The sequence below is a fragment of the Lissotriton helveticus genome, assembly GCF_964261635.1.
Source record: "Lissotriton helveticus chromosome 1_1 unlocalized genomic scaffold, aLisHel1.1 SUPER_1_unloc_77, whole genome shotgun sequence".
In the NCBI taxonomy this organism is placed as follows: Eukaryota; Metazoa; Chordata; class Amphibia; order Caudata; family Salamandridae; genus Lissotriton; species Lissotriton helveticus.
Genome location: NW_027611722.1, coordinates 1 through 68,467, shown reverse-complemented (window position 1 = coordinate 68,467; position 68,467 = coordinate 1). Strand labels below are relative to the sequence as shown.

Below are 68,467 nucleotides of genomic sequence, written 5' to 3'. Positions count from 1 at the left end.
CAGCGCCAGCGCGGCGAAGTGGTAGATGGCTGTGAGGGTGCTGGTGTGTGATTGGCTGGAGTTGGCTGGGATACCAGGATCCAGGATGTCTGGATGGGTCTGCCCAGTGGTGAGTGCTCAGATCAGCATGCTGATGTGAGGGGAGGGCTGCACCTGGTTCCTGATGGGGCTGGGCTTTCCCCACACAATGCTGGCCCCGCCCCCTGTGGTGCGTCTAACGACCCTAGCCCTGCAAGTGAATAGAGTGAGGTGATGAGCACATCAAGGGTGCTCCAAAACCAGCTGTGACTGTTTTCTCCCCCACCCTGCACCTACAGACAAAGGAATGTGGTGCATAAAAATGGGGCTGTGTCGCCACACAAACTGTTCTCTGCCAGGATCCTGCCTGAGGGGGCTGCTGCTGTTGCTGGGGCCAGGAAGACCGCCACTTGGATTATCTCCCTGCCTGGAGACCCAGTGAGCTGGCTCTGGGCCCAGCCTTGCCCCCTGCCTGCTTTAAGGAACTTTGCTGTGCCCCTAGCGCTTGGGAGCGCTGTGCCTGCACCCCTAGCGCTGAGAGCGCTGCGAATCGTCTTTGAGCGCTGGGAGCGCTTTACTTTCCCTTTTCGTGGCTGCCCACGCCACTTTTTGCCGATTTGACAGTCCCCTGGCAGGTGCCCACCCTGCCAAGGACCTTGTGCTTTACCCTGTCACGAGCGCTTTGGGAGCGCTTTATTGAGCTTAAGGCCGGTGCCCACCCGGCATTGCCCTGTGAAGTTTTCCCCGTCGCCGCCCGGCCGTACAGGAAGTCAGGCAGGCCGTGACCTCATTCCCCAGGCCGCGCTCTGATTGGCTGCCAGCCCGGGACAGGAAGGAGGGAGCCGGAAGCTACCGGGAGCCGACCCTGGGATCCGGTGCACTCACCCAGGAGAGAGAGAAGCCTTCTGTCCAGCAGCGGGGCAACCGTGGTGTGGGGAGAGCCCCGCAGCTGCCGAGGAAGAGAAGGAGCCTGGAGACCCTGGGAGCGCCCACCAGAAACCGGGTAAGTGGGGCTCGGTGTTCCCGTCTAGGGAGGAGGGCGTCGGGGCACATTGCCGGCGCCCGCCCTCCCCTCCAGTACCAGGGCTTTGTTGTCAAAGAGCCTGAGAGGCCCCGGGGGGGCCTCCCTGCAGATTTGAGCCCTGGGCGGGCTCCTACGTTACTGGGGCATTTCTTCAGGGCCGCGAGAGGCCAGAGCCATTTGTTCTCTTGAGTCCCGGAGGGACTCCAACGGCCGTATTTTGTGTATGAGCCTGAAAGGCTCAAGGGGGCATTTTGATTTACTGAGAGCCCACGAGGGGCTCAGGCGCCACAACTATCTTTGAGAGCCCAGAGATTCTCAGGGGCCATTTGTTTATTCAGAGCCCAGCGAGGCTCCAAAAAGGGGACAGTCATTTCTACAGAGCCTGTGACACTCAGTAACACCAGCAAGTAGCAAACACAGTAAAACATTTTGGCCTGTATCTTTCCGCCGTCTTTGTAAGCCTGTGACACTGTGAGTTTCAGGAATTCCACAAGCAGCACTATAGGTGGACTCACTACTAGTACATACATAGTCAGATAGTACTAAAAAATGCCTTTTTACTTTTTTCTCTTGTTTTGCAAAAGAAATTACTGGTACGTGAACTTGTGGTAGCCGCCATAATGGCAGCTCACTCAGCTTTAACCCAAGAAATACAGACACAGGCCATGATGATGCAGACTCGCAGTACTTTAAGCAGTACATGCAGGTGGGAATAGGAATGTCTTACTTTTCTATAGGGGTGGCACTGCCACTGGCCATACTTCATCCACTCAGCGTCTGCGCTACTACATCATACACCTCTGCTATCGACGAGGAGGATAAAGAAGATAACATCCAGGCTTACAAAGTACGTCTATGATTCTTCTTAATGTCTCAAATGTACCAAAATTTCTTTTTGTTAACAACCAACTTACACCCTTTTCATTATATTTTGGAAACCGCTGTATTCTTTCTTATGTTGAATTGCATTCAACAAAACCATTTTTTACAGTCATAAATAAATATTAAGACTCGCTCGTCCTTCGTTTCACTCTTCTTTAGCTTTTCGTTCTTCACATCCCTAAACTACATCTGATCTGATATGACTTGGCTTTAAAATAAAAATTGGCCAGCTGAGTTCAAGTGAAATAGAGGGGACCATTGGTTACCAGAGAAGTACAGCCACTAATGCTATTACAAGTCAAGGTTGACTGTCTTCTCCGTGATAGCCCAAAAAGTAGTTATAAATTAGTAAATGTTCTTGACAGTACAGTGTACTTATACTAGTGTACTGTGTACTACTGTACAGTACATCATACACTCCTTTACGAGCCTACTCAAAAAAAATATAATAAGTAAGTAGTATAATAACTTACCACCATCCGCCGCCGCTGAGCCTTCCCCCCCAGCTCCTCCTGTTGGCACCGCCGCATCCAGAGTGGACCCCTCCGCACTGCTGGCCCCAGCACGGATGGTCATCTGTGCCGCATCAGATGTTGTGACGTCTAGGAAAAACATTTCATATTTTCAGATGCCATACACAACCCCCTATTTTGTCTCGTAATGGAAGGAAATGTTACATAACACATTTTGTATTACTGGGATTGAAAAAATGTTACGGTTTTGGGGAGGGTGTTAACCTTTTAGATGCTTATTCCATTAAATGCTACACTTCTTCTTTTGACAACTGATTAATGCTTGCTTAACGTGCACCATTTTTCTCATTACAGAAAGAAGATTCCATTGCCCTTCAGCCAGACGATTCACCAACTACTACTGAGTCACCACCAGCAGTACTTAAGTACTTTAAAGAAGGTGGGGGCTCACACACAGTTATTCTACTAATTTCCTGTGTCTGTTAGTGTTAACTATTTTTAAGTTTGAGTCATACTAATTTCATTCATGGGAATGTTGTTTAAAGTAAACTTTAACGTCATCTTCATCCATAAGAATACTACGCTATTAAAAAAAAAGAAATAATGTTTTCATTTCTCAATTGAAAAGAAAAATTAAAAACTAACAAACACTGTGTGGTTTTTGTTCACGAGTGAGTGAGCGGAATGGTTTGAACTACTGCACTTGGCAGTCATGTTTCAGTAACTCAGATAGGCCAGGACTCGGAGGTAGTCTCTCTTCTTCTGTTCTTCTGGGTCGTAAAATCATTGGTCAGACATTCTAGATAGTCGGTCAGGGGAATGGGGGTTCAACTTCTGTTCGGACTGAGGTATGTCGAAAGTCGAACTGCACCTATCATCAACAATGTCCTATTTATCTTGTTCATACTTCTTTGTGTGAAGAATAGTCCCTGAAACAGTAGCGGTATGGGATGTGCTCCTCTCAAATCAAAAAGGCAACTGCTACCTTTTACTTGGTGTAAACAATGACATTTTGTTGTTGGAAATTGTCAAAGCACTTACATTAAGAAGACTGGAATAGACAGCAAGGGCAACCCAGAGGACTGCACTCAGTGCCTAGAGCTATTGCTGTATCAGAGTTTTGTTTCACACCGTTTGCCGAATGGACAAGCTTAGCTACCTACACAGACCGACTCATAATTGTAAATAGTAGTAGCACAGAGAGTGATGGTAGAGGCAGGATAAGAATGTAGAAAGTAGTCCACATTAGAAGAAGATCAAAGACTATTTTGTAAAACATAGAATTATTAGGAACCAGTTTGTAATGAATAGGAGCTGTAAAAGTTAGGGAAGTATAAGTATTAATATAACAATAGAACAACTTACTGGGGCCAGCAGAAGAGCCTGCAAGGGACTGCTCCTCTCCACCTTCTGCCACCGGAGTCTCTGTCGCCGTCGCCTTGCCCCTGGGAGGTCCTGGTGATCATGAAATAATGAAACACAACATGGATGATTGTTTTTTGGGAAATATTTGATTTCTTTGTACTCAATCTAAAATTATGTCAGGGAAACAAATTGCATCTGATCTGGTCAAGTCCCCCATTCACACCTTCATTCATACTACCGTGCTTCCCATTAGACTCACAGACATTCCGCACCCCGCTCCAGATAGGGGCGGTGCCAGAGTTCTTGGAGCGAAAGGCAAAATTCAATTTGCCTGCAAAGAGAACCCCAGGAATTGCTATTAAAAGTTGTTTACTGCAACTACACGGAACCTCATAAGGCCTTCCCACACCTTATGGAAAGCTCCGTCCCCCCCCCACCTCAAAGTGCATCTCTCTGGTGGTCTGCGAGGTGCTGCCTGTTTTCTCCCACTGAACAACCAAACAACACATGGCAGAGGCCTTGAGAGGCAGAACTGCCGCGGCCATCCTGTGAGTCTGATGTTAGCTCAGTGCCCCCAAGTCCCCCATTCACACCTTCATTCATACTACCGTGCTTCCCATTAGACCCACAGACATTCCGCACCCAGCTCCAGATAGGGGCGGTGCCAAAGTTCCTGGCGCTCAAGGCAAAATTCAATTCACCTGCAAAGAGAACCCCAGGAATTGCTATTAAAAGCTGTTTACTGCAACGACAAGGAACCTCATAAGCCCTTACCACACCTTATGGAAGGCTCCGCCCCCACCTCAAAGTGCATCTCTCTGGCGGTCTGCGAGGTGCTGCCTGTTTTCTCCCACTGAACGACCAAACATCACATGGCAGAGGCCACGAGAAGCAAAACTGCCGCGGCCATCCTGTGAGTCTGATGTTAGCTCGGTGCCCCCAAGTCCCCCATTCACCCCTCTTTCACACCATTCATAGCCCAGTCCACAGACTGCACACACACTGCAGGCATCCCCGACTATGCCTCTATATATAGCAAAGAGGTGAATGATGTCATAAAGCCTGCGAGACCCAGGGGTGTGATGTAGTACATGATGTCACAAACCTGCCAGGGTCAGGGGTGTGGTGTAGGAGATGACATCACAACCGATTGATGGGAAATGCTGATAACACTCAAGGCTGCCTTTGGGGACCAGTGATACATTATGTTGGTAGATATAGGTCCATCTTTCGCATAACATCACGGAAGCAGAAGATTGAGCGAAGGAAGTCAGTTACAATAATCGTATTATTAAGGTTTCCTGTTTTCTCTTTATTGCATACATGTTAACAGAATCTGTAAAATCGATGGTGAGATGGGCCTAGTGTACTGCACAGGAATGCACAGCTTGTCATTCTGTTTCTTCCTATCTGCTCTGCCCATTTCACAGGTGTGATTCAGGTATTCAAATGGCAGGGTGGAATCTAAGGGTTAGAAGACACCTTACATCAGTCTTCTGCACTGACTAGCAGAGCCTGGCAGCGGTCTTATGGCTGGGCTCTGAGTCTTCGTCTGTGTTAGCCTGTCTGCTGGCCTGGCCTCCCATAGACTCCTTCTTGTGTAACTATGCACGGCTTCAAGAGCATTGCACACACACATGCATTCAATAGAAGGTAGTTCTGGATACCCTGGGGGGTCAAGGTGCACAAGGAATATGTAGTCTTGGGATGTACTGTTTTCTACTCCCAAAATCAAGATACCACACAAAGCTGCTGGTTGCTTCAACCTTAAAAAAATGAATGTTTTGTGCAAGAGGCATTCCAAATGTAGAATTTGCATTCCATACATAGTTCGAACGTTCCAAATTAGAAGCGCTGTTCCAATCTACATTCTAAAGGAATTCTTTCAATTCCAAATTAGAACTCTCATTCCAAACTTAGAACATCCTTTACAAAATAGAACTGTCAATCTTAGAACTCAAATTTTATTTGAGCAAAAAGCCTTGACATTACATCATGCCTTCATTGTGACACCAAAAACACCTTCATTAACTCTATATATACCAAAGAGGTGAATGATGTCATAAAGCCTGCCAGACCCAGGGGTGTGATGTAGTACATGATGTCACAAACCTGCCAGGGTCAGGGGTGTGGTGTAGGAGATGACATCACAACCGATTGATGGGAAATGCTGATAACACTCAAGGCTGCCTTTGGGGACCAGTGATACATTATGTTGGTAGATATAGGTCCATCTTTCGCATAACATCACGGAAGCAGAAGATTGAGCGAAGGAAGTCAGTTACAATAATCGTATTATTAAGGTTTCCTGTTTTCTCTTTATTGCATACATGTTAACAGAATCTGTAAAGGCGATGGTGAGATGGGCCTAGTGTACTGCATAGGAATGCACAGCTTGTCATTCTGTTTCTTCCTATCTGCTCTGCCCATTTCACAGGTGTGATTCAGGTATTCAAATGGCAGGGTGGGATCTAAGGGTTAGAAGACACCTTACATCAGTCTTCTGCACAGACTAGCAGAGCCTGGCAACGGTCTTATGGCTGGGCTCTGAGTCTTCGTCTGTGTTAGCCTTTCTGCTGGCCTGGCCTCCCATAGACTCCTTCTTGTGTAACTACACACGGCTTCAAGAGCATTGCACACACACATCCATTCAATAGAAGGTAGTTCTGGGTACCCTGGGGGGTCATGGTGCAAAAGGAATATGTAGTCTTGGGATGTACTGTTTCCTACTCCCAAAATTAAGATATCACACATAGCTGCTGGCTGCTTCAACCTTAAAAAAACATGTATGTTTTGTGCAAGAGGCATTCCAAATGTAGAATTTGCATTCCATACATAGTTCGAACGTTCCAAATTAGAAGCGGTGTTCCAATCTACATTCTAAAGGAATTCTTTCAATTCTAAATTAGAACTCTCATTCCAAACTTAGAACATCCTTTACAAAATAGAACTGTCAATCTTAGAACTCAAATGTTATTTGAGCAGAAAGCCTTGACATTACATCATGCCTTCATTGTGACACCAAAAACACCTTCATTACAAGTTTGTAAATTCGATTTTGCGCAGAAACTGGAGTTTCTGATCTAAGGGGTGTTGCAAAAAGAGTAACAGTACTGCACTTTGTGGGTTTCTCATGGACACATTTGGTCAGGTAAAACTTTATGGAACTTGTCCATGGAAAACAGCTCTGTGCTTGGGAAAAACCCAACAAAATCTGGGCAGAAAGGTGGACATCAGCTATAATTCTCCCGTGCTGAGAGGAAAGTGCCTAGCATTGCAATATTCTGCATCGTAGAATGTTTAAACACTACAGTATCGTCGATTGAAGTTATGAAATTTCTGATGCGGTATCGGCACAGCACTGGTCATTATGAGATCAGCGACATGGTGCGAGAGCACCGCTGTCACATGAGTGTTCGTGCACATTATAGCATTAGCCAGTCAATGAACCAGCACACAATCACAATGTTCTCCCAGTCAACTGCTCCACCCAAGAAGAGGATGGACAGATCCAGGGCCATTAACTGATCCATAGGAGGGGCAAGGGAGAATGGGATGCTACCTGGGGGACAGAATGATATAGGGACTGTGGGTACCATCTCAAATATTAGCCCTCTTTTTCAAATTTCTTCACATGTATATACCATTTAAAGAAAACGATTTTACATGTTTCTTTTTTATGTTAATGCACTTTATTAATCTGGTATTTTAATTTAATTTTCAAAATAGTCACAATTCCCATGAGTAGGGGTTGTAGACAACAGGTTAAGAACTGTTGTTTCAGACTGAAGTATTTGAGAAAAGAACGTAAAGGAAATGAACGTTTGCTAATTATCAGAGTAGAAATTAGAGTTGTAGAAGGCTGGACCAGAAAACCAACACATGATGGAGGCGCAAGTTAGAGTAATCTTCGGGCAGACCTAATTCTCTTATTCATCACAGCAACCATCGCAGAGCGCTCTTCACTTGAGAAAAATTGCAACATTTCCCATAATTATCAGATTTTTTCCAAAGTGCAAGTAAGTTGGTTCAGGCTTTAGGTTTGGAGAATTGGCATTTATCAAAATGGAAATGTCATTTCTAGAGAAGGGGTATAACTGGCAAAGTAATGTGAACGTGGAGAAGTGTGGCTCAGGTGTTAGAGGCGGCAGACCCGGAAGCTGAGATCGGTCCTGGACCAGGGTTCAATTCCCCGCCTCGGCTGGTCTTGGGCTAAAAATTCCACGGACTCGACAATTCTCGCCCCGGTGCCTCCTCGACTCACGGGTTCACACTCTGCGACTCTGGGCAACAGCTTGCTTAATCTCCACAACGGCCCCTCGCGGCGGGATGCCTGACTTTCACCTTGTGGATACCCTGCTATCTCACAGGGGAATATCAGGAAGGGTTCCCTAAGCAAGCGCCGGGAAACCCACTGCGGGTAGCTGTGCGCTATATAAGCTCAACTACATTTACATTTACAATGATAAAAGAGAAATCTGTCTCTGTAGAATGACTAGTCCTTTCCTAGCATTTTTTATTCATCCAGTGGTCTTGTTTTAGATAGTGCTTTATGATGCTGCACGCCTTTGTGCGGAGCGAAATATGGTATTACAGAAGGAGCCAGAGACACTTGTGTAGCCCCTTTAATATGAATTGTGCTGGTGCGTGTCTTCTGCTGGTGCAGTCACTAGCAGGTATCCCCTCATTTGAACTGCATGTGACCCATGAAATTGAAGGAACCTATTGCATGTACTCCAAGGGATATTACAAAGGTGGGAGCAAGGACAGATAAGCCATTGGTAGGTGCAGTGATAGGACAACACACATTAGGTGAGGTACAATCAGTTTGCCCCCCTGAGGCACAACTTTGGAAAGAGGTACAGAGTCGTCAAACACCCCAATTACCCTGTGCAGTAGGGTGTAATCTGAATCCCTGCTCCTCTATTTGTTGAAACCCTAAGGATTTTTAGACGAAAATCCATATGCCCATGATAGGTTCTCACAGAGGGCAATAATCCTGCTAATAAGAAGATTTGCAGGAGTATAGAATGGAAACTTACATGAAGGAACTCTGAGAAAAACTGTAGAAATCAACAAAAAATGGGGATCTTCCTGGGGGCGAAGACAAAAGCACAAAGACTGAAAAGATGCATAGGGGCAGGCAGGAGCAAAACCAGAGAGAACATGTTGAAAAAGGGCAACAATAAAGAAGAACAATCAATACAGTTACCAAATATTTTGAATAGAAACCAAACAATCAATGCAAAGAGAATAGGCCTGGCTTTCAAGTGGTTAATATTTTGATGATTGTAATCGTGGTTGGTAACGGTGATGTTGGTGGAGATGGTAACAGGAGAAGTAATGGTTGTGGGTGTAGTACAAATGATAGCGGCATTGGTGGTGGTAACAATTCACGCCCGAGTCCTGAGACAACCACTAAAAGAAGCCTCCCAGGGGCCGTGGCGAAGACGGAAATGGAGTGTGACATGTTTTGTCTCTGCTCTGGATCCCCGTGGGCCTTTCATGCAGTATTGAAGCACCGGGACCTGCTTGTTTGTGCAGTTCCCCATGGGCATCTTCCTGGACACCTCCATAGGCGGGGCAGCTCTGTGGGCCAGACGAGAGGGGATCCCCCGTGGGTGATCGCGGATCCTGGAAGCTGGTGGGTTTATCAAGGTCTGCCATCTTGCGGGAGCGGCTGGGCTGTGCGAGACACCTCAGGCCCTGCTGGGAGTGATTGCCTGATCATCAGGGCTCATCCGACATGGCTACGCCATGTGGGGGATGGGCGGATACAGACCTGCATGGAATTGGGTGCCCCTGGTCTCTGTTTGATCCCGGGGGCGTGCCTGTGGGTGGCTTGGACCTGCAGCATAAAACCCAGTGGAAAGTGTGAGGCATCAATTGCTGACCACCCCAACAGTGAGTAGCTGTGCCGACACAGAGGGTGCTGGTAAATGCCAACATCAAGGCCCTGACATAGGGTTACGTCTGCAAGCCCTGAGAGGAGAGAAGCAGTTGCTGCCCACCCGCATGTTGCAACAACAGTGCTTGCTGGCCCGTGAAACTGTGACAGGCCTGTGGGCAACTCTGGGACCTGTAAACTTCTGAGGCCCCCCTCTTAATTCTTGTGGTCTGTGTCACGTTTTGCATTGGCCCCCTGTAGCAACTGGAAAGCATCTCACCTAGTGCCAAGAATCAGCATCACCAGCCCCACCTGCACGGGACCACCCACGTTAGGGCCCCTCGAGGTCGCCTCTTCCAGCCTTGAACTGGTCCTCACCTGCCTCCGATGCTGGGAGGACTGCTGGTAACAAGACTCCTTCAGTGTGTGTAGAGTCGCACCTTGAGGTTGAGGAACCGGCGCAATACCTGGACTGTTGCTTGAACTGCAATTCCCTCCGTCCTTCCACCCAAACCACCTTCAACACCCGCGTGCACCTGGGAGACACCTGGCGTCTGCTCTTGTGACCATTGAGAAACACTCTTGAAGGAGCAGGTTGTAGAAAATCACCTGAGTTTGCCCTTATAATAAGACATCCCTGACACCTCTAGTGGGATCTGTGCGCTTACACGCCGATCTTTGCTGGAGATGTTGGGGACTGTTGGACCTCTGTTATTTGTTTTCTCTGTTTGTTTCCTACTTTCTTAGGTCACATGCGCACTGCTGAGCCTATGTTCAGTTCTCTAATGGTCTGAATTATACACAACCACACTTCGGCTCGTGATTCACTCCTTGATTCCCTGTCCCGCTCCCTCCGCCCACAGACACAATGTTCACGAGACCAGCAGCATCTTGGTTATTAAACCCTTGGAATATGGCATTCCCTTGCCTGTGCCACCTTGCCCTACCCCTGTCAAGCCATAACAGGGGCCCACCTTCTGTTCTAGTGGCTGTGGGCACTGACCCCTGCCTTGGGGACAGTCCCACACAATAAACTGCTCTCCCGAAACATTTGCGCCTTAAAGTCGCCTAACAAATGTAAGCAGGTTTGGCGATACCTCCAGAGACATGATCTGGACATCATCCTTCTCCAAGAGACACATCTCCTGAGGGAAGACAATCACCAAATGTCACACCCAAAATATCTCCTTTGTTACTGGGCACATGCCCCTACTGAAACGCTGGGAGTGGTGAGTGGACACACTGTGCAAGGGGTGATTCAGCTCCACAACATTCAAGGGTGTCAAGGATAAGGAAGGACGCCTTTTAACCCCTTCCAGGCTCATGACGAGCTGGGCTCGTCATGCAGTAGCCTCCTGCTACGCTGATGACGAGCCCAGCTCGTCATGAATAATGGTGTTTGTAAAGTTCCAGCACAGGAGAAAAATCCCCATAGCGTTCAAGGTGTTAAAGTTGAGTATCTTAAGGGGCACACGTCCTCTCACCCTGCCTAACATTTACTCCCCCAATCAATGTTCGACATTTACAATTGGAGCATCCTTTGGGATCAACAAGCAGATGTGGTGGGTGATGGTATAGTGGAAGGAGACGTATCTTGGTCTGTAGCTTGGTCTGTAGCATGGCTTCATATCATGCCACCGTCACAAAGTCTGCTAAGCTGGAGCGTGACATAGCAGATCATGTGTTAGTAGACGCTTGGTGTTATATATATCCTGTCTTGCAAGATTACTCATTTTACTCCCATGTACAAGCCCCCTACTCCCCTATTGAGTCTTTCATACATACTCCTTACTCCGGGATCTCGATACCGCAACCATCTCATACATCTCAATCTCAGATTATGGTCAAGTGGAGCTGGTATGGACTAGTGGCTCGAGCTCCCATAGGTGACCGTCATAATGGAGCTTCCCCCGCATCTACTTACTGACCCGGTAGACACAGAAAAGATCCCAAAAGGGATTATAAAGTCCTTTGATCTCAATGCCCTCCTGGACACACTGCATCAGATGCTTTGGAGCACGTACAAGGCTCACATTAGGAGGGTTATTTTTTCTATTACCAAAGCCAGAGTGAGGGAGGCCGGACTGGTAGAAATGGACATATCAGTAGACGTTAAGGCCCTTGAGATGCTTGACCAAATCACCCTCACCAGACACATCAAAGGACAACTTGCAATCCTGTGGGGACAGTTGAGAGTGCATAGGACCAACAAGGCTGAACGCTCTCCACTGGCCTTAAAACAGAAGTATTATTAGGGGAAGAGCAAGGTTTGCTCATTTCTAGCCCGCAAACTATACCATCAACAAGCCAAGACCCATATTTCTAAAATCCAGACAGGGGATTCTCCCTGGGAAACCACTGAGAGGGCTAAGCAACAAGCATTTTATGACGATTCTACTACCAAGCCCTATGTAGACGAGATTACACCCCAGGGCACGATGAACGCTTACTTACATGACTGTGTCTGGGACCAATTAACCTTCTTCACGCTGACCTCCTGCACTCTCCAATTATACTCACGGAGCTTGACTGGGCCCTCCAGGAGATACCCAGGTGGGAAAGCGCCAGACCTTGATGGGCTCCCCATTAACTTCTACAGAATATTCCTCCCTAACTTACAGGATTGGCTATTGACACTGTTCAACTCCTTTACCCATGACACACATCTTATGCCTACTAAGGCTGCTGTTGAAAACACCTTCATACTCAAGCCAGGGAAGGAGCCCCAGCTGTGTTCCACTTACCACCCAATGGCCCTCCTGAACATAGATGCCAAGATCTTTACAAAGATCCTCGCCAATAGACTAGGGCAATACTTCCCTGCCCTCATAGACCCTAATCAGGTTGGTTTTTGTAGTAATCGGCAGGGAGTGGATATCATTTGACAGGTTGTGAAATCCTAGTGTCACAATAGCCTAGCCTGCCTTCTCTCGTCTGAAGGGGAGAAGGCCTTTGCAGGATGAGCTGGGCTTTCCTGCGTGCAGTCTGGGCAAGACTGGTCTGGAGCCAGGCATGAGCACCAACATCATGGCATCATATTTAACCCTGACAGCCTCCATCCTCATTAATGGACACAATACGAACTCCATTCATCTTTTGCAGGGCACCCACCAGGGGTGTCCACTATCATCCATACTCTTCGCTCTGGTAGTCGAGCCCTTAGCTATCGCTATCTGGAAGTCGGAGCAGTGGGGGAGATACCCATTGGAGGGTAATCCTACAACATAAGTCTCTTCCAGGACGATCTTTTGCTGAAACTCACACAACCTGTACGTTCCTTGCCTGAGGTGGTCAGCTGCCTCTCTGCCTTTGAAGGTGTGTCGAGCTTTAAGGTCAACATGACCAACTCATACATCCTTAATCTCACTGTAACTCAGCAGGGCCTCCATGCGCTTCACATGCTAGCATTCACACAAAGAGGGACAGGGCTTGGTAGGTCCAACATACAAGCCCCTAAGCACAGAAGTGGAGCAAGAGGTATGCAGTTCCTATGGAGAGTAGACTGGGAGTCCAGTGGGGGAAGGGAGTGGGGCCGATGGCCGTGCCAGAAGGCTCCAGGTAGGGTAAGAAAGGAGGGAATGGGATACCTACTATGAGGAGCAAGGGCCCTCACACACCCCTAGAGGTGTCATGCTTCATCATAGCCAAGCACATCATTTGGCCGGCACTGCCATGCCCAATGGGCCCCGCAGGGGGACTCTTTGTTGGAGGTCTTCTTTGTTGTTAGCCCTGTGTCCCTAGAAGATGGGGGGGGCGGAGTGAATGGGCGATGAGTAGAATGGGAGTGAGAGTTTGTCTTAAAATAGCTATGTGTCCAAAAAATATTTTATTCGCTGGATACTGATGCAATGGTTAAAAACAACCCACTGTAGGAGTCGTGGCTGGTGAAGAGGATTAAACCTGCTACAGCTCGAGGTGATTACTGAATGGTGGAAGTGGTCAAATGGTCGACATATTTTGTGCCTGGGTTCTCCAGTAGGATGAGTGGAATTTCATCAGGACATCCTATCGCTCAAGGTGGCCGGAGAGCTTCAGTCACCTGTGGGCAATTACAATCTCATAGGCCTTGTTAAGGCTGGGCAGGAGGTTGTCCAACATATGAGTTCTCAATGTGGCAGTGCGCATAATCACTCTGGGTCTCTTGTACTAGCCAACAGGTTGTTGATCACTGCACGTGCTGCCAGATCAAGTTCAGGTAGATTCAATTCAGTCAGGAATTAGGAAACATCTACCTTGTGTTCAGACTATGGGGGAATGTAAAGGACATACCAATATACCGTGAAGGATTCATGGATGGCTGTCTGACTGTTGTGGATCTGTAGAAGGTGATACATAATCATCGACATCGGCTAGGTTGTTAAGCAACGGACGAGGCAGGACAGGAGTTACTCTGACTTATCTCTCTCTCTGTTCATTCCAGCTTGTCCTGTTGCAAAGTAAAAGCAACGCAGTTGCTCAGTTAGATGGATGTGGTGTGATTGGGCATCTGTCAGTGTGGGTAACATCCCAGCCTGCACCAGGACCGCAGTCTATTGCTGACCTAGTGGTGCCTCTGTCAGGAAAGCCCTGTGAATATTTGACCTAGCCACCACCCAAGCCCCAAGCACCTGCCACTCAGTACTGCTTTCAGTGCTTCTCACTCCAACAACCTAGAAGTGGTTGTGTCCCAGTTGTCAGTGAAATATATGGAGACTGAATCTCTCAGCAATGAGTAAATTCATGGGCCGACAGCAACGTAGGATGCAGTCACCATGTGTGGACTGGGGGGTGTTGCACCCTACCCCCAATGTGTATGTGTATTTGGCTTATGTTCTGAGAATGTTGTTCACAGATATTCAGCATCTGGCTCCTCAGGTTGTAGTGTGAGCTGCTAGCAAATAATTCCATTTCGAATGTGCATATTGTGTACTGCACAGTAGTAGGAGTACACATGGGCCAAAGGACGTAGGATCCTCCAGCAGTGTGGGAGGGACCAGTGCGCAGCCCATTGTTTAAGGCACGCTGCCAGCACTGGCGAGGATGCCCGAGTGGAGTTCATCTGTGGCTCTTGGACACAATTGACATTGCTGTCCTCAAGCCAGAGGATATGGATACACCTTGTGAGGATGAGGGATAGGTGCAGAATGAAGTATGGTTTGTCCACATTCATCACTGAAACACTGCCCCCTAACCTTGTAAAACATCAAGGAGACCCTCTACAAGGAAATATTGCCTTCAGGCTCCATGGCAGTGTCTAATGGGCTAAATGGGACTCCCGTATGGACCCACACAAGGGCTACCATTGCCAAACCAGAGTAGAGGATGCAAACATATTGGCAATGCAAACACTTTTGGAACTGGGTCTAATATTCCGGTGTCACATGTGTCTCTTGTAACAGTGCAATGATTTTTCCCTTCGCATTCAGAGAAATCATCACAATGCATGTATCTCCCTTGGTGTGTCCATACCTCTGGCATTAAAAGTCAGAATGCCTTGAGTACCCATGTGTGTGTAGTGTACTGGGAAGTGTGGGGAGGCATTTCTGAAGTAGCCTGCCCCCAGGGGAGGCCACCAACACACATCTTGGAGATTTAACCTGGGGGGCTGTAGCCCTCTAATCAGTGGACATGCTATTCAATGTTTCTGTCTCATGAAAGTAAACATGAACACACAACATCTCCCTCCCATGGCAGTACCCAAGGGGAATACTAAGCAATCAGTGACAACATCTACCTACAAAGGGTAACTTGGCATTTATGCCCACACACAACTCAGCCAAGGCAAGGCTAGGTGGAGTGAATGTGTCCTGTGATGCCAAATGGGTATTGTATTATGCTAGTGTTCTCCTAGTGACCATGTCAACAATCTGTCATGAACAATCAGTGGCAGACAGCAAGCTGCAGCTAATACAAACTACATACTCAACTTCCATCTGGCAACTGTTTTTGCATACTTACGCCCACCTATCCTATCCATGTTCACATTTCAACATTACCTCTTGGCCTGCATAATCTCTACTTGTGATGGTCTGACCCCTCTCACACCCACCCCAAAGTACATGCTCATCTCTCAAACTAGCCATTATTCACTAGCCCTTCACAATGACCCTCTGCAGCTGCCATCCCTAAAACCATTTCTGCCCTCCAAGCTCTACCCTTGTACTCTAACTCTTCCCCCAGACTCTCACATTCAAATTCTGGTGCTGCACCGCTTACACCCACACCTACATCACCAGCACCACACTTCAGCGCTATGTACACCACACCTCTCCCATTCATGCTATATACACAATGCACTGTACTCATCATCCCCTCAACAGACGTTAAAGGTAACATGTCAAATATACACCTCTCATCCCCATTTTGACCTTCACTAATTGCTTGTACTGCACTTTTTTCACAAGGTGCAGGATCATATACAACTCTGACATTCACACTTAACACCTCCCCACATCTCTCACCCAGAGACTTACATTGCTCAATGAATCTGTCCTCATTCATTCGCCTCTCACCGTTCACTCACCCTACTCTGCTTAAAGCCTACTAATAGTCATTTGACAAACTAGTGCATCCACAGAGCTAAACACAACATCCATCTGCTGACCAACATCTCTCATCTCCCCATCCAGCACCCTAACTTACACAAGTGGTGGTGGGGGGGTTAAACTATGTATACCCTTGATATACACCCATACACTTTGTTTCAAATAAAAACTTTAACCTTGTCTCACTGCGGCTCTGTCCATATCTATATCCACATCTCAATTCCATGCTCCATACCTCTATTGACGTCTGCACACTAACAACCTTCATCAATGATCCTACCCTATCACAGTCATCTCTCACCATAGTCTCAACAACTACAGCTCTCATCTCCTGCCAGCTTATAACCGTGTGACAGTGTAGTATTCCTGCGCTATGATTCTTTCTCTATGTTACCATGTCCTAGCTGCTCATCCTGTGTGTGTCTGTATATATGCCATTTGCATTAGTGACTCGCAAATTGGAAAAATTTGCAAGTTGCAATTTGCAAGTTCCTAATGCAAATGTACAACAGTGTCTGAGACACTGTTAGCGATGCCTAATGGGGTCGCAAATATCATGCCTCATGCATATTCATGAGGCACTCGTAATTTGCGACCCCATTAGGAATCGCTGGCCCTCCCTTAAAGGAAAACGGGCTGCATTTTTTTTTTAAATGATAAGTTTCCAGTTCATTTTTCAAGGGCAGGCAGTGTTCCTGGGACCTCTGCCTGCCCTTACAAAATATTTTCCCTTGCATTCTCAAAGGGCAACAGATCCCCTGGGGACCCCTTCCCATTTGCGAATGCTTTACCACCTGCTTGAAGTAGGTGGAAAATTGCAAAACAGTCATACCTAGGGCTCAGACTCGCTATTAGGAAGGGATGCCCTTGAAACGCCCCTTCCTAACAGCGAGTTGCAAATACTAATCAGCGAGCCCGTAGATATTTCTGCATGCGTAAACGGGTCGCAAACCCATTTGCGCATGCAAAAATACGTTGTACATCTGGCTCCAAGAGTACTATGGGATGAACCACAGGAAGCAAAACACTTATGAGTAGATGTATGACTCTTTTTTGCGGTAGCAAATGGGAATTCGGCCAGTTTGCGACCGCAGAATTGGTCTGCCCCATGCACAAATCATATTATGCGATTCGCTACCCTATTAGACTTGTGACTCCCTATTAGGAAGGGGCGTGCCAAGGGCGTCCCTTCCTAATAGCGAGTCTAACCCCAATGTATGATTGTTTTGTGACCGCATTTGCAGTGGCAAAACAATTGCAGTTTACCACCTACTTCAAGTAGGGGGTAAGCCACTCGCAAGCGAAAAGGGGTCCCCACGGGACCCCTTCCCCTTTGTGAATGGTTGTGAAAACATTATTTTAGAGCAGGCAGTGGTCCCAGGGACCACTACCTGCCCTAAAAAAATTAAACTGCAAAGTTTCATTTTTCTTTTTTAAATGCATTGCGTTCTCCTTTAAGGAAAAAAAAAACCTTCTTTATTGAAAAAGCAGTCACAGACATGGTGGTCTTCTGACCCCACAGGCCACCGTCCCTGAGAGTGCTAGCCATTCCTATGCAGTCGCAAATTACGATTGCCTCATGAATATTGATGAGGCATGCAATTTGTGACCCCATTGGGAATCGCAAACAGTGTCTGAGACACTGTTGTACATTCAGTTTAGCGAGTCGCAAATTGTGAGTCGCAATTCTGCACAATTTGCGACTCGCTAACCTGAATGGTCGTACATCCGGCCCTTAGAGGTGTATACATTCATTCTGTACGCTAAAAACCCACTGATTGAGAAACATGCACTAGCATGCTCTACCTATTGGCATCAGTCAACAGGTCAGTGTTAAAGGCTTCATTGTCTGCAGATATTTTCTGAAAGGAAGCGGCTTTCGAAATATAGAAGGAACTCGTTCTTACTCAGCTATCGTGAGCTCTTATAATTGTATTTAAGAGTACTATATGAATAGGCATTTCAGGAATACGTATATGCCCATCTACCTGTTTACACCCAAACATGCCTGTCCGCTATCGATCATATCATTGGCATTTCTGTCTTTTTTGCATTCTGTTGTATCTGTCTGGATTTGTCTTTTTCCCTCTATATATCTGATTTTCTATCTATTCATCTTTTTGCATTACTTTGTTTTTAAGTGGTTTTCCGTTCATTGGTATCTTTGCTGTCAGTCAGTTTTTCTATCTGTCCCTCTATTTGTCTGTCTTTCTGATAAAGTATCTTTCTCTGTGTACCTCTGCCTGTTCTTATCTCCATACTCTAACGGCTCCTGCATCATCATTCCACACAATCACTCACCCATTCAAATTCATTCATCCATCCATGCATTCATCCATATATCCATTCATCAGTCGCTGTCTCTCAATTTTCTGATTCAATCTCTCTCCTTCTCTCTTTTGTTATATGTTTCTATTTCTATATATCTCTCTAGGCCCAATTCACAAACCACTTTCTATAAATACTTTTGTCTTGCTTCTTACTCCGAACTTAGGTGGGCCTCTAAAGTCACTTCGACTAACATATTAATTCTAATAACATCACGTGTGTGATTTCAAATGCATCATTGTTTTGTTGTGTGATCTTGCATTAAAAATGTCCCACTAACTTTCAGTATGGGTGACTCATTATCCAATTGCTATTCTGAAACATTTACAAGTGAAAGCTGATTTGACCAGGCTAAATGTGAAATAGCAAGAACAAGCCTTGTTTAAGGGAATTGGTTTGGCTTCTAAGTGAAAGTGCTGCTTTAAATAAAAATAAGTGTATGAGTATTGTGGATGGATGAATAGGTGATTGCACAAAATGAGTGAATGGTTGGATGGATGTATGATGCCACCGACTCAATTACTACTCACCCATTAACATGGTCACTCATCTTTGCATTCATTTAATCACACATTGACTATTTTTTTCATTTGTCACTCACCAATTTACAATACCACAGACACAAATTTGCCATTTGATGCACTTTCAGGTATAAGCCTGACTTATTGGCCTTCCCAATGCTTTGTCTGACAGACTCCCAAAATATTGCTCGGGAGGGAAGGATTAAAATGTGTCCTAGTTGGGGGGGAGTATTACCTGCTGACAAAAGCAGGGACAACGGATCAGTCTTCGCTGCCCTTGCAACCAACGCCTCAAGCTATTTTAAAACCCGGAATGTGTCCTACTTGTAATTGGGCCCCAAGTGCCTTATTGGGTGACCCATCTACCTTCGATCAAACCATTTGAAATGGGGTAGTTTGCTTTGTAAACATGGGCCTGCTTGAGGATTCTGTCAGTTTGGTGAAATAACGCTAGCGCTGTAGCTGAGTGTAAGTGGATGAGATGCGAAGACTGTGCCGATTTTGCAGAGATGACGGCAGACCAAGAGGTGCAGGACGAATTTTAACAAAAGATGGCTAAGGTAAATTTGCTCAGTTTCCTCTAAGAGACTTTTTTTTATATAGGCTTACTTTTAAAACCATGAATTTCATAGTGTGTTTTAAAGCTTACAAATGTCTGGGGAGGAACAGTTTTTGCTTACTTGTTATTGCAAATATGCTTTGGCTTCTCTAATAGCTTATCGTTAATTTGAGAAAAGGGATTAGTGGATCCCATATTGTAAAAATCTACAAAAATCCAAGTTTCACTTTACCAGTCATTTAAACTGGTGAAACACCACTTTTTAAGGAAAACTGCTGTTGTCAGCATTGTTTGGCAGCCTACAGGGGCTGCGTTCAATGGCAGAAATTTGTAGCTCAGTCTGTGCTGAGGGGGCCCCCTGCTGCTCGGGGCCCCCCGCAACGCTAGGCTGCGGGGCCCTGTGTTACGCCCCTGGATCTCAGTGCATCCCAAGCTGTAACATGTATCAATGGGCACCGAGCTGTAACAGGTCTCAGTGGATCCCGAGCTGTAACATGAATCAATGGGCAGCGAACTGTAACATGTCTCAGTGGATCCCGAGCTGTAACCGGCCGCAATGGGTCCCGAGCTGCAACATTTATCAAGGGTCAGTGTGCTGTAACAGGCCACAATGGGTATGAAGCTGTAATATGAATCAAATGGGCAGCGAGCTGTAACAGGCTGCAGTAGGCCTGAAGATGTAATTGCCTTTATTAGGCCCCGAGCTGTGACACGCTCAAAGGCCTCATTGGCCTCATGCAGCTCTGGGCATCAATCAGCCTCAAGTAGTAACAGATATTAATGTGATTCAAGCTGTAATCAGTATTAATGGGTCTCAACTAGTAACAGGTACCAATCGCCTTCATTCTATAATAGGCATTAATGCCCCCCAAGCTAGAATAGGCATCAGTGAGTCTAAAATTGTGAAATGCATCAGTGGATTCTCAAGATGAGCTTCACGGTAAACCATGTGTCTGGGTATGAGTTACTTGGTAAAAGTACTGATTCAAGTTGGGTATGGCACCCCTGCAACATGCAACGATGAGCTTGTGCCCCCCCCCCCAGAATGGAGAAAGATGATGTAGACATGAAATGACCAGGCTCTTTACTGCAAATGTATATCTAATTCCAGAGAGATTTTTTCTCCCATTTATCACCTTAATTGACCACGTGGGTAATTTGATCCGTGGGGAGGAATTGGGGTTGTGGGTGGGGGTGAAGCTCCACGGTTTACTGCCCAGTCCTCTTTTTATGGTTACAGTCCTGGCAGTGCCGAGAAGCTCTGCCCAGAGATTGTCACCTCCATGGACAGTTGCGAGGCTTTCAATATTCTTTCGATCTTATGAAAGCAGTACCTTTCTTTACGTGTCTCTCTGCTTCTCTCCTATTGAACACAGGGTCTTTCGTGGGAACTTTTGCCCAGTTTTTTTCCTGTTTCCTGAACTCAGGGACACATGGAATGTGTTGCCAGGGTGATAATGCACCTTGACAGCCAGAGCAGGCACTACACATGTCCCACCAGCAGGGCGCGTGTATCCTGCAGGCCTCCAGGCCTTCACTCCAGGGGCAGCGGTCACCAAACGTGCCAGGAAAAGGGAACATTTCTTATAGCAAAATCACCCACAATGCACCATTGAGCTGTGTATTATCATGGACAGGGCCGGCTTTAGCACTGGTGGCGCCCAGTGCGACAATGTTTTTTGGTGCCCCCCCCCCATGACCACCTGCGCAACAAATTCCCGCACTACCACCACTCCGTAACAGTCTCCATAATCACTCTCACTCAGATGAATTTAATTCGATTTATAGTGTCACTCATAAAAGTGAAGGGTGTCAGAGCACTTTACATTGCACACACATTACTCAATCATATGTGCGTAAATCAATGTATAGGAAACGTTGCATAAGGCAAAGTCAAAAGATTTATATGTCATCCATTCTGGTAGGCAGTAAAGTTTAAGTGGGCTTGATCTGGAGAAGCACAAACTCAGAATTTAAAAGGTAAGACCATGATTGGGGATTATCTTTAATAATTGGAATTGATTTCTACCCAAATCAATACTTTGTACAACTTTTGAATATTGAAAGTCTGGGGAAAAATTAATTTGCTCTAAACTATTCTTGAAGTCTGCATTTCAGTTCTTTGATGACAGTTAATAGCTCACGGATTTTTATTAGTTTTTTAACTAATAAACTACAAGTAACAAAACAAAGTCTCTGACAAAGCAGTAACCCCCTGACCTGTTTACGTTATGTTCACTTCGGGATTTGCATGATGCACATTCTATGCAGCAGGCATATTGACCCTCTGCGCTAACCTACGATGAATCAAAGCATCCCCAGTCAAAACTCCAACTAGACAAAACTTCTTTCTCTTCAGGAAGAACATCACATCGCTCCCCGGAGTAGGCTTGACATTTTTATTGTTGACTGGAAATTGCTGGAGGTCAGGAACACTGCTACGGGTGCTTTTAAAAACAATATAGTATAACAAACAGGCGCCCTCATGCAAAGTCAGCACCCGGTGCGGTGGCACCGGTGGCACCGCCCTAGAGCCGGCCCTGATCATGGACGTCATTTAAGGGTCGAAGCTGCGACCCCTGGCTTGCCCTCTGCTACCCCTGGCACTGCCTTGGCGACCCCTGGCCTCAGAGGTGGCAAATTCAGTGGCAGGAACGCAGGGGCAGCTGGGGCGTCACACTCTTTATTTTCTGTCAATTCTTTATTCCACTAATGTGTAACTATGAGTGTGTGAGTGAAAGTGGGCATCAAAGGGTGTGTGATGTCACTGCCACTACCCCTGGTATAGGGTGAATTGACGTCCATGTTTATCTGTTGTTGTTTGGTAGCAGTTTGTGTTACTCCAGTAAGGTATTTTATGTGTCTAGCTCAAGGTGTGCTTCTGTGGTGAATGACTTGTAGAGTCAAACCCCTCCAGTTGTAGAAAAATACAAAAAAAGTCAGAGCAGCAAAGTTTTAGGAAACACCAATGAGGTATTTCAAGCATTACCCTATAGATCTGCTCGTTTCCGGTATCAGCTAAATATACTGCCTCTAGCTTATGTTAAAGGCGCCTGCAACAGACAGTTTCTCACCAAACAGTCGCTCCCTCACCTACCGTTACATCAGCCCATCTTGATATACATTTATTGCCTATTTTTGTTGAATGTTTTTACCACTTGGAAGTCTTCAGAAATAAGTTGTAATCCTTATTGTGGGCAGGTATTGTGTGCTACCACTCACTCATGCAACCACCATGAGTTCTCGATTTGTGGTAGGTCTGAGAGATGTTGGGTTGTCTGGAATGTGGTTTTTTTCAAATAAATGTTTATTTACAGTCCTGCCAAGTATCACGCATCAGGTGTGACGCTAACACATTTCGGTGTGGTGCTCCGCATCACCGCACTGAAATGCGTTGTCACGCATAATGCCGTAGTCTCAGCTGTCACAGAAAGTACATTACAAACAGAAGTCGCTGCATGCTGCATTGCCTGCTCCCACAGATTCGGGCAGTTCCAGCAGCTGAGCAGGCTCTCTCAGCCTCACACTGGCAGTCAGTCAGTGCTGCTACATTGTATCTATCTCATTTCCGCAGTGCTGCGGGCTGAGTGACAGACTCAGACTGGCCCTAGCGCCCCAAGGATGTGACGTCACACGTCCTGCTATCATCGCTAAGAGGGAGAACCATGACCCCTGACTGCAGGAGAGACAGCCCCGCCGCCCGACCGAGCATGATGTGGGCGGCCGGCACAGAGAAGCAAACTAGGCTTCTTGCACGTGTGGAAATGGAGCGGCTCTTGCTGGCCGCAGGCGGGACATCTCTGCAAATAAATTCAAGGAAGTCTGCGCCTGGCCCTGAGGTCACGGGCATAAATTAAAATCGGAATTAAAGTTCAGAATGTGCTTTGGCTTGCCTTGCCTGGCTTTCTTCAAATTCCTCGCACACATTACGACCCCCGTCACCCCGGCTACCCCCCAGCCACACACAGACTTCACTTCAGACTAACACACACACACCGGCACATTGCACGGAAAGTCTAAGGTCATTGAAGTAATTATTCAGCGTGGGCAAAAGATAATGCCCACAGCTGAATTCAGAAAATAATGCACCATAGATAGAGCTTGGCCGAGACAGGCGTGTTTCAATATCCTTAGGAATGGTTACACACTGATGTTGGAGTAATGTATTGCCTGCATAGGTAGAGCACACTCTAGGCACACTTAAAAAGTCCTAGTAATGCAGAGCACTTGAGGCACCATGTTCATTGCATAAATATCCTAAGTATCTCTGAAAGCCTTCACTTCTGCGCTCTTTGTTGTTGCGCCTTGATGTGTCGCTGAACACGTGACAAACTAGAAGGAAATGTCAAAAGTGTTGTGTGAGTACTGCACTGAAGGGTGTCTTGCATGCCGAGCGTGGAGTGAGAGCTCAAGTCGAGGCCCTCACCGAACCGCCGTAGGTCTCTGCAGGTGAACGCTGCCTTGAATTGCAGCAGTGCATTTGAATTGAGCCTCTGTGCGTTTGACATGAGCACAAGTTACATTACACAAGCATAGCTGCCAAGGTTTCAGATTGCTATGTGTGACATTTTAATAATTTTAGAGTCATTATGAGTGACATTTCAATGACTATGAGTGACACTGTCTCGTGAGCAAAATTAAGCAATGAAAGGAGGGAAACAATAATATCAGAAATTGCACACATTTGAGGAACGAGAAACGAAGTTAACTGCTGCAAAACGTAAGAAATGTAAACGACTTCCATTGATCAGACTCTAGCTAAAATTACAGAAATTAGATAAAGCAGCTTGGAAGTGGCTCAAAATGTCTTTATAATCAGCTGAATGACTCGCAGTCTCACTCAACTGCTGCCAGTGACCTGAGCTATAACGCAACTGAAAACCAAAGCAGAGACATACTGTGTGAGTGACAGGGGCACAGGCAAACTCGGAATAAGTCTAGAATAGAGTGGTAGGCACCTGATTGAGATGATCCACACTTAACACACAGAACTGGGTAAGCTCTCAGGTATGTTTTCATGACTTTAAAATGGTTGAAGTTCTCTGCAGTTTAAGATGCCCTAATATTTCGAAAGTAATCCGTGGCATTTAATTTGACGTTGTGAATAAACACGGCACAGTTTATTCCATTTAACAAGAAGCTCTAATTGGTTCACTAAGGGAGTGGGGTTTGCTGTGCTAGCTGCCCTGACCCGGGCAATCTGAGTGCTTCTGAATAAGTGAAAGATCCGCCGTGGCCTTCACGTGCTGCCTCTAATCTCTTTTCCTCTACTTGTGAGGCAGAGCGTGACGCTCGGAACAAACAAGGAGGCCCAGTGAGGGGGTTGGTGGGGGGCTCCTTTACCAAGCAATAAAAAATCTTTCCAATCGCTTCAGAGACCCACGGCCTCTCCCAAGGTTCCGAGGAGAGATAACCGAGAGGTACGGCGGAAGAGCTGTACGTGGGGGTGGGGGCTCAGCCAGCATCTTAACTTAGCGCACACAAAGGCTCTCTCTCCCACTGACTTCGAACATGAGGTGATAGCAAAGTTTCACTAACCTCAGTCCCAGAAGAAGGGCCCTCCACCTCCAGTCTGTCCAGGCGGCCCCGGTGTCACTGACTTCTTTCCGTCGTCTACAGTGAGATATTGCATGATTCGATGGGGGAAGGGGGGGGGGGCGGTAATAACAATTGCACTGGTGCCCGAGCCGGTGCAAACTTGCGGACGGTGCCGTAATTATAAGCAGTGCTCCCTTTAACGGTGAACATGCTGCGCAGCCCGCAAACTATCCCAGCCACATCGAGCGCCCAAAATAAACTGCGCGCGCTTACGCAGTGACGTCCCCCGCGATGACATCAGCCTGTCAGTAAGAGCCGAGCCGTGGCAGTTAGATTAACCCAGGATACATTGTACTAAAGCTGCTCACTGCCTCAGACTCTCAGTTTTAGTCAGGCTTGATAGTCACTCAGGCTTGACAGTGACAGCCTCAAATACTGGTAATATACTCAGCTTTTAAATACGCTGATTTGCGTGACAATCCTTTCACATGCGGTAATGCGGTAATGTAGCTTAAAATGCGTTAGTGTCACACCGGATGTGTGACACTTGACAGGGCTGCACAAGGTCAAATGAACTTTTTCAAATAAAGCATTTTACCCGCTTTTCGGTCTCTGTTTCTCGAAGTTCAGTTTCTGTCTTTCTGCTCTGTGTTTATAATTATAAGTGCCAATTCACCCATACCTTTACGCCCCATTTCGGTGTCTCTACATTTTAGTGTGGGTTCCCTATGCCTTTCTACCGTTTTCTGCATTGAGTTGTAGTAGAGATTCTCATTGCACAAATGGTTGTAATTTGTGATATGTTTATGATTCCCTTGTCTTCATTGCCTTATTTTGCTCTCTAGAAAGTGTCACTCATACTCATTGAAATGTCACTCACAATGACACTGAAAATATTAAAATGTCACACATGGCAATCTGAAACCTTGGCAGCTATGGACACTGCTTCCCACAGTGCGGGTTAAAGCAGCCTTGGATTAACTGCGCATGCGCTGAGGACAGACACTGCATCCCGCCGCGGAGGGCGAGTTAAAAGGCCTTGAATTAACAACTGCGCATGCGCAGAGGACAGACTGAGTGCAGCGCAACCCTGGTTAAAGACGGCCGCAGGATGAACAACTGCGCATGCGCCGAGGACAGACACCATTAAGACAATCGGACTCCAGAAGTCGGTGCAAGAAAGATTCACAGCCCAGGCCCCGACAGCACGGAGCACAGGTGGGACGGGGTCCGAGCAGGGACAGAAAGAAGCACAAGAATGACGGTGTCCGCGCGGGGGCACAATGAATGAGATACCTCAGCTGCGTGCGCCGCAGCACGCGCGGAGACGTATTTCAGTGCAGAGCCCCTCAGTGCGGCTCCTCTACGTGGGGGGGGGGAGTGTCTCTCCTCTGCGCAGGCGCAGTGAGGCTGCGCGTCCTCTGTCAGGGCAGTTCACACTCTGCTCCGCGCAAGGTCCCAACTTTGTGATTCGGACTCAGGCCGCCCCCGGTGTGCCCCCCCTTCCAGGCCCTGCAGCCCCCACTGACCGATGCTGAAGCAGAGGTGAGGCGTCCTCAAAGCGCCCAACCATGTGTGTTTATTTTTTTTAAATAATATTTTTCTTGGATTTTATGGTTTTTTAATATATTTTTTTATTGTTATTTATGAACAACAAAAGAGAGACAATGACTTCGCCATAGTCAAACAATTCCATATGATCCCATTCCCCGTGTGCGTGTTAGTGGGATCCCAGGTGATGGCTGGTGTCTGATTCCTGGTGTTTGTGTTGGCCTCGCGCACTCCGGCCGTTCTGCCACATCCAGCCCGTGAGTGCCACAAAACAAGGATCGGCTGCACGGCGCATGAGCCTGGCTGCAGCAATCCCCGTTTCCAAGCTCCATTGGCGTGATATTTACCTTCTGCTATGTATGTCGTGCGCTTTACAAATGATTGAATGATTGATTAGGTGAATGATTAGGTGGGTCAGGAGAAGTAAAGAGAGATCAACAATGTGTACTGTCACTAAGAGGCATGGCAGTCCTAAAATAATCGGCGAGAGGGGAATTCCTCCTTTCGGAACTAGGGCCCTCACGCACCCAGCCAGCTAGGTGCCATGCTTCATCTTTTGGGCCTGCTCCTCGTTGGGTCGGCGCTGCAAGACCTGACGGGACCCCAAACCGGGGCTCTTTGGCAGAGATCTTTTGTTCTATGCCGTTTGGTGCAGTGGAGGTAAGGGACCCATAAAGTGTAGATGTGGGGTAATGGAAAGTGATTAAAACAGGTTGGGTAGTCCAAACAATGACTTTTATTCAGGTTGGCTCCCCACCTGGTTAAAAGGAAGAGTGGCGACTATCTGAAGTAATGGTTTGGGATATCTGCGCTCTACTCTTAAGGGGTCTACAGGTTTGATGCCTCATAGTCTGGAGGATCAGTGGCGATTCATCAGGACCTAGTGAAAAACTATCAGCACGAATGTTACATGCATATTGTGGTGTGTGTTATGTAGTTGGCTCCTCATATGCAATACATTATTTCACTCTTTTCGTTGAGTCCATTGTCTGTTTTGCCCAGACGTACGATTGTTTTTGCTTTGAAGCACGATAGTAATCAGTGCAACTTCCTTTTACGTGTTTTAGGACTGTCCATTTCATGTCTTGTGCCCCATGTCTTTTTTTTCTTCGTAATGTTGTACCATGGGTGCATTCTGGGCTTTGCATTTAATTCTTCATCTGTGTTGAGTGATCCTCTTTTTTACTGCCTGAGTTGTTTTACCTACATATGCAAGCAGGCATGGGCATATTACATAATATATTACGTTGGTACCATTGTAATTTGTGAATTCTTCATGTATGATACTTTTGTCTCTATTCAAATTGATCTCCTTCGATGGTACTCGAGCATGAGATGCAATTTCCACATTGATGGTGTCCTTTAATGTGAGGTAGTGCTAGCATGGTCTGTATGGAAACCTTTGGTCTTGTCACCTATGTATTGGCATGTACCAGTTCGATGTTTTAGCCAGCTGTCAGGGTCCTCTGTTGGTTGCTGTCTTAATTCACAGAGTTTACCTTGGGTTGGGAACAAAAGTCTGATCCGAGGGATGTAATGAGCCAGATCACTTTTGTTTGCCATGATGGTACTGTCTGCCACCTGGGATGTATCTGTGAACAAGTTACGGTTAGCTGCTGCACAGATGAGGAGAAGAGTTCCCCGTGGGTCAGTTCAGTGTCTCAGGAGAGTGTAGATAGAGGTATCCAACTGAGTTCAAAGGGGCATAGAACTGATGAGTGCCTCTGAGGTAGAGGGCCACTGTCCATGCTCTTTCACATAAGCATGTAATCAGATGTAGTATTGATATATAGGCAATCAACGTAGCATCAGTTTGGTACATTCATGATTGATTTAATGCCTTCGATCCATATTGAAATAGTCTTATTGAAGAACACCAAGTCGCTTATTCTTATTAACCGCATGCGTGCGTGCGGAATTCCGCTCGTACGCTGAGATATGCGAAACCGCATGTTACGTGACGAGCTGGGCTCGTCATCAGCGTAGCAGGAGGCTACCTCATGACGAGTCCAGCTCGTCATCAGCGTCGAAGGGGTTAAGAGATGCAATATCAATAAGCTGGTAATCACCATCGCATCCAGTCAGATAAAATCTTGAAAGGATTATTGCTTTTGATAAGTACTAGCGTGTAGTCTCATCAGGTATGCCAGGTGATTGCCTATATATCTATCCTACATCTGATTACGGAAATAACACCTTGGTGAGCTTCCCTGCACCTGCTTCTCTAATGATTGCTGCTCCTGTGTGGGCATAGGGTAGGCTTCAGTGAGCTCTTACCCCTTCTTCAGCCCTGGTGCCACTGTACCTGCTGCACTAACAATAGATGTGCCCATGTGCTGTGTAGTGTTCAACCTACAAGGATACAGAACACTAAAAAGGCCTTTGCTGCAACTGTCCAGCTCACCAGTGGCATGGACTGGACTGGTCCCGGCTGTTGGTCCTTGACTGAGCCCATATGAGGCTCTATGTGCTTCCCCTGAGGTCCTGGGAGGCTATAGAAGTGCACTCCTATTATGGAAGAAGACTTAAAGGACTAAAGTCAAAAGGTGAAATCTTTGACCAGCACGAACCTGGTTGGTGTATCCGACCTGACTTCCATTGTGGTCACCATCAATTTATGCCTAGGTCTTCCGCAACAATGGAGTATCATTGGCACCTTGTGATTCTTGGCACTATCGCTACTTGAAGCATTACATTTCATATCTCAGATTCCGCTTATTGGGTTTTGTCATTTTAGTGTTATTTTATTCATTACATTTTACATTATTTTTCTATTTCGTTTTTTTTTTTTATTGTTTTACATTTTGACTTTTACTGTTTTGGTTTCTGCATACATATTTTACATATTTTTCTATGTTAAGCCTGCCTTTTCCGTGCCTTAGGTACCAGGGGGTTGACTCCAGGTTACTTTTTAATGGCGTTGAGAATTCACTCTGACAGGGGTTGTGATTTTTCCTCTTTCACCACAAATAATAATTCAATTTCTTGCAGAAACTAGCAGAGTTTTTAGAAATAATCTGTAAATAGGCAGTTGATAACCTACCAGGGTTGAAGCACTTGGAATATGGGACGAGTATCGTGCGGGAACAGAACCTCTACAAAATTCAGTTTAGAGATAAACCAAGCTTCACGCTTGAACGTCACAACTTTTTAAAACAAATATATTGCAGCTCTTTGCATTTTGACAGCCCCAAGCAAATTTGAGCACAGAAGGGATGTATGTAGCAGAGACGAGTTTGTGTTTAACTGTTTATCTAAGAATTTGGAGGAGAGATTACTGAGCTGCAGGAACCCAACTCTCCCCGAGAGGTGAACATTCCTAAAAGCATAGAGCGCTACACGCTTCCATCTAGAACATTGACCTCTGAGGAGGGCGCATCACCAGTGAGTCTCATTCTTGAGACTGCTCTGGGTTGTTCTGTGAACTCCAGAGACTGAACAAAAAGGAATTGGGCTGAGAAAACTTATCATGGCAGTTGTTACAGGTGTGGGTTTAAGGCACACGTGGGAAGTAATGGGAAATGCCCGGATCAAGGACAATGTTGCAGTGTTGGGGCATTTTCAAGCAGTATGAGTGTATGCACTACTGTAAAAGTCTGCACAATTGATGTTAATGAGGAAGAATGTCCCCAGAGGGAATAACTTAGTTTTAGCAATTGATTCCATAGTTCGTTCCACCTTCATGCGACAGGTAATGTGTCCCTTGTGTATCATTCATGCTGGTGCGGTGCTGTTAAATGGAATGGCGGATTCAGGACTACCCATCAAGATTTGGTGTGATGTAGCCTTTGATAAAACTAGAGCTGTGAGAAACAGCTGGCCAGCTCCAGTATAAATCCCCACACCTTAGGTGAGCAGGATATCGATATATACTGGATTACTTTGTTAGTCTGCTGGAATGATTGGGTAAAAAGATTCACTCAAAAATGTATATCTATCAATGGAAGGTAAGGGATGGGATGGCAGAATCAGACTAAGTTGGTTTCGCTATGAGGCCGGTTCCTGATAATCCAGCGGTGTTGAGTGACATGCCTGTATCGAATGTAGATTTTGATGCCAATGACATTAAGAATACTTTACTACATTCTCCTGATGTTTCCCGAGTGGGTGCAGTGAATGGGTTGAGCATTGTATCAAACTTAAAGCTCAGGCAGTACCTCTCATTCATAGAGTGCGCTATGTTTTTCTGAGATTACGGAGTAAGCTTACAGAACTCTTACATGATTTATGATACCAATTCCTCTGAATGGTTTCATCGGTTTTTATTGTCCAGATTAGGTCTGGGGCATGCATCTTTTTAAGTTCACAGACCACAGCCCTTTGCTTTGAACCCTTAATGGTGTCAGTAAGGCCCCTGTAAGGTTGCTAGGGCTGTTTTTAAAATTACATATTTGGCATCAAATTAGTACACAGAGACAGAAACTACAGGGCTGGCTGCTTATCTAGAAAGCCATTTTTGGGTAGTTTGGTCACGAGGATTTGGATGTTCATGAATGTTTGTGGCAGCGGTGTTAGACACTGTCCATGATGCTGCTTGTGCTGACCCAGGAGTGGTGCCAGTTCACAAGGACTTCACAGATGGTCTCCCCTGGGACTGGTGCTTAAGTGCTGAGTTGTTTGGGTGTACTATAGTGGCGGCAGAGCTAACTGTGACTCTGGGTTTGGTTATGAGACCCGATTCTTTTGTTCTACTGGGGAAGCTGAGACCATGCTTGTTGAATATTCACCCAATGTGAGTGGTGAGGTCCACATTGCAGGTCTGCCTGAAGTTATGATGCTGCCGACAGTAGCGTGTCTGCTAAAAGCGATGGCGTGACTGGTGGAACTATAAAGCCAAATAAAAGAAAGTTATCTTCCGACACCACAGTCTTCGTGACTGAGACCAGTAATACTGAAGACTCCGAGACTCACAGCAGTAATTTCTCCTTTCAGAGCGTTATTGCTGCAGATGGAGTGAAGCCCAGAAGTAAGCACATTACTAAGGTACCAACAAAGTTTAATATTTTTCACTTGTATTAACTGTTTCACTTTTGCAGCATTTGAAAATGCATTTTCTAGTTTTGTTGCTTTTTGTTTCGTTTTTTCTTGTAGGCTGTTACCTTTTGTTTAAAGGGAATGATGTTGTAGTGTGTGACCTTAATGCTGCAGTTTGCATTTCATTACCATCATTTGTGGCGATCTGTGGTCCTGTTTCTCTGCTCTTCTTGTAGTAGCTCCTATCAGACTATGGACTGTTCCCATGAGGCACAGGGTCAGACTGATTTGCATATGGCCATGTCTGAACTGGGGTGGCAGAGTGGGCTAAAGAACGGTGATGCATTAAACCCAGATCTGTTGATTGGGTGTGAGTGTTTGATTGGTTCAGATGCTCCGTCCATCACCACCCCCTTTTGTACCGCTTTGTTCGCCATAAGTTGGCACGGTATGCTCAGACGTTGATTGAGTCCCTTGCTCACTTTGCCACTGGATTCAAGCAAGCCTGGCTGAAGACGGCTGGAATGCCAGAAACCGGTCCTAGGAAGCTTGATTCCGGTCCAGGGAAGGCATGGCTTGGCAGTTCGGGCTGGACTGTTCCCATGAGGCACAGGTTCAGACTGATTTGCATATGGCCATGTCTGAACTGGGGTGGCAGAGTGGGCTAAAGAACGGTGATGGATTAAACCCAGATCTGTTGACTGGGTGTGAGTGTTTGATTGGTTCAGATGCTCCATCCATCACCATCCCCTTTTGTACCGCAAGGTCAAAATCAGCCACTGGCTTTCATCAGTAGAAGGCCAATCCCCAGGGATCAGCGTTGAAGTGCCATTTAGATGGGTGCCTTTGCTGTGGTTTGGTCTTGAGAAGTTTAGGTCAAACATGCATGGCTCTCACTTCCAAATTAAAACCTTCCACAGGCCTCTCCGATGGTTAATACAAATGAAAGGTGAAAATCCCAAATGGCTAAAGTAGTCCATCTCCCTACAGGGAATAGACTTTGAAGTGAAACAGAGACCTGGGACTGCCAATGCAGATGGACTTTCCAGGTTGTCCCATTTAGACGATGTTAAATGTTACGTTATGTTAAAAATACTTATAAAGCGCGCACACACCACAAGGTTTCAGGGTGCTGCGGACAAGGGAATCCTGCCGCTAAGTGAATCATTCATAAGCCTGGCGAAAGAGCCAGGTCTTTAAGAGTTTGCAAAATTGAGGATATGATATCATCGATCTAATGTCCTGAGGGAGAGAATTCCGAAATTGAGTGGCCAGGACCGTAAATCTTAGTCCCCCCCAATTTCTAGCGTTTAAAGGACGGAGTAGCTAGGGGATTCAAAAGGGAAGACCTAAGATCCTGAATGCGGATATGTCTCTGTACCTGAGTAGATACAGAGACTGGGCAGTTGCCATGGGGCGCTTTAAAGAAGAGGCATTCCAACTTGAATGCACCGCGTTCGACTACCAGAAACCAATGTAACTTTTTCATAAGATGGGTGACATACTGCATTCTTGCCTGGCAATAGATTAATTTAGCAGCCTGGTTCGGCACTAGTTGCAGTTTTTTAGATTGATATGCCGGAATGCCAAAGTAAAGAGTTAGTGTAGTCAATGTGAGAGATGACTAAGGCAAAAGCAACTTAGGTAAGAGCTTCAGTAGTGAGAAATCTGCTGTTCTCCAATGATGGGGTATCTTTCATAGATTCACATGCTTGAATCATTCCCCGTCGTTGAAGTGGGATTCCCACGGGACATAGAAGAGCAATATAGCAATAACATACCGAAAGCACAGCTAAAAGAGCAATAGGAAGTATTGTAACATGGACGTTAATAGGAAAAAACATGTCACTTTAATAACTTGTCCAAGTCATTAGATATGGTACAAACTCCAGCCAATCAGGCAACAGCACCCTCTGGAACCTTCTCCTCAGAGGCTCAGGCTCTCAGATTTTCTACTGCACGTCGTGTGAAGGGAGTCTCCCTGAGCTCTGCTCAGTAACTCTACCTTTTCCCTTCAGAAACTCTTCAGAATATCTTAACTGCTTTGTCTACTACAAAAAGGTCACTCATCAGACACTGTGAGTCTTGTGGGAAATTCTGGCTTAATTCCGAAGACCCCCACAAAAAGTGTATCTACTTCCTCCACCCTGAACATCAGGTGAGAGATTGTAAAATCTGCAGGACTTTTCCTCAAAAGACTTTAAGAGACAGAGAGGGAGGTCAACTTCTGTGGTTACAGAAACTCAAGACTAAGTATATCAGATGTTGAGAGTGATTCCTCTCTCAGGACTGTCATCTCTAAGAAGAGGGCTTGTGAGACGGAGATGGTATCTGCTAAGGCTAAGCTGCTCAAGAAAGACCACACCTCTACTCATGAAGGCCAGACTTCTTCCTCAAAAAGGGCTCCTGTTCCTTCTAAGGGACTACTCATGCCCTCTACACCTCCGAGATCTAAGTCTCAGGCGTCTAAGTCTCTTCCTGAGACAAATTTGCCTAAAAAATGGGTTCCTCGTCGACGATGATTTCCGTCGCCACTGCTACAACGACAACTTCCACCTTCTCTTCTCCTCAACGTACAACGATTATGTTGTCGGCGTCCTCTCTGTCGACGTTTGTCATGGTGTCGGTGAAGCCTCGCTCGTCTGCCACCTCCCTCACTTCGTCATCGACAAAAAAGAGGTCTGTCTCCGGTCAGTCGTCGACGGATGCCTTCTCGCTGACGAGACGGTCGATGGCTCTCAAGGCTCCACCTGCTTCGTCGACGGTTGCCTCGTCGACATCACAGAAGCTTTTCCTTACGGAACTTCAACCCCTCTCTTCGTCGTCGACCGCTGAGTCGGTGGCGGCATCCTTAGTTCCACCTTCAGCTTTGATGTCTCTAGTCCCCTTGAAATCTTCAGCAACACTTTTGCCACCTTCAGGAACGTCGGATGTTTCCTTACTTCAACGTAGGAACTCTTCTTTGGATCTATTGCCGATTCAACCATCTCCAAATCTTTCTGTGGAGCTTTTTGACTATGGGGCTAATGAGGAGGTTTCGGAAGAGAATGACCGGTTCCGTGCTGCTTGTACTCCTTCTGAGCTTCTCATCAAATGACAAGATATTGATGATGACCAAGGATATGATTATTACCCTGAGCCTAATACTCAACCACCACTTGTGATCCAACTGTGCAGATGCCCATGTCTCTCATCTCTAATTTGCAACATGTGCTTGATGACTACTGCCGCCGATTTCCTCCCTGGGAGTCGGCCTCATCTGTCCCACAGATGCCTCTTCCTCTGCCTTCATCGATCATCAGGCCGCCACCTCCGGTGGCATCGATGTCTCATCTCCCTGAGGACACACACACAACTGACGATGACAGCGAAGAAGGGTAGTGGGTGATAGATCCCTCCTTACTGAGTGGGACAATTATTAAATTCAGACTGCGTCATCTACTGACAAAACTGAAGAGCCGACCTGGCACACATCACTTTGTGCCATTCCCATGAACACTGCTCTAGGGATGTCTTACACATATCTCGGGCAGTGAGTTAAAATTCACAGATTTATATATTGCGGCTCATCACCCGTGATGATTTCTAGATGCTGTCTATGGTCACGGGGTGATAACGTGATTTGCCCTGAATCACAGAATGTTGCACTGAAGCAGAGACTCAAACCCGTATCCCCAGTTCCCAAGTCAGGGGAGAGTGCCTGCGCACTCTGTGGCTGAGAACAATGCCTTTCCTGGGTGGAGGTGTTCACTTCTCCCCGTGGACAGGAAGAGCCATCCGTGGTGGGGAGCTTCAAAGGTCTTGCCCCCTTTGTAATGCGACCCCAGCCTCTCCTGTTCGAAGGAGCGGGCCTCCGTCGCGTCCTCACCCCCTTTTTGGCGGCAGGACAGGTGGGAAACCTTTGATAGAATAGGAGATGTGCCCCCCCTCTGTCAACTCCAGCCCTCGGGTGCTGGAGGCTAGGTCAAGTACACTTTTCAGTGCCCACCATCTTGAAGATGGTGGGTCATGTTCAGTTATGGCTAGGACTATGTCCTCCTCTCACACAAGGTGGGCATGTTAGAGGACCTAGACACCCAGGCAAAGGGCCCATTGGACACTACTTGTCACTTTCTTGTATCGCCCTTAAATCAAGTTTTCAGGTGGCATCCCCAGTCCCTGAACTTCAGTTCCTGACCACCTAGTTCCCCTAAGGCGCTGTTACCTACTTGTAAGGAGCCTCTGTCCGATTGCCCCAGACCCCCTTCATTTGTATTGGGTTTCCAACCTTGAACTTGCACCTGCACCCGGGCGCCCACGTGCCGCTGGTGGTGCACTGTTGGTTCTGAAGTGAACCTTGTCCAATACTGACCTTAACTTATTAAGAATGGCCTTGTAAGTAGATGTTGGCTATACGTTTGTTGAATATTTTCTTCACCCCATAGGTTAACATTGCAAAGTCTGAAAATTGCACTAATTGTCCACTTTTTATATTGACCAGAATTTCTATAGCAAAACTTATTTACTCAAGATGAAATTCTGTGGTTCCGCAAAATAAATCTAACCAAGTGTCATTTTATAAATTGGTCTCAGATTTATTCATTCATTGTGTGTCATGTATTTCCACTGTGTGTACAACAGTTTGTGTCATTTATTGCCACTGTGTGTACAACAAATGCTTAAAACTACCCTCGTATACGTCTAACTGCTCCCCCACACTACCACAAAAGAGCATTAGTATTATCTACTTTAGTCTCTGTAAAATCTCTGGGGATCCACTGGACTCTCTGCACACTATGGGCCAGATGAAGGTAATTTTATTTTACCACTTCTTAAATACCGAATCATACCGATTCGGTATTTAAGAAGTGGTAAAATAGAGGGGGGGGGATGTAGGTATTTCAGAATGGGTAAATACCGAATCGTTAAGAATCGGTATTTACCGATTCTGTAAATACCGATTCGGTAATGCCCATTGATTCCTATGTGCATTGAAGCCCATAGGAATCAATGGGCATTACCGAATCGGTATTTACAGATTCGGTAAATACCGATTCCAGCAAGGGTGCAGGGAGTGTCACTTTGACACCCTCTAGCACCCCAAATACAGGCATGTGTGCCATGTGGCACACACACATGCCCTAAGGGCATGTCTGTGTGTCACATGGAACAGGTGTGCATGCACAGATGTGCATGCACACCTGAATTCGGTATTTTACCACCCAATTGGATTGGGTGGTAAAATACCGAATTCTGAAGGCCTGTGGCACTGTAAACAGTGCTACTTACATCTGGGTTTTACCGAATCGGTAAAATTACCGATTCGGTATTTTACAGATTCAGTAAATTTACCGTTTTGGTAAATTTACAGATTCTGTGAAATAATGGCCCCTACATCTCGAAAACCAATTACCGGTCGGTAACGGCCGAAATCGGCCGTTACCGACCGGTAATTGGCGACCTACATCTGGCCCAAAACCTCTTTTTGGTATAGTATAGTGAGAGCCGACTCCCCACGCTCAAGTACTCACACACACTCAGACATAGACAGACAGACACACACACACTCTCTCTCTCTCTGACACACATTCTCACACATACCCACCCTACCTCACATCAGAAACATATATTTAACTTCTTAATGACACCTTCAACTAGGACCATTAGTAAATAGGTTCATGCAGAATTCAAAAGATCCTTCTTGTAAGGATATCTGTGCAGTCATCCCCATGACAGGAAAGAAGAAATGCAAATGAATGAATAAAATGCTTTAGGAAGCTAAGCCTTCTTAAATTAAGAAATGAATGAAAGATAAGCCAGGAATAGAGAGAAACAGAAAAAGAAATAAGAGAGAAAAAAAAGTGAAATAAAGATAATAAAAACAAGGGACCTAGAAAGTACGAAAGAAAGAAATGAGGCTCCCACATATTATATTCAGTGGTGCTTGTAATACGGCGGCCAGGATATCCGTCACGTTTGTGTTTGAGTAACCCGGCCAGCGAATTCTAAATCAGGCTCTTGACACTTTGCAATGTTGCTGCTGTTAACTGTGCACCATTACTTCCTCAGAAGTCACAGGCAAGAGACACCTGGTCGCCTGTAACAGGCTGTCTGAGGTTTTTTTCTCTTATTCAGGACCACCAGGGAATACCTGGCAGTGGTGATGAGAATTTGTTTTTAAATGAATCCCACTTCCTGGGAGTATATTAATCAGGGAGAAAGTTCCAGGGGTGTGAGGGTCATTAGTTATTGGTTTTTAAAAACAAACTCCAGCTTTGGAAGCTTGTTCTTGAAAATAACAAAAGTTGGTGAATGGCCCCCTGAAACCTCCCCAAGGGATCCAGAGAATTGTAGATCAACTTCCTATAGATGGTTGAGATTGTTTTTTCGGTCAGGGGATTATTTAGCAGCTGGTCCTCCAGTGGGGATGCATCCGGCAACTTCCCCCCTTCCCAGACGTGACCTTGCAGAGCGTGACCCACCTGCAAATGTCAGAACCTTTTTTAGTCACCTAATTCATACTTTTGTTGTAGGATCGTGAAGGGCACAAGCGCCTGTCCCCTCCACACATCGCCCGGCTGCTCTAAGCTAATCAATCCCCATTTTGTGAAGCCCTGAACTCCTCCCACTGCACTTAAGAGATCACCACCATACAGTGGAATAATTTCAGCCAGCTTACCTTCCCAGCCTAAACACTTGGTAGCCTCTCTCCACACCCTTACCAATGTTTGGGTTTGAGTAGATATGGTGCACTCATACTTTCTTCGATACAGCACCAGGGTGGGGTAACCTCTCCTGCCCATGGTCAATCTATCTACCCGGTAAGCTGGATCCTCACGGTCCACAAAAACCCAGTTGTTGACTGCCATCAGCTGCGTGGCCCAGTAGTACTTGTGAATGCTCCGGACCGCCAGTCTACCTTAATAAATTTCCCTGTGCACCTTACTCAGCATGAAGTGCCACCATCCCACAACAGGAGCCAAAGTTCTCGGTCTACCCATTGAAAGAAAATGTTTGGTGGGATCTTAAAGGACGTTTTTTTCACGATGTACAGGAGACCCTGGAGGGTGATCACTTTAAATAGGACCACCCGGCCCAGTAAGGAAAGCGGGAGTGCCCGCAAGTGTGGGGCAAAGCTGGTCTAATTTCGGAAGTATGTTCCTGCCTGTGGCTCTCTTGTAATAAACACTCCCAAATATTTAAAGCCATGTAGTGTCACCCGAACTGTGCACCTAGAGTGCAGCCGCAGGGTATCTGCCACCAGCAGGAATGTTAAGGACTTCTTCCAGTTGATCTTATATCCTGAATAATCTCTAAATATGTGAAAAATGTGTAGGATTCATTCACTCGAGAAGGCTGATTACGTGTCCTACAGCAAAACGTCAGCGTAGGGGGAGATTCTCTTATCCCACTCATGATCAACTGGAATACCCCTTATGAGAGGTCCTGGCGAACCCACGCACGTGAGAAGAACATAGGAGACAAGGAACATCCCTGTCGGACGGCAAAGACTCGGGAGACTGTTTTATTGGCGCGCATGCGCGCTAGAGGGGCCACATACAAGAGCTTGACAGCAGCGCCACTGGTTCAGCAAAGGATTCCCCTGTTGCATGCGGTACGCCATTAATGTGTCGGAGATATAAGCGCGTTCCCTGGTGTGGCATAAATCCCGATTGATCAGGATGAACCACTGTTGCAATTACTGTCCGCAGGCATATCGCCAGAGCATACGCAAGGACCTTAGTCTCAAAATTAAGCAGGGAGATAGGTCTATAAGACCCACACTCAGTTGCTGCATCATCGTTTTTTGGGATGAACACCACCTCAGACATTCTTTGGTCCTCTGGGAGACACCCTTATTTTCAGGCAGTCTAAAACCTCCTCTGGAGGCACTCCCTGCTTTTATCCATCATGCTTTTATATAATTCTATGGGGAGCTCATTAGGCCCCGTCGCGTGCCCTGTTTGCACGGTTACTATAGTTTTATTTATTTAGTCTACAGTCAGGTCTTGGTCTAGTGCGTCTCGGTCCTCATTCGTTAGCATTGGCAGGATCAGGTCTTTCAGGAAGTCTCTCCCAGTATTTCCGTCCCCTTGTTGTCAGTGTCCTCAAGGATCACTGGCTTGAATTCATCCTATAGCACGCAAGCTGATTCAACAGACCGCCTGTTCTCCTTAAAATAGAAGTCTGCTCCATCTCTCATACGAGCTTTGAACGTCTTGTCGGGCACAGAGGAGGGAGTCGAGGGGGGGCGGGCGTCGACAGAGTGCGAGGAGAGGTGAGGCGGGGGCAGCAGGCGGGCGGCGGCGCGGGGCTGGGAGAGTGAGGCGCAAGGAGGGGGGCTGGGAGAGTGAGGCGCAAGGAGGGGGGCTGGGAGAGTGAGGCGCAAGGACAGGGGCGGTGGGGGCTGGGAGAGTGAGGCGCAAGGAGGGGGGAGCGCGCGTCGAGGGTGCGATGCAAGGAATGTTAAGAGCGGGCGGGAGAGCAGCATCGACAGAGGGCACACAGGAAGGTTCTAGACGAACATTGACAGTAGGGAGGCAATCCCCTTATGTTATTCAACAAGAGGGGGACAGAAGGGCTTTTGGAAGGTCCAGCATACATGCCCAGGCCAACACTAGAGAAGAGGGGACGCAGTTCCTTAGGTGGGTCAAGAGAAGTAAATAGAGATCAACAATGTGTATTGTCACAAGGAGAAATGGCAGTCCTAAAATAATCGTCGGGAGGGGAATTCCTCCTTTCGGAACTAGGGCCCTCACACCCCCAGCCAGCTAGGTGCCATGCTCCATCATTTGGGCCTGCTCCTCGTTGGGTCGGCGCTGCAATACCTGATGGGCACCCAAAGAGGGGCTCTTTGGCAGAGATCTTTTGTTCTTTGCCGTTTGGTGCAGTGGAGGTAAGTGACCTATAATGTGTAGATGAGATGTAATGGTAAGTGATTCAAACAGGTTGGGTAGTCCAAAGACTGACTTTTATTCAGGTTGGCTCACCACCTGGTTAAAAGGAAGAGTGGCGACTATCTGAATTAATGGTTCGGGATAACTGCGCTCTACTCCTGAGGGGTCGACATGTTTGTTGCCTCATAGTCTGGAGGATCAGTGGCGATTCATCAGGACCTAGTGAAAAACGATCAGTTCGAATGTTACTGCATATTGTGCTGTGTGTTATGTAGTTGGCTCCTCATATGCAATGCATTATTTCGCTCTTCTCATTGAGTCCATAGTCGGTTGTGCCCAGACGTAGGATAGTTTTTGCTTCGAAGCACGATAGTAATCAGTGCAACATTCTTTTACATGTTTTAGGACTGTCCATTTTATGTCTTGTGTCCCATGTCTTTATTTCTTCGCAATGTCGTACCATGGGTGCATTCACGACTTTGCATTTAATTCTTGATCTGTGTTGAGTGATCCTCTTTTTTACTGCCTGAGCTGTTTTACCTACATATGCAACCAGTCATAGGCATATTACACAATATATTACGTTGGTACTATTGTAATTTGTGAATTCTTCATGTATGATACCTTTGCCTCTGTATTCAAATGTATCTCCTTCGATGGTACTCAAGCATGAGATGCAATGTCCACATTGGTGGTGTCCTTTAATGTGAGGTAGTGCTAGAATGGTCTGTATGAAACCTTTGGTCTCTTCAGCTGTGTATTAGCACGTACCAGTTTGTCTTCGATGTTTTTGCCAGCTGACAGCTGTCAGGGGCCTCTGTTGGTTGCTGTCTTAATTCACAGAGTTTACCATGGGTTGGGAACAAAAGTCTGATCCAAGGGGTGTAATGAGCCAGATCACTTTTGTTTGCCATGGTGGTACTGTCTGCCACCTGGGATGTATCTGTGAACAAGTTACGGTTAGCTGCTGCAGAGATGAGGAGAAGAGTTCCCCGTGGGTCAGTTCAGTGTCTCAGGAGTGTGTAGATAGAGATATCCAACTGAGTTCAAAGGGGCATAGAACCGATGATTGCCTCTGAAGTAGAGGGCCACTGTCCATGTTCTTTCACCTAAGCATGTAATCAGATGTAGTATTGATATATAGGCAATCAACGTAGCATCAGTTTGGTACATTCATGATTGATTTAATGCCTTAGATCCATATTGAAATAGTCTTATTGAGGAACACCAAGTCGCTTATTCTTATTAACCGCATGCGTGCGGCGGTTATTTTTACCCTGTGCGGCTTTTTTCTAAAAGCCGCGTTACATGACGAGCAGAGCTCATCATGAGCATGCGAGCGGCGCAACTCATGATGAGCTCAGCTCTTCATGAGCATGGAAGGGGTTAAGAGATGCAATATCAATAAGCTGGTAATCGCCATCGCATCCAGTCAGATAAAATCTTGAAAGGATTATTGCCTTTAATAAGTACTAGCGTGTAGTCTCGTCGGGTATGCCGGGTGATTGCCTATATATCTATCCTACATCTGATTACGGAAATAGCACCTTGGTGAGCTTCCCTGCACCTGCTTCACTAATGATTGCTGCTCCTGTGTGGGCATAGAGTAGGCTTCAGTGAGCTCTTACCCCTTCTTCAGCCCTGGTGCCACTGTGCCTGCTGCACTAACAATAGATGTGCCCATGTGCTGTGTAGTGTTCAACCTACAAGGATACAGAACACTAAAAAGGCCTTTGCTGCAACTGTCCAGCTGACCAGTGGCATGGACTGGACTGGTCCCGGCTGTTGGTCCTTGACTGAGCCCATATGAGGCTCTACGTGCTTCCCCTGAGGTCCTGGGAGGCTATAGAAGTGCACTCCTATTATGGAAGAAGACTTAAAGGACTAAAGTCAAAAGGTAAAATCTTTGACCAGCACGAACCTGGTTGGTGTATCCGACCTGACTTCCATCGTGGTCACCATCAATTTATGCCTAGGTCTTCCGTAACAATGGAGTATGATTGGCACCTTGTGATTCTTGGCACTATCGCTATTTGAAGCGTTACATTTCATATCTCAGATTCCGCTTATTGGGTTTTGTCATTTTAGTGTTATTTTGTTCATTACATTTTACATTATTTTTCTATTTCGTGTTTTTATTTTTATTGTTTTGCATTTTGACTTTTACTGTTTTGGTTTCTGCATACATATTTTACATATTGTCCTATGTTAAGCCTGCCTGTTCTGTGCCTTAGGTACCAGGGGGTTGACTCCAGGTTACTTTTAATGGCGTTGAGAATTCACTATGACAGGGGTTGTGATTTTATCTCTTTCACCACAAATAATAATTCAATTTCTTGCAGAAACTAGCAGAGTTTTTAGAAATTATCTGCAAATCGGCAGTTGATAACCTACCAGGGTTGAAGCACTTGGAATATGGGACGAGTATCATGTGGGAACAGAACCTCTACAAAATTCAGTTTAGAGATAAACCAAGCTTCACGCTTGAACGTCACAACTTTTTAAAACAAATATATTGCAGCTCTTTGCATTTTGACAGCCCCAAGCAAATTTGAGAACAGATTGGATGTATGTAGCAGAGACGAGTTTGTGTTTAACTGTTTATTTAAGAATTTGCAGGAGAGATTACTGAGCTGCAGGAACCCAACTCTCCCCGAGAGGTGAACATTCCTAAAAGCATACAGCGCTACACGCTTCCATCTAGAACATTGACCTCTGAGGAGGGCGCATCACCAGTGAGTCGCATTCTTGGGACTGCTCTGGGTTGTTCTGTGAACTCCAGAAACCAAACAAAAAGGAATTGGGCTGATAAAGCTCATCATGGCAGTTGTTACGAATGAATGAAATGAAATGAAATGTCAACTTATAAAGTGCGGTTGCTGCCCTGGGGCGTCCAAGCGCTAGCGACCAGCTGTAAAATTGCTTAAAAGGCAGAAAAAAAGAGTTAGAAAGGAGCATTAAACAGAAAAGTCTTCAGCTGTTTCCGAAAGGTGGAAAGGTTTGTATTGGACCTGAGTTGAAACGGGAGTGAATTCCACAGCTTGGCGGCGTTGTAAATAAACATCCTGCCGCCAGCTCTTGCCTTTTTTATTCTGGGGACTATAGCCTTACATGCCTGGCTAGAACGAAGGATTCTGCTAGGATGAAACTGTGTTGCTAGGTCCCGAGTAATGGCCGGTCCCGTGTCCCAAAAAGCTTGGTGGAATATACACATCGCCTTAAAGGCGATTCTTTGTCGCACTGGAAGCCAGTGCAGGCTGTGCAGACCAGGTTTGGCTGACAGCCTGCGCGGCAGCTGGAGCACGGTGCGAGCTGCACAATTTTGCACAATCTTGAGCTTGCGCAGTGTATATTCCGGAAGGCCAAGATAGAGGACGTTGTTAGAATCCAAGCAGGACTGAATCAAACCCTGAATGGCTACCTGCTTTGCCTCCACCGGCAGAAGAGGAAGAACTTTCTTCAGCATCCTTAGGAGGCCGAAGCAAGTAGCCGCACGTTTTGTGGCCTGAGTGTTAAAAGAAAGGGTCTTGTCTAGCCAAACCCCAAGGCTTTTTATATTGTCCTTGGGTATTGGGGGGGTACCAAGACATGAGGGCCACAAGGGGTTGACAGAAGTAAGGTTAGTTGGACCCAGGAGCATCAGCTCCGTTTTGTCCCCATTCAGCTTAAGGAGAGAGGAAGTCCCTTTACCTCCTCTAAGCATTTTGCCAACCACCTGGGGATGGCAAGCACTGCTCCTGCGCCAAGGAGACCACTAGCTGAGTGTCGTCCGCATAGGAGATAATCTTGATGCCAAACGGACGAACAACCTCAGCCAGTGGTCTCATGTAGGTGTTAAAAAGCGCAGGGCTTAAAGAGGAACCCTGCGGGACTCCACACTTCAGTGGCCTGCTTGAGGATACGGAGTCCCCATCAAAAATTTGGAAAGAACTATCACTCAAAAAGGATTTGAACCATAGCCATGCTCCGACAACTATTCCGACACTCGACAGGCGTCCCAGCAACATGTCATGGCTGACCGTGTCGAATGCCGCGCTTAGATCAAGGAGGATCACTGCCACTGACCCCCCCTGATCCAAGATCTTTCTGGTTGCCTCAGTGACTGCCAGCAGGGCGGTCTCTGTCCCATGTCTGGGTCTAAAGCCCGTCTGGGTAGCATCTAAAAGTTGGTTGTTCTCAAGGAAATGCACCAGATGGACGTTGATGTGCCTCTCGAGAACTTTGCTTACCCAAGGGAGCAGAGAGATAGGACGATAACTACTGAAGTCACCGGGGTCCAGATTAAGTTTTTTTAGCAGAGCACGCACCATGGCCCGCTTCCAGGCAGGCGGCACGATACAGGAAGTAATGGAGGCATTTAGAAGGTTCAAGATGGTCGGCAAAATAACCTGAGGTGCCAGCATCATGATTTCTGGGGGTACTGGATCACATGGAGATCCGGATTTTACTTTGCTGGCTATGGAAGCTAAAGATTCAGGGTCTAGTGGCGGAAAGTGATCTAGCGTAATAAGAGATTGGGATGGCATATCCTCCCAGATTGTCTGGTCCTGGGCTATGGGCCGTGGTGCTATAGAGGGGAAAAAATAATAGATTTGAGTGACTTTCTGAGAAAAGAAATCTGCCAAGTTATTGCAGTGGGCTGTGGATTTGTCCAAGTACATGATAGGGGAGGGAAGTTTGGTCAACTTCTTCACTATTTGGAAGATCTCCTTGGGCTTGGACTTAGCTTGTATAATTTAGGGGTAGAGTGGCATCGATGGACTGTGCAATCCAGTCTTTAAATTCCTGGTTGGCTACACATGGCTCCTCATTGTAGGAGGGCTGGCCCATCTCAAGTCTACTGGTCCATAATTCGACTGGTAGTTTGGCCCAGCTTCTAGCCCTCCTTACGATAGATCTAGAAGGTACTGCCTTGGGTATAGTCCAGGTGCGAGGCACCAATAGATGGTCGGTCCAAGGGAGGGGAATTGGCAGTCCCACCGCGATCTCTGTGCAATTACTAAACACAGGGTCCAGCAAGTGGCCTTTAATATGGGTGGGAGCCTTTACTCGTTGGACTAGCTGTAATGCCGCTAGATCATCTATAAGTGACATAGCAGTATGGTCTAGGGCGACATCAAAATGAAAATTAAGGTCCCCTAGCAAAGTAAAGTTAGAGGCGATTCTGGCTCGTTCTGCTAGGACGGTCGGAAGGTGGCTGTGGAACTGTTTAGAGGGTCCCGGGGGCGATATACAACAGTACCGGAAAAGCAGTTGTTAGGGGAAAATTCCAGACTGAACGCTAGACTCTCGCAGTCTGGAATTTATTCAGGGATGACTCAACAGTGATATTGTTCTTTATATATAATGGCTAGGCCTCCTCCTCTCCCCTCGGGGCGATCCCGCCACGTAATTTGAAAACCCAGGGGAAGGGCTGTCGCTATATCGGGGTCAGAGTCCGTCGTAAGCCATGTCTCTGTGAGAAAGACTGCATCTGGCATACGTTCTTCCAACAGAAGGGCGAGTTCTATCTTGTGTTTCGGAAGGGATCTACAGTTCAACAATAGCATGCAATAGTCCTGCTTCGCTTCCTGAGGCTGCATCGGTTTAAGGATCTCTTTAGACCTTGAACAAAACGCTGGTAGCTCTGGGGCATAAAAAGGGTTCGAACAGCAACCAGGTCCTAAAGGCCTCATACTGTGAAGGGATTCCGCGCTATAATACCTGGGTTTTGATGGCTGCGATGAAGGGGGTTGGCCCTAAGCCCGGTCCAGGTGCGGATGGGCGCAGGCGGGCTTGCCTTTGGCGCGCCGCTGGCGTGCCCGCTGTGCCCGCCCGCTGCGCGGTCGGGGAAGCATCATTCTTTTATCCTCAGTGGAGGAGGGCGTGAAGCGTCCTACTGCTGGACCGCTACCCTATTCCTCCCACCAAGATGGTGTCCCCCCTCCTAGCCTTCTGGCGTCAGCACCTAAATCGGCTGTACCGGTCAAGGAACGTCTGCGAGGGGCCTCGGTACGACGTAATTCTCCCACCGAGGGGTCAGGGATGAGTGCTGATAAAAATGAGCGAATAAAATATTTATAATGTTTTAAAAATATTTTCAGCAAATCAATTTATTAAATGCCCGTGGGCAACAGGGATAGCATAAAGAGCCCCCGGCTTCCGCCTCAGGGGAGAAAAAAAGCAATTCTAAGCCAACACGACAAGACGGCCCTTAAGTAACCTGGGCGGGCGGGAAGCGTCCTACTGCTGGACCGCTACCCTATTCCTCCCACCAAGATGGCGTCCCCCCTCCTAGCCTTCCGGCGTCAGCACCTGAATCGGCTGTACCGGTCAAGGAACGGCTGCGAGGGGCCTCTGTACGATGTAATTCTCCCACCGAGGGGTCAGGGATGAGTGCTGATAAAAATGAGCGATTAAAATATTTATAATGTTTTACAAATATTTTCAGCAAATCAATGTATTAAATGCCCGTGGGCAACACGGATAGCATAAAGAGCCCCCGGCTTCTGCCTCAGGGGAGAAAAAAAGCAATTCTAAGCCAACACGACAAGACGGCCCTTAAGTAACCTGGGCAGGCGGGAAGTGTCCTACTGCTGCATCGCTACCCTATTCCTCCCACCAAGATGGCGTCCCCCCTCCTAGCCTTCCGGCGTCAGCACCTGAATCGGCCGTACCGGTCAAGGAACGGCTGCGAGGGGCCTGGGTACGACGTAATTCTCCCACCGAGGGGTCAGGGATGAGTGTTGATAAAAATGAGCGATTAAAATATTTATAATGTTTTAAAAATATTTTCAGCAAATCAATTTATTAAATGCCCGTGGGCAACAGGGATAGCATAAAGAGCCCCCGGCTTCCGCCTCAGGGGAGAAAAAAAGCAATTCTAAGCCAACACGACAAGACGGCCCTTAAGTAACCTGGGCGGGCGGGAAGCGTCCTACTGCTGGACCGCTACCCTATTCCTCCCACCGAGATGGCGTCCCCCCTCCTAGCCTTCCGGCGTCAGCACCTGAATCGGCTGTACCGGTCAAGTAACGGCTGCGAGGGGCCTCGGTACGACGTAATTCTCCCACGAGGGGTCAGGGATGAGTGCTGATAAAAATGAGCGAGTAAAATATAATGTTTTAAAAATATTTTCAGCAAATCAATTTATTAAATGCCAGTGGGCAACAGGGATAGCATAAGGAGCCCCCGGCTTCTGCCTCAGGGGAGGAAAAAAAGCATTTTTAAGCCAGCACGACAAGACGGCCCATAAGTAACCTGGGCGGGCGGGAAGCGTCCTACTGCTGGACCGCTACCCTATTCCTCCCACCAAGATGGCGTCCCCCCTCCTAGCCTTCCGGCGTCAGCACCTGAATCGGCTGTACCGGTCAAGGAACGGCTGCGAGGGGCCTCGGTACAACGTAATTCTCCCACCGAGGGGTCAGGGATGAGTGTTGATAAAAATGAGCGATTAAAATATTTATAATGTTTTAAAAATATTTTCAGCTAATCAATTTATTAAATGCCCAACAGGGATAGTATAAAGAGCCCCCGGCTTCCGCCTCAGGGGAGAAAAAAGCAATTCAGTTACAGGTGTGGGTTTAAGGCACACGTGGGAAGCAATGGGAAATGCCCGGATCAAGGAACTGTGTTGCAGTGTTGGGGCATTTTCAAGCAGTATGAGTGTATGCACTACTGTAAAAGTCTGAATCGGCTGTACCGGTCAAGGAACGTCTGCGAGGGGCCTCTGTACGATGTAATTCTCCCACCGAGGGGTCAGGGATGAGTGCTTATAAAAATGAGCGATTAAAATATTTATAATGTTTTACAAATATTTTCAGCAAATCAATGTATTAAATGCCCGTGGGCAACAGGGATAGCATAAAGAGCACCCGGCTTCTGCCTCAGGGGAGAAAAAAAGCAATTCTAAGCCAACACGACAAGACGGCCCTTAAGTAACCTGGGCAGGCGGGAAGTGTCCTACTGCTGCATCGCTACCCTATACCTCCCACCAAGATGGCGTCCCCCCTCCTAGCCTTCCGGTGTCAGCACCTGAATCGGCCGTACCGGTCAAGGAACGGCTGCGAGGGGCCTGGGTACGACGTAATTCTCCCACCGAGGGGTCAGGGATGAGTGTTGATAAAAATGAGCGATTAAAATATTTATAATGTTTTAAAAATATTTTCAGCAAATCAATTTATTAAATGCCCGTGGGCAACAGGGATAGCATAAAGAGCCCCCGGCTTCCGCCTCAGGGGAGAAAAAAAGCAATTCTAAGCCAACACGACAAGACGGCCCTTAAGTAACCTGGGCGGGCGGGAAGTGTCCTACTGCTGCATCGCTACCCTATACCTCCCACCAAGATGGCGTCCCCCCTCCTAGCCTTCCGGTGTCAGCACCTGAATCGGCCGTACCGGTCAAGGAACGGCTGCGAGGGGCCTGGGTACGACGTAATTCTCCCACCGAGGGGTCAGGGATGAGTGTTGATAAAAATGAGTGATTAAAATATTTATAATGTTTTAAAAATATTTTCAGCTAATCAATTTATTAAATGCCCAACAGGGATAGTATAAAGAGCCCCCGGCTTCCGCCTCAGGGGAGAAAAAAGCAATTCAGTTACAGGTGTGGGTTTAAGGCACACGTGGGAAGCAATGGGAAATGCCCGGATCAAGGACAGTGTTGCAGTGTTGGGGCATTTTCAAGCAGTATGAGTGTATGCACTACTGTAAAAGTCTGCACAATTGATGTTAATGAGGAAGAATGTCCCCAGAGGGAATAACTTCATTTTAGCCATTGATTCCATAGTTCGTTCCACCTTCATGCGACAGGTAATGTGTCCCTTGTTTATCATTCATGCTGGTGCGGTGCTGTTAAATGGAATGGCGGATTCAGGACTACCCATCAAGATTTTGTGTGATGTAGCCTTTGATAAAACTAGAGCCGTGAGAAACAGCTGGCCAGCTCCAGTATAAATCCCCACACCTTAGGTGAGCAGGATATCGATATATACTGGATTACTTTGTTAGTCTGCTGGAATGATTGGGTAAAAAGATTCACTCAAAAATTTATGTATCTATCAATGGAAGGTAAGGGATGGAATGGCAGAATCAGACTAAGTTGGTTTCGCTATGAGGCCGGTTCCTGATAATCCAGCGGTGTTGAGTGACATGCCTGTATCGAATGTAGATTTTGATGCCAATGACATTAAGAATACTTTACTACATTCTCCTGATGTTTCCCGAGTGGGTGCAGTGAATGGGTTGAGCATTGTATCAAACTTAAAGCTCAGGCAGTACCGCTCATTCATAGAGTGCGCTATGTTTTTCTGAGGTTACGGAGTAAGCTTACTGAACTCTTACATGATTTATGATACCAATTCCTCTGAATGGTTTCATCAGTTTTTATTGTCCAGAAGAGGTCTGGGGGCATGCATCTTTTAAAGTTCACCGACCACAGCCCTTTGGTTTGAACCCTTAATGGTGTCAGTAAGGCCCCTGTAAGGTTGCTAGGGCTGTTTTTAAAATTACATATTTGGCATCAAATTAGTACACAGAGACAGAAACTACAGGGCTGGCTGCTTATCTAGAAAGCCATTTTTGGGTAGTTTGGTCACGAGGATTTGGATGTTCATGAATGTTTGTGGCAGCGGTGTTAGACACTGTCCATGATGCTGCTTGTGCTGACCCAGGAGTGGTGCCAGTTCACAAGGACTTCACAGATGGTCTCCCCTGGGACTGGTGCTTAAGCACTGAGGTGTTTGGGTGTGCTCAAGTGGCGGCAGAGCTAGCTGTGGCTCTGGGTATGGATATGAGACCCGATTCTTTAGTTCTACTGGGGAAGCTGAGACCATGCTTGTTGAATATTCACCCAATGTGAGTGGTGAGGTCCACATTGCAGGTCTGCCTGAAGTTATGATGCTGCCGACAGCAGCGTGTCTGCTAAAAGCGATGGCGTGACTGGTGGAACTATAAAGCCAAATAAAAGAAAGTTATCTTCCGACACCACAGTCTTCGTGACTGAGACCAGTAATACTGAAGACTCCGAGACTCACAGCAGTAATTTCTCCTTTCAGAGCGTTATTGCTGCAGATGGAGTGAAGCCCAGAAGTAAGCACATTACTAAGGTACCAACAAAGTTTAATATTTTTCACTTGTATTAACTGTTTCACTTTTGCAGCATTTGGAAATGCATTTTCTAGTTTTGTTGCTTTTTGTTTCGTTTTTTCTTGTAGGCTGTTACCTTTTGTTTAAAGGGAATGATGTTGTAGTGTGTGACCTTAATGCTGCAGTTTGCATTTCATTACCATCATTTGTGGCGATCTGTGGTCCTGTTTCTCTGCTCTTCTTGTAGTAGCTCCTATCAGACTATGGACTGTTCCCATGAGGCACAGGGTCAGACTGATTTGCATATGGCCATGTCTGAACTGGGGTGGCAGAGTGGGCTAAAGAACGGTGATGCATTAAACCCAGATCTGTTGATTGGGTGTGAGTGTTTGATTGGTTCAGATGCTCCGTCCATCACCACCCCCTTTTGTACCGCTTTGTTCGCCATAAGTTGGCACGGTATGCTCAGACGTTGATTGAGTCCCTTGCTCACTTTGCCACTGGATTCAAGCAAGCCTGGCTGAAGACGGCTGGAATGCCAGAAACCGGTCCTAGGAAGCTTGATTCCGGTCCAGGGAAGGCATGGCTTGGCAGTTCGGGTTGGACTGTTCCCATGAGGCACAGGTTCAGACTGATTTGCATATGGCCATGTCTGAACTGGGGTGGCAAAGTGGGCTAAAGAACGGTGATGGATTAAACCCAGATCTGTTGACTGGGTGTGAGTGTTTGATTGGTTCAGATGCTCCATCCATCACCATCCCCTTTTGTACCGCAAGGTCAAAATCAGCCACTGGCTTTCATCAGTAGAAGGCCAATCCCCAGGGATCAGCGTTGAAGTGCCATTTAGATGGGTGCCTTTGCTGTGGTTTGGTCCCTTGAGAAGTTTAGGTCAAACCTGCATGGCTCTCACTTCCAAATTAAAACCTTCCACAGGCCTCTCCGATGGTTAATACAAATGAAAGGTGAAAATCCCAAATGGCTAAAGTAGTCCATCTCCCTACAGGGAATAGACTTTGAAGTGAAACAGAGACCTGAGACTGCCAATGCAGATGGACTTTCCAGGTTGTCCCATTTAGACGATGTTAAATGTTACGTTATGTTAAAAATACTTATAAAGCGCGCACACACCACAAGGTTTCAGGGTGCTGCGGACAAGGGAATCCTGCCGCTAAGTGAATCATTCATAAGCCTGGCGAAAGAGCCAGGTCTTTAAGAGTTTGCAAAATTGAGGATATGATATCATCGATCTAATGTCCTGAGGGAGAGAATTCCGAAATTGAGTGGCCAGGACCGTAAATCTTAGTCCCCCCCAATTTCTAGCGTTTAAAGGACGGAGTAGCTAGGGGATTCAAAAGGGAAGACCTAAGATCCTGAATGCGGATATGTCTCTGTACCTGAGTAGATACAGAGACTGGGCAGTTGCCATGGGGCGCTTTAAAGAAGAGGCATTCCAACTTGAATGCACCGCGTTCGACTACCAGAAACCAATGTAACTTTTTCATAAGATGGGTGACATACTGCATTCTTGCCTGGCAATAGATTAATTTAGCAGCCTGGTTCGGCACTAGTTGCAGTTTTTTAGATTGATATGCCGGAATGCCAAAGTAAAGAGTTAGTGTAGTCAATGTGAGAGATGACTAAGGCAAAAGCAACTTAGGTAAGAGCTTCAGTAGTGAGAAATCTGCTGTTCTCCAATGATGGGGAATCTTTCATAGATTCACATGCTTGAATCATTCCCCGTCATTGAAGTGGGATTCCCACGGGACATAGAAGAGCAATATAGCAATAACATACCGAAAGCACAGCTAAAAGAGCAATAGGAAGTATTGTAAAATGGACGTTAATAGGAAAAAACATGTCACTTTAATAACTTGTCCAAGTCATTAGATATGGTACAAACTCCAGCCAATCAGGCAACAGCACCCTCTGGAACCTTCTCCTCAGAGGCTCAGGCTCTCAGATTTTCTACTGCACGTCGTGTGAAGGGAGTCTCCCTGAGCTCTGCTCACTAACTCTACCTTTTCCCTTCAGAAACTCTTCAGAATATCTTAACTGCTTTGTCTACTACAAAATGGTCACTCATCAGACACTGTGAGTCTTGTGGGAAATTCTGGCTTCATTCCGAAGACCCCCACAAAAAGTGTATCTACTTCCTCCACCCTGAACATCAGGTGAGAGATTGTAAAATCTGCAGGACTTTTCCTCAAAAGACTTTAAGAGACAGAGAGGGAGGTCAACTTCTGTGGTTACAGAAACTCAAGACTAAGTATATCAGATGTTGAGAGTGATTCCTCTCTCAGGACTGTCATCTCTAAGAAGAGGGCTTGTGAGACGGAGATGGTATCTGCTAAGGCTAAGCTGCTCAAGAAAGACCACACCTCTACTCATGAAGGCCAGACTTCTTCCTCAAAAAGGGCTCCTGTTCCTTCTAAGGGACTACTCATGCCCTCTACACCTCCGAGATCTAAGTCTCAGGCGTCTAAGTCTCTTCCTGAGACAAATTTGCCTAAAAAATGGGTTCCTCGACGACGATGATTTCCGTCGCCACTGCTACAACGACAACTTCCACCTTCTCTTCTCCTCAACGTACAACGATTATGTTGTCGGCGTCCTCTCTGTCGACGTTTGTCATGGTGTCGGTGAAGCCTCGCTCGTCTGCCACCTCCCTCACTTCGTCATCGACAAAAAAGAGGTCTGTCTCCGGTCAGTCGTCGACGGATGCCTTCTCGCCGACGAGACGGTCGATGGCTCTCAAGGCTCCACCTGCTTCGTCGACGGTTGCCTCGTCGACAGCACAGAAGCTTTTCCTTACGGAACTTCAACCCCTCTCTTCGTCGTCAACCGCTGAGTCGGTGGCGGCATCCTTAGTTCCACCTTCAGCTTTGATGTCTCTAGTCCCCTTGAAATCTTCAGCAACACTTTTGCCACCTTCAGGAACGTCGGATGTTTCCTTACTTCAACGTAGGAACTCTTCTTTGGATCTATTGCCGATTCAACCATCTCCAAATCTTTCTGTGGAGCTTTTTGACTATGGGGCTAATGAGGAGGTTTCGGAAGAGAATGACCGGTTCCGTGCTGCTTGTACTCCTTCTGAGCTTCTCATCAAATGACAAGATATTGATGATGACCAAGGATATGATTATTACCCTGAGCCTAATACTCAACCACCACTTGTGATCCAACTGTGCAGATGCCCATGTCTCTCATCTCTAATTTGCAACATGTGCTTGATGACTACTACCGCCGATTTCCTCCCTGGGAGTCAGCCTCATCTGTCCCACAGATGCCTCTTCCTCTGCCTTCATCGATCATCAGGCCGCCACCTCCGGCGGCATCGATGTCTCATCTCCCTGAGGACACACACACAACTGACGATGACAGTGAAGAAGGGTAGTGGGTGATAGATCCCTCCTTACTGAGTGGGACAATTATTAAATTCAGACTGCGTCATCTACTGACAAAACTGAAGAGCCGACCTGGCAACTTTGTGCCATTCCCATGAACACTGCTCTAGGGATGTCTTACACATATCTCGGGCAGTGAGTTAAAATTCACAGATTTATATATTGCGGCTCATCACCTGTGATGATTTCTAGATGCTGTCTATGGTCACGGGGTGATAACGTGATTTGCCCAGAATCACAGAATGTTGCACTGAAGCAGAGACTCAAACCCGTATCCCCAGTTCCCAAGTCAGGGGAGAGCGCCTGCGCACTCTGTGGCTGAGAACAATGCCTTTCCTGGGTGGAGGTGTTCACTTCTCCCCGTGGACAGGAAGAGCCATCCGTGGTGGGGAGCTTCAAAGGTCTTGCCCCCTTTGTAATGCGACCCCAGCCTCTCCTGTTCGAAGGAGCGGGCCTCCGTCGCGTCCTCACCCCCTTTTTGGCGGCAGGACAGGTGGGAAACCTTTGATAGAATAGGAGATGTGCCCCCCCTCTGTCAACTCCAGCCCTCGGGTGCTGGAGGCTAGGTCAAGTACACTTTTCAGTGCCCACCATCTTGAAGATGGTGGGTCATGTTCAGTTATGGCTAGGACTGTGTCCTCCTCTCACACAAGGTGGGCATGTTAGAGGACCTAGACACCCAGGCAAAGGGCCCATTGGACACTACTTGTCACTTTCTTGTATCGCCCTTAAATCAAGTTTTCAGGTGGCATCCCCAGTCCCTGAACTTCAGTTCCTGACCACCTAGTTCCCCTAAGCCGCTGTTACCTACTTGTAAGGAGCCTCTGTCCGATTGCCCCAGACCCCCTTCATTTGTATTGGGTTTCCAACCTTGAACTTGCACCTGCACCCGGGCGCCCACGTGCCGCTGGTGGTGCACTGTTGGTTCTGAAGTGAACCTTGTCCAATACTGACCTTAACTTATTAAGAATGGCCTTGTAAGTAGATGTTGGCTATACGTTTGTTGAATATTTTCTTCACCCCATAGGTTAACATTGCAAAGTCTGAAAATTGCACTAATTGTCCACTTTTTATATTGACCAGAATTTCTATAGCAAAACTTATTTACTCAAGATGAAATTCTGTGGTTCCGCAAAATAAATCTAACCAAGTGTCATTTTATAAATTGGTCTCAGATTTATTCATTGATTGTGTGTCATGTATTTCCACTGTGTGTACAACAGTTTGTGTCATTTATTGCCACTGTGTGTACAACAAATGCTTAAAACTACCCTCGTATACGTCTAACTGCTCCCCCACACTACCACAAAAGAGCATTAGTATTATCTACTTTAGTCTCTGTAAAATCTCTGGGGATCCACTGGACTCTCTGCACACTATGGGCCAGATGAAGGTAATTTTATTTTACCACTTCTTAAATACCGAATCATACCGATTCGGTATTTAAGAAGTGGTAAAATAGAGGGGGGGGGGATGTAGGTATTTCAGAATGGGTAAATACCGAATCGTTAAGAATCGGTATTTACCGATTCTGTAAATACCGATTCGGTAATGCCCATTGATTCCTATGGGCATTGAAGCCCATAGGAATCAATGGGCATTACCGAATCGGTATTTACAGATTCGGTAAATACCGATTCCAGCAAGGGTGCAGGGAGTGTCACTTTGACACCCTCTAGCACCCCAAATACAGGCATGTGTGCCATGTGGCACACACACATGCCCTAAGGGCATGTCTGTGTGTCACATGGAACAGGTGTGCATGCACAGATGTGCATGCACACCTGAATTCGGTATTTTACCACCCAATTGGATTGGGTGGTAAAATACCGAATTCTGAAGGCCTGTGGCACTGTAAACAGTGCTACTTACATCTGGGTTTTACCGAATCGGTAAAATTACCGATTCGGTATTTTACAGATTCAGTAAATTTACCGTTTTGGTAAATTTACCGATTCTGTGAAATAATGGCCCCTACATCTCGAAAACCAATTAACAACCGAAATCGGCCGTTACCGACCGGTAATTGGCGACCTACATCTGGCCCAAAACCTCTTTTTGGTATAGTATAGTGAGAGCCGACTCCCCACGCTCAAGTACTCACACACACAGACATAGACAGACAGACACAGACACACACACACTCTCTCTCTCTCTGATACACATTCTCACACATACCCACCCTACCTCACATCAGAAACATATATTTAACTTCTTAATGACACCTTCAACTAGGACCATTAGTAAATAGGTTCATGCAGAATTCAAAAGATCCTTCTTGTAAGGATATCTGTGCAGTCATCCCCATGACAGGAAAGAAGAAATGCAAATGAATGAATAAAATGCTTTAGGAAGCTAAGCCTTCTTAAATTAAGAAATTAATGAAAGATAAGCCAGGAATAGAGAGAAACAGAAAAAGAAATAAGAGAGAAAAAAAAGTGAAATAAAGATAATAAAAACAAGGGACCTAGAAAGTACGATAGAAAGAAATGAGGCTCCCACATATTATCTTCAGTGGTGCTTGTAATACGGCGGCCAGGATATCCGTCACGTTTATGTCTGAGTAACCCGGCCAGCGAATTCTAAATCAGGCTCTTGACACTTTGCAATGTTGCTGCTGTTAACTGTGCACCATTACTTCCTCAGAAGTCACAGACAAGAGACACCTGGTCGCCTGTAACAGGCTGTCTGAGGTTTTTTTCTCTTATTCAGGACGACCAGGGAATACCTGGCAGTGGTGATGAGAATTTGTTTTTAAATGAATCCCACTTCCTGGGAGTATATTAATCAGGGAGAAAGTTCCAGGGGTGTGAGGGTCATTAGTTATTGGTTTTTAAAAACAAACTCCAGCTTTGGAAGCTTGTTCCTGAAAATAACAAAAGTTGGTGAATGGTCGCCTGAAACCTCCCCAAGGGATCCAGAGAATTGTAGATCAACTTCCTATATTTGGTTGAGATTGTTTTTTCGGTCAGGGGATTATTTAGCAGCTGGTCCTCCAGTGGGGATGCATCCGGCAACTTCCCCCCTTCGCAGACGTGACCTTGCAGAGCGTGACCCACCTGCAAATGTCAGAACCTTTTTTAGTCACCTAATTCATACTTTTGTTGTAGGATCGTGAAGGGCACAAGCGCCTGTCCCCTCCACACATCGCCCGGCTGCTCTAAGCTAATCAATCCCCATTTTGTGAAGCCCTGAAATCCTCCCACTGCACTTAAGAGATCACCACCATACAGTGGAATAATTTCAGCCAGCTTACCTTCCCAGCCTAAACACTTTGTAGCCTCTCTCCACACCCTTACCAATGTTTGGGTATGAGTAGATATGGTGCACTCATACTTTCTTCGATACAGCACCAGGGTGGGGTAACCTCTCTTGCCCATGGTCAATCTATCTACCCGGTAAGCTGGATCCTCACGGTCCACAAAAACACAGTTGTTGACTGCCATCAGCTGCGTGGCCCAGTAGTACTTGTGAATGCTCCGGACCACCAGTCCACCTTAATAAATTCTCCTGTGCACCTTACTCAGCACGAAGTGCCACCATCCCACAACAGGAGCCAAAGTTCTCGGTCTACCCATTGAAAGAAAATGTTTGGTGGGATCTTAAAGGACGTTTTTTTCACGATGTACAGGAGACCCTGGAGGGTGATCACTTTAAATAGGACCACCCGGCCCAGTAAGGAAAGCGGGAGTGCCCGCAAGTGTGGGGCAAAGCTGGTCTAATTTCGGAAGTATGTTCCTGCCTGTGGCTCTCTTGTAATAAACACGCCCAAATATTTAAAGCCATGTAGTGTCACCCGAACTGTGCACCTAGCGTGCAGCCGCAGGGTCCCTGCCACCAGCAGGAATGTTAAGGACTTCTTCCAGTTGATCTTATATCCTGAATAATCTCTAAATATGTGAAAAATGTGTAGGATTCATTCACTCGAGAAGGCTGATTACATGTCCTACAGCAAAACGTCAGCGTAGGGGGAGATTCTCTTATGCCACTCATGATCAACTGGAATACCCCTTATGAGAGGTCCTGGCGAACCTACGCACGTGAGAAGAACATAGGAGATAAGGAACATCCCTGTCGGACGGCAAAGACTCGGGAGACTGTTTTATTGGCGCGCATGCGCGCTAGAGGGGCCACATACAAGAGCTTGACAGCAGCGCCACTGGTTCAGCAAAGGAACCCCCTGTTGCATGTGGTATGCCATTAATGTGTCGGAGATATAAGCGCGTTCCCTGGTGTGGCATAAAGCCAGATTGATCAGGATGATCCACTGTTGCAATTACTGTCCGCAGGCAGATCGCCAGGGCCTACGCAAGGACCTTAGTCTCAAAATTAAGCAGGGAGAGAGGTCTATAAGACCCACACTCAGTTGCTGCTTCATCGTTTTTTGGGATGAACACCACCTCAGACATTCTTTGGTCCTCTGGGAGACACCCTTATTTTCAGGCAGTCTGAAACCTCCTCTGGAGGCACTCCCTGCTTTTATCCATCATGCTTTTATATAATTCTATGGGGAGCTCATTAGGCCCCGTCGCGTGCCCTGTTTGCACGGTTACTATAGTTTTATTTATTTAGTCTACAGTCAGGTCTTGGTCTAGTGCGTCTCGGTCCTCATTCGTTAGCATTGGCAGGATCAGGTCTTTCAGGAAGTCTCTCCCAGTATTTCCGTCCCCTTGTTGTCAGTGTCCTCAAGGATCACTGGCTTGAATTCATCCTATCATTACCAAGACAGGGTCTGGGCTCAATGGCAATAAGGACAAGCCTCAATACTAATTATAAACCAACAATAGCTCCAATATTGCCAACCTATTTCAATAGTGATCCTTACTTGTCACTCGAATAACTGAAAACAAAACAGTAACTCGCGGGAAAAGCTTTTTCCAGAATTAATCAAATGAGTTTTAATAATTTTATATAGAGATAACCAAATCAATGATTACACATTTTTCTGTTTTTTGAGCAACACAATACTTATTATACAAATTTCACAAAACCACATCACATATAAATATACAAAATCATCCGACGTAACAACTTTCACTCAAAACATTCATACACAATGACACATGACTATATACAACTTTACAACAATATTTACAATTTCGGGCTCCGGGCGGCCGGGGGGTCCGCTGAGGTTTGATCTAAAATGCAAGCGGAGACCTACGTGAGATCTCAGTCGGCGCCTTGTGTGCCTTCTCAGTCAAGGTATTAATCGCGCTAATGGATTACCTTTAGATTGAGGTACCGCTGATTGAATCCAGGTGTCTGCGCTGTCTCGCTTCTCTCAGTCAATGCGGGAACCGGCTTTGGCTGCACAATAATGGAGTTCTCGCGTCTTGGTGTTTTTGTCCACTTCCTGGTTCCATGGATTCTGGGAGGTGTAGTCTCTCATAATGGTCGTCATGACGACGGTGAATTTGACTGGGAAACAGTCGTATCAAACCTCGTGCAACCGACCTCAGTGTCTCTGGCGGAGGAGTCAGACCTGTAATCGGCAGGCAATTGGGGGTCAGCGGACCCCCCGGCCGCCCGGAGCCCGGACTTCACCCTCGGCCAAAGCCAAACGCCTTTCAAGTAAGTCGGCTCTCTCGCTGTTCAACATCCAATGCTGACGCCCACCGTCCCGCACTTACCCCCCCTTTCTCACTTAATTTCCACAGATTTCCACTTCCATAACTTCCAATCGACTCCGGTAGCTTAGAAATGTAAGTAAACACGTATGCATCTGTGAATTCACTTAGTACATTTCCCATTAAAACTAGAGTCTAAATAGTCGCTTTATTTTCGTTTTTCCAGTTACATCCCCTTGAAAGGATACCAGAGCACCCAAGAGGTAGGATTGCTTTTCCCATCCCCACTGTTGTGACAGCCCCCGGGTTTCTCCCAGTTTGATTCATTTCTTGTCCTTCATTTACAGGCACTTGGTCCTGACGAGATTTCCCCACATTTAGGGGTTATCGAAACGCGTAGACCCACCCCACCAAGCACTAGGATAATCGAATTGAATTAAAAATCATACAAACGTCTGTATTTGTATTTTTCCAGTGCTAACATTTAATTTGATCAGGAAATTGTAAATATTGTTGTAAAGTTGTATATAGTCATGTGTCATTGTGTATGAATGTTTTGAGTGAAAGTTGTTACGTCGGATGATTTTGTATATTTATATGTGATGTGGTTTTGTGAAATTTGTATAATAAGTATTGTGTTGCTCAAAAAACAGAAAAATGTGTAATCATTGATTTGGTTATCTCTATATAAAATTATTAAAACTCATTTGATTAATTCTGGAAAAAGCTTTTCCCGCGAGTTACTGTTTTGTTTTCAGTTATTCGAGTGACAAGTAAGGATCACTATTGAAATAGGTTGGCAATATTGGAGCTATTGTTGGTTTTGAATTCATCCTATAGCACGCAAGCTGATTCAACAGACCGCCCGTTCTCCTTAAAATAGAAGTCTGCTCCATCTCTCATACGAGCTTTGAACGTCTTGTCGGGCACAGAGGAGGGAGTCGAGGGGGGGCGGGCGTCGACAGAGTGCGAGGAGAGGTGAGGCGGGGGCAGCAGGCGGGCGGCAGCGCGGGGCTGGGAGAGTGAGGCGCAAGGAGGGGGGCTGGGAGAGTGAGGCGCAAGGAGGGGGGCTGGGAGAGTGAGGCGCAAGGACAGGGGCGGTGGGGGCTGGGAGAGTGAGGCGCAAGGAGGGGGGTGCGCGCGTCGAGGGTGCGATGCAAGGAATGTTAAGAGCGGGCGGGAGAGCAGCATCGACAGAGGGCACAGAGGAAGGTTCTAGACGAACATTGACAGTAGGGAGGCAATCCCCTTATGTTATTCAACAAGAGGGGGACAGAAGGGCTTTTGGAAGGTCCAGCATACATGCCCAGGCCAACACGAGAGAAGAGGGGACGCAGTTCCTTAGGTGGGTCAAGAGAAGTAAAGAGAGATCAACAATGTGTATTGTCACAAGGAGAAATGGCAGTCCTAAAATAATCGTCGGGAGGGGAATTCCTCCTTTCGGAACTAGGGCCCTCACACCCCCAGACAGCTAGGTGCCATGCTCCATCATTTGGGCCTGCTCCTCGTTGGGTCGGCGCTGCAATACCTGACGGGCACCCAAAGAGGGGCTCTTTGGCAGAGATCTTTTGTTCTTTGCCGTTTGGTGCAGTGGAGGTAAGTGACCTATAATGTGTAGATGAGATGTAATGGTAAGTGATTCAAACAGGTTGGGTAGTCCAAAGACTGACTTTTATTCAGGTTGGCTCACCACCTGGTTAAAAGGAAGAGTGGCGACTATCTGAATTAATGGTTCGGGATAACTGCGCTCTACTCCTGAGGGGTCGACATGTTTGTTGCCTCATAGTCTGGAGGATCAGTGGCGATTCATCAGGACCTAGTGAAAAACTATCAGTTCGAATGTTACTGCATATTGTGCTGTGTGTTATGTAGTTGGCTCCTCATATGCAATGCATTATTTCGCTCTTCTCATTGAGTCCATAGTCGGTTGTGCCCAGACGTAGGATAGTTTTAGCTTCGAAGCACGATAGTAATCAGTGCAACATTCTTTCACGTGTTTTAGGACTGTCCATTTTATGTCTTGTGTCCCATGTCTTTATTTTATTTCTTCGCAATGTCGTACCATGGGTGCATTATGGACTTTGCATTTAATTCTTGATCTGTGTTGAGTGATCCTCTTTTTTACTGCCTGAGTTGTTTTACCTACGTATGCAACCAGTCATAGGCATATTACACAATATATTACGTTGGTACTATTGTAATTTGTGAATTCTTCATGTATGATACCTTTGCCTCTGTATTCAAATGTATCTCCTTCGATGGTACTCAAGCATGAGATGCAATGTCCACATTGGTGGTGTCCTTTAATGTGAGGTAGTGCTAGAATGGTCTGTATGAAACCTTTGGTCTCTTCACCTGTGTATTAGCACGTACCAGTTTGTCTTCGATGTTTTTGCCAGCTGACAGCTGTCAGGGGCCTCTGTTGGTTGCTGTCTTAATTCACAGAGTTTACCATGGGTTGGGAACAAAAGTCTGATCCAAGGGGTGTACTGAGCCAGATCCCTTTTGTTTGCCATGGTGGTACTGTCTGCCACCTGGGATGTATCTGTGAACAAGTTACGGTTAGCTGCTGCACAGATGAGGAGAAGAGTTCCCCGTGGGTCAGTTCAGTGTCTCAGGAGAGAGTAGATAGAGGTATCCAACTGAGTTCAAAGGGGCATAGAACTGATGATTGCCTCTGAAGTAGAGGGCCACTGTCCATGTTCTTTCACCTAAGCATGTAATCAGATGTAGTATTCATATATAGGCAATCAACGTAGCATCAGTTTGGTACATTCATGATTGATTTAATGCCTTAGATCCATATTGAAATAGTCTTATTGAGGAACACCAAGTCGCTTATTCTTATTAACCGCATGCGTGCGGCGGTTATTTTTACCCTGTGCGGCTTTTTTCTAAAAGCCGCGTTACATGACGAGCAGAGCTCATCATGAGCATGCGAGCGGCGCAACTCATGACGAGCTCAGCTCTTCATGAGCATGGAAGGGGTTAAGAGATGCAATATCAATAAGCTGGTAATCGCCATCGCTTCCAGTCAGATAAAATCTTGAAAGGATTATTGCCTTTGATAAGTACTAGCGTGTAGTCTCGTCGGGTATGCCGGGTGATTGCCTATATATCTATCCTACATCTGATTACGGAAATAGCACCTTGGTGAGCTTCCCTGCACCCGCTTCACTAATGATTGCTGCTCCTGTGTGGGCATAGGGTAGGCTTCAGTGAGCTCCTACCCCTTCTTCAGCCCTGGTGCCACTGTGCCTGCTGCACTAACAATAGATGTGCCCATGTGCTGTGTAGTGTTCAACCTACAAGGATACAGAACACTAAAAAGGCCTTTGCTGCAACTGTCCAGCTGACCAGTGGCATGGACTGGACTGGTCCCGGCTGTTGGTCCTTGACTGAGCCCATATGAGGCTCTACGTGCTTCCCCTGAGGTCCTGGGAGGCTATAGAAGTGCACTCCTATTATGGAAGAAGACTTAAAGGACTAAAGTCAAAAGGTAAAACCTTTGACCAGCACGAACCTGGTTGGTGTATCCGACCTGACTTCCATCGTGGTCACCATCAATTTATGCCTAGGTCTTCCGCAACAATGGAGTATGATTGGCACCTTGTGATTCTTGGCACTATCGCTATTTGAAGCGTTACATTTCATATCTCAGATTCCGCTTATTGGGTTTTGTCATTTTAGTGTTATTTTGTTCATTACATTTTACATTATTTTTCTATTTTGTGTTTTTATTTTTATTGTTTTGCATTTTGACTTTTACTGTTTTGGTTTCTGCATACATATTTTACATATTGTCCTATGTTAAGCCTGCCTGTTCTGTGCCTTAGGTACCAGGGGGTTGACTCCAGGTTACTTTTAATGGCGTTGAGAATTCACTATGACAGGGGTTGTGATTTTATCTCTTTCACCACAAATAATAATTCAATTTCTTGCAGAAACTAGCAGAGTTTTTAGAAATTATCTGCAAATCGGCAGTTGATAACCTACCAGGGTTGAAGCACTTGGAATATGGGACGAGTATCGTGTGGGAACAGAACCTCTACAAAATTCAGTTTAGAGATAAACCAAGCTTCACGCTTGAACGTCACAACTTTTTAAAACAAATATATTGCAGCTCTTTGCATTTTGACAGCCCCAAGCAAATTTGAGAACAGATTGGATGTATGTAGCAGAGACGAGTTTGTGTTTAACTGTTTATTTAAGAATTTGCAGGAGAGATTACTGAGCTGCAGGAACCCAACTCTCCCCGAGAGGTGAACATTCTTAAAAGCATAGAGCGCTACACGCTTCCATCTAGAACATTGACCTCTGAGGAGGGCGCATCACCAGTGAGTCTCATTCTTGGGACTGCTCTGGGTTGTTCTGTGAACTCCAGAAACCAAACAAAAAGGAATTGGGCTGGGAAAGCTCATCATGGCAGTTGTTACGAATGAATGAAATGAAATGAAATGTCAACTTATAAAGCGCGGTTGCTGCCCTGGGGCGTCCAAGCGCTAGCGACCAGCTGTAAAATTGCTTAAAAGGCAGAAAAAAGAGTTAGAAAGGAGCATTAAACAGAAAAGTCTTCAGCTGTTTCCGAAAGGTGGAAAGGTTTGTATTGGACCTGAGTTGAAACAGGAGTGAATTCCACAGCTTGGCGGCGTTGTAAATAAACATCCTGCCGCCAGCTCTTGCCTTTTTTATTCTGGGGACTATAGCCTTACATGCCTGGCTAGAACGAAGGATTCTGCTAGGATGATACTGTGTTGCTAGGTCCCGAGCAATGGCCGGTCCCGTGTCCCAAAAAGCTTGGTGGAATATACACATCGCCTTAAAGGCGATTCTTTGTCGCACTGGAAGCCAGTGCAGGCTGTGCAGACCAGGTTTGGCTGACAGCCTGCGCGGCAGCTGGAGCACGGTGCGAGCCGCACAATTTTGCACAATCTTGAGCTTGCGCAGTGTATATTCCGGAAGGCCAAGATAGAGGACGTTGTTAGAATCCAAGCTGGACTGAATCAAACCCTGAATGGCTACCTGCTTTGCCTCCACCGGCAGAAGAGGAAGATCTTTCTTCAGCATCCTTAGGAGGCCGAAGCAAGTAGCCGCACGTTTTGTGGCCTGAGTGTTAAAAGAAAGGGTCTTGTCTAGCCAAACCCCAAGGCTTTTTATATTGTCCTTGGGTATTGGGGGGGGTACCAAGACATGAGGGCCACAAGGGGTTGACAGAAGTAAGGTTAGTGGGACCCAGGAGCATCAGCTCCGTTTTGTCCCCATTCAGCTTAAGGAGAGAGGAAGTCCCTTTACCTCCTCTAAGCATTTTGCCAGACCACCTGGGGATGGCAAGCACTGCTCCTGCGCCAAGGAGACCACTAGCTGAGTGTCGTCCGCATAGGAGATGATCTTGATACCAAACGGACGAACAACCTCAGCCAGTGGTCTCATGTAGATGTTAAAAAGCGCAGGGCTTAAAGAGGAACCCTGCGGGACTCCACACTTCAGTGGCCTGCTTGAGGATACGGAGTCCCCATCAACAATTTGGAAAGACCTATCACTCAAAAAGGATTTGAATCATAGCCATGCTCCGCCAACTATTCCGACACTCGACAGGCGTCCCAGCAAGATGTCATGGCTGACCGTGTCGAATGCCGCGCTTAGATCAAGGAGGATCACTGCCACTGACCCTCCCTGATCCAAAATCTTTCTGGTTGCCTCAGTGACTGCCAGCAGGGCGGTCTCTGTCCCATGTCTGGGTCTAAAGCCCGTCTGGGTAGCATCTAAAAGTTGGTTGTTCTCAAGGAAATGCACCAGATGGACGTTGATGTGCCTCTCGAGAACTTTGCTTACCCAAGGGAGCAGAGAGATAGGACGATAACTACTGAAGTCACCGGGTCCAGATTAAGTTTTTTTAGCAGAGCACGCACCATGGCCCGCTTCCAGGCAGGCGGCACGATACAGGAAGTAATGGAGGCATTTAGAAGGTTCAAGATGGTCGGCAAAATAACCTGAGGTGCCAGCATCATGATTTCTGGGGGTGCTGGATCACATGGAGATCCGGATTTTACTTTGCTGGCTATGGAAGCTAAAGATTCAGGGTCTAGTGGCGGAAAGTGATCTAGCGTAATAAGAGATTGGGATGGCATATCCTCCCAGATTGTCTGGTCCTGGGCTATGGGCCGTGGTGCTATAGAGGGGAAAAAATAATAGATTTGAGTGACTTTCTGAGAAAAGAAATCTGCCAAGTTATTGCAGTGGGCTGTGGATTTGTCCAAGTACATGATAGGGGAGGGAAGTTTGGTCAACTTCTTCACTATTTGGAAGATCTCCTTGGCTTGGACTTAGCTTGTATAATTTTATCAGCGAAGTATATAGATTGCGCAGATTTGACCTCACCTTAATAGCTTTTAATTGCCTCTCTATATTGGACTTTATCGTCCAGTGCGTAGCCTAAACGCCAGCGTCTTTCCGTTTTCCTACATTGGCGTTTCTTATCCCTAAGGAGCTCTGAGTACCAGGGGGCAGTTTTTTTAGAACGTTTCAATGTAATTTTGCTAAGGTGTAGAGTGGCATCGATGGACTGTGCAATCCAGTCTTTAAATTCCTGGTTGGCTACACATGGATCCTCATTGTAGGAGGGCTGGCCCATCTCAAGTCTACTGGTCCATAATTCGACTGGTAGTTTGGCCCAGCTTCTAGCCCTCCTTACGATAGATCTAGAAGGTACTGCCTTGTGTATAGTCCAGGTGAGAGGCACCAATAGATGGTCGGTCCAAGGGAGGGGAATTGGCAGTCCCACCGCGATCTCTGTGCAATTACTAAACACAGGGTCCAGCAAGTGGCCTTTAATATGGGTGGGAGCCTTTACTCGTTGGACTAGCTGTAATGCTGCTAGATCATCTATACATAGCAGTATGGTCCAGGGCGACATCAAAATGAAAATTAAGGTCCCCTAGCAAAGTAAAGTTAGAGGCGATTCTGGCTCGTTCTGCTAGGACGGTCGGAAGGTGGCTGTGGAACTGTTTAGAGGGTCCCGGGGGGCGATATACAACAGTACCGGAAAAGCAGTTGTTAGGGGAAAATTCCAGACTGAACGCTAGACTCTCGCAGTCTGGAATTTATTCAGGGATGACTCGACAGTGATATTGTTCTTTATATATAATGGCTAGGCCTCCTCCTCTCCCCTCGGGGCCATTCCGCCGCGTAATTTGAAAACCCGGGGGAAGGGCTGTCGCTATATCGGGGTCAGAGTCCGTCGTAAGCCATGTCTCTGTGAGAAAGACTGCATCTGGCATACGTTCTTCCAACAGAAGGGCGAGTTCTATCTTGTGTTTCGGAAGGGATCTACAGTTCAAAAATAGCATGCAATAGTCCTGCTTCGCTTCCTGAGGCTGCATCGGTTTAAGGATCTCTTTAGACCTTGAACAAAACGCTGGTAGCTCTGGGGCATAAAAAGGGTTCGAACAGCAACCAGGTCCTAAAGGCCTCATACTGTGAAGGGATTCCGCGCTATAATACCTTGGTTTTGATGGCTGCGATGAAGGGGGTTGGCCCAAAGCCCGGTCCAGGTGCGGACGGGCGCAGACGGGCTTGCCTTTGGCGCGCCGCTGGCGTGCCCGCTGTGCCCGCCCGCTGCGCGGTCGGGGAAGCGTCATTCTTTTATCCTCAGTGGAGGAGGGCGTGAAGCGTCCTAAAGCAATTCTAAGCCAACACGACAAGACGGCCCTTAAGTAACCTGGGCGGGCGGGAAGCGTCCTACTGCTGGACCGCTACCCTATTCCTCCCACCAAGATGGCGTCCCCCCTCCTAGCCTTCCGGCGTCAGCACCTGAATCGGCCGTACCGGTCAAGGAACGGCTGCGAGGGGCCTGGGTACGACGTAATTCTCCCACCGAGGGGTCAGGGATGAGTGCTGATAAAAATGAGCGATTAAAATATTTATAATGTTTTTAAAATATTTTCAGCAAATCAATTTATTAAATGCCCGTGGGCAACAGGGATAGCATAAAGAGCCCCCGGCTTCCGCCTCAGGGGAGAAAAAAAGCAATTCTAAGCCAACACGACAAGACGGCCCTTAAGTAATGTGTCCCTTGTGTATCATTCATGCTGGTGCGGTGCTGTTAAATGGAATGGCGGATTCAGGACTACCCATCAAGATTTGGTGTGATGTAGCCTTTGATAAAACTAGAGCCGTGAGAAACAGCTCGCCAGCTCCAGTAGAAATCCCCACACCTTAGGTGAGCAGATTATCGATATATACTGGATTACTTTGTTAGTCTGCTGGAATGATTGGGTAAAAAGATTCACTCAAAAATGTATGTATCTATCAATGGAAGGTAAGGGATGGAATGGCAGAATCAGACTAAGTTGGTTTCGCTATGAGGCCGGTTCCTGATAATCCAGCGGTGTTGAGTGACATGCCTGTATCGAATGTAGATTTTGATGCCAATGACATTAAGAATACTTTACTACATTCTCCTGATGTTTCCCGAGTGGGTGCAGTGAATGGGTTGAGCATTGTATCAAACTTAAAGCTCAGGCAGTACCTCTCATTCATAGAGTGCGCTATGTTTTTCTGAGGTTACGGAGTAAGCTTACTGAACTCTTACATGATTTATGATACCAAGTCCTCTGAATGGTTTCATCAGTTTTTATTGTCCAGAAGAGGTCTGGGGGCATGCATCTTTTAAAGTTCACCGACCACAGCCCTTTGGTTTGAACCCTTAATGGTGTCAGTAAGGCCCCTGTAAGGTTGCTAAGGCTGTTTTTAAAATTACAACTTTGGCATCAAATTAGTACACAGAGACAGACACTACAGGGCTGGCTGCTTATCTAGAAAGCCACTTTTGGGTAGTTTGGTCACGAGGATTTGGATGTTCATGAATGTTTGTGGCAGCGGTGTTAGACGCTGTCCATGATGCTGCTTGTGCT

At 46.6% G+C, this 68,467-nt stretch overlaps 1 long non-coding RNA gene across 1 annotated transcript; it reads left to right on the top strand.

Moving 5' to 3' along the window:
- Positions 1-26,535: 26,535 nt before the first annotated feature.
- Positions 26,536-50,604, top strand: LOC144806461 (uncharacterized). Its single transcript, XR_013605809.1, has 3 exons — positions 26,536-26,664; positions 31,603-31,653; positions 50,554-50,604. It is a non-coding gene; the product is annotated as an uncharacterized LOC144806461 (long non-coding RNA).
- Positions 50,605-68,467: the final 17,863 nt, after the last annotated feature.